Here is a 72,089-nt window from a genome sequence, read left to right on the forward strand (position 1 = left end):
AGGAGGTCTTAGTTCCTTGGGTGAAGCTGAACCACTTGTCATGAGCACGGGCCAGGGGCTAATCCGTTCCTTGCCACTGCGTGTCTTAAATGGCATATTGGCAACTTTACGTTTCTCCGCAGAGGATTTTAAGTTTCTCTTTTTGCTACTTTTACTTAACTTGGGCTTTTTGGATTTTACATGCCCTGTACTAGGAGATTGGGCATCGGACTTGGAAGACGACGTTGATGGCATTTCATCGTCTATGTCATGACTAGTGGCAGCAGCTTCAGCATTAGGAGGAAGTGGGTTTTGATCTTTCCCTACTTTATCCTCCAAATTATAGGTCTCCATTATATGTAGCACAAGATACTGCAGAATGTGTGAACTTGGTAATATTGCAGTACCAATGGACTTATACTGCAGGATTGGTTTGGCAAATTTTGTTGTAATTAATTTTTTTTTTTATAACTTTTTTTTAATTTTTAACACTTGGGAATAATGGGGAAATAACTATGCCCTTAGAAGCACAGAGCACAGGACACAGCACCACTGGACTGAACAGGACACAGCACAGGACCCAGCAGCACCAATGAACTCAAAATTGACAGAGCACAGCACACAGCACCACTGGACTGATACTGCAGAACACAGCACAGCACAGCACAGAACTAAACAGCACAGCACAGAACTAAACAGCACAGCACGAGATCTACCAGGACAGAGGACCACCTAACACACCCTCCCTCTACCCTGATCAATGCCCGAGTGAAGATGGCGGCGACTAGCGGGGAATTTATAGGATCCGAGTATCGCGAGATCCGACAGCGGGATTATGACTCCGAGCCTCGGTTTCAGGTTTTCATTTGGCGCCAATAGCCGGATCTGTCTCGGATCCGGCTCAGATCGAAAAACAGTCGGGTGGGTTTGGATTCACGAAATCCGAGTGCGCTCATCTCTAGTAAGAAGTGGGGGGTACATAATGGGTGGGTAGTGGATCCAAGGGTGCGGGGGGGGGGGAACCCAGATCACAGGTATTTAATGGTTGCGAGTGAAGAGGGTTCCAGGTCATGGAGTTGGCAGAGTTGGACAATGAAGATAAGATTGGGCCACACAAGGGAAGGTTTTATGTGTGGAAAGGGTCATTCCTATCTTCCCTAAAAAGATATGGAGCCCACAATTTGTAAAAAGATCTGGCCTATCTTGAGGATGATATGTGATTTTTTTTTTTTCCATGCTTGTGACATGCCAGATGCAGGTTTGTTTTTTTTTGTATTAACTTTTTATTGAGTAGATTTTCAAAGAAATGCAAATGTGTGGATAATAGGGTAATCAAACAAATTGACATACATTATGGATGTATGGAGGGTTGATTACAAAAAAATATTATTAAAGCTGACAAAGTGCAAGTTCTAGTTTCCAATCTTAAGTCAGACAATTTTACAAAGTCTAACATTTATGTGATTAAACAGATGCAGTTTTTGACCGCAGAGCGAGTTGGTGGGACTACTTGTTTCCCATTGGAAGTAATAGTATATCTATCTGCAGCCAATATGTGTGCGACCAGTTTTGAAGAATGTCTACAGAAACTTTGGTGAGGGGGAGGACGAAAGAATATCCATAGGTCTTTAGGAATTGGGGCTTCCATCATGGATTTGAGAATTCTATGGATATTGCCCCCAAATAATGGTATTTTTGTGGGACGTCCACGAAATGTGGAAGACAGTAACTCTGGGATTCCAAGAGTCAGTATCTTTAGTAATGTGGCACAGGGGATGGGGGAATTTCTCTTGGTAAAGAGATTCATAAAATGAAGTTATGGAAATCCAAAGATATTTTAATCTCTTGTGTTGCCATTTCAGGTTATAAAAGGTCAGATGAGCCTTATTCTGTGGAGGATATGAAGTGTGAGGGCTTCTGAATTTGAAAAATCTATCTTATTACCTGACACTCTGACGTAATCATCAATAATCAGATTAGGGAGACTAATGCATGATTGATTGATGGTTAGGAGAATATCATCCGCAAAAAGGGAGTGTAGTTATTCTCTCCCACCTTCATGCCAGGGGCTGCCTGGCAAATATTAGCCCACAGGGTGAGACTCGGTGTCACGGGCACTAGGAGTTTTACCCAAAATTCACCAGATGTAGCTACACTTACCAGAGGTGCGGACCTCTGGGTAGTGTGGTGAATCAGTGGAACCATACAATAGAATAGAGGAAAGGAATGTCAATAGTATAAATGCTGAGTCTTGGTACCGTGGAACTGTGATGGTACAGCAGATTAGTAAGCAGGATACAATGCGGAAAGAGTCCAAGTGCCTTAGCACGCAGGTAGCATATAGGAGGCCAGTACTTGATAACTGGATAACGTTAGGCAAAGACCAATCAACAATGCAGTAGAAGAGTCAGCGACTTGCAGCTATAATACAGAGGCACTTGTAGACTTTAGTCCAGCTAATAGGTACCATACTGAGAAGTAGCTATATCACAAGGAGACATGAGTGGTCTACAGCTGGTAGGTTTCACCACAGATGTGTAGAGAAGACTTGTCCAGCGCAGGTATGTAACGGAATAGCGTGAGTGGTCCGCAGTTGGAAGTTTACACCACTGATGAGAAGAGAAGACTTGTCCAGGTGCAGGCATATAACGGGGTAGCGTGAGTAGTCTGCAGCAGGTAAGTTCTACTACTGATGTGAAGAGGAGACTTGTCCAGGTGCAGGCATGTAACGGAGGTAGCGAGAGTAGTCTGCAGCGGGTGAGTTCTACTACTGATGTGAAGAGGAGACTTGTCCACAGCAAACGGATAACACGAGCAGAAACAGGAAACGCCTCAGAGTCTCAAGGGAATGAGAACCAAGAACAGGCAAAGGTAATAGGGCAACAGGTGCCTTAAGTACTGAGAGGTGATTAATTAACCAATGAGACTAGAGGCGAGGTTTTAACAGTTCAGGGTTTTTGCACATGCGCAATCTTGGTCAAGATGGCGGACGGCCACGGCTCAGGAGAGGCGCCGGCAGGAGCGAGAGAGACCCATGTCCCAAACTAGAGGCACTAACAGTCCGGTGAGTGACACTCGGCTCAGCAGCCTATTAGGAACATTGCAAAGATAAAATGCAGATATCCCACTATGGGACCGGCCCAGGGGGCAGATGCCCCCCTTCCTCACTGCCCAGCCAGACCCTGCTTCAATCCCTGGACTTCTTGGGAAGGCTCGACTACCAAGGCAAACACAAAAGGCAACAGTGGGCAACCCTGTCGCATGCCATTATGAATTTGACTAAGTTTGAGGAAGCTCCATTTATCAGGATACTGACCGCTGGGGAAGAATACAGTGCTTTAACGCTTATGAGAAAAGCACTAGTCAAGCCAAATTTTACTAGTTTTGGTCATGAAGTACCAAGATATTCTGTCAAAGGCCTTTTCTGCATCAAGTGACAGCATAACTGCTAGAATTTTGCCACGGTTGACAATCTGGATTAAGTCTATCGTCCTCGTATTATCGAAAAGGATAAAGTCCACTTGGTCATGGTGTATGAGTGTGGACAGGACCTGGTTCAAATGTGTGGCCACAATTTTGGAGTAAAGCTTGATATCATTGGGATTCCATATTTTGAAGAAAAAAAAGTCAGGACACCCATGTGACCAGCAGTTTGCTCAGGCCATAAAATTGACTTCATATCCCATAAGGTAAAACTGTTAAAGGAACCTATTTACACTAGTCCTGTCATTTTGTGTTAATCAGGAGTTTATAGTATGTTAAAATTAGTACAGTGAGCTACTGTAAATATTTTGGGTTTAACAAAGGGGATTATCCTGGAAAAAACGCACATGGGAGCCTAATTATGGGTGACCATTTAATTAAAACTATACAATTGTATATTAACAAAGAATTGTTATATTATATAGCTAATTGTATATACATACTGTAACTAATCACAGCATTATTCCCTCTAAGTGATCTGGTAATAATTTTAGGCTATGTCCACATTGACGTTTTTGCTGGGTGCAATGGCAGCAAGATATTATGTAGAAGAGAGAAAAAATAAGCACAAAAATATTTTTAACACTCCTACACACTTATCTGTATGTAGTCTTAAACACTGAAATTGTTAAAAAATGTCTATTATGTATATGGTTGTGCTGAGCAACATATTCTTAATGAGGTCCATTATGGTTCTGATTGGACGCACTTTAACTCTTTTCTTTAGAAAATTAATATCTTAAACAGCACCGTGGTGTACCCCTTAAAAACATGATCTACAAGGACTCTAAGATCCACTTTCTCGTATATTGGACAGGGAATTCCATTGACAATTAAAGCAGCAATCGCATATAGTTGGATTATTTATATTTTTCTTTAAATAGCAAGTTAAGTGTTTTTTAAACATGCATCTAATCGTAGCTTAGCTGTCCTTCTACAAATCATTATATCCTTTTCAAAATCTATCTTGAATTTGCAAAATATGGCTCCCAGTTACAAAGGAAGAGGCTCATGGCTATTAGCACATCAAGTGAAGGCCTAGGAGGGAGGTGGAGGGGGGAGGATTTTACATTAAACAGTGCAAACAAAGTTCAGAACCAAAGACTCTTGGTTCAATTGTTCATGTGCCATGTGAATGTGGTTGTCATGGTAGTGCATGACATTGTGCAGAAATATAAATCAGTAATAGCAGCCTGAAGAAACAAACCAAGGAACAAATGGCAACTAACAACAACAATGGCAACTTTATATGGCCTGTCACAGTGCTTTATGTTAAAAACACACTTCATTTTTTCATAGGATTGATGCTTTAAAATGGCATGTGCCATCTCGTACTTTCATTTTTAAATAAAGTGTTGGGATGGAAATTAAATAAAGCAGCTGGTTCAGGTCAATACTAGGTCAAATGGCTAATACCAAACAACAACAAGTTAATGCTACTCTGCAGCCAGCTTCGCTACATACTATTGCTACCCTCTAAAAAGGCTTTTGTCATAAGCAATAGTTTAATAAGTTGGCCAAAAGGAGTCTTAAAAGGCAACAAAATAAAAGCCATAGCGTTAACACAGGGTTGGGGAAGGTAAATGTATGGTTACTTACTAACGGTGGTAGTCATATTTCCAACGGCTGTTAGAATTTCATTATGCGGCGAGTTGCTTCTGTGTTCAGGAGCAGTTGGGGCGTCTCGGGAACACTTATTATTTGTTTTGCCAAGCATGTTCCGGCTGAATTATTTTGGGATCAAGCTGCCAGACATAAGTTTTTTTTTTTTCATCGCTTGGAATACTTTGGTTCGTTTTTTTTTACTTTATCACTTGGAATATTTTTTGGGGGTATTTTTTTTTTTTTTAAAAACTCACTTTTGGATTAAAATCTTACAAGACTGGATCATAAAGAAGAAGGAACAGATTTCGTAAGTAGGAATGGGTTTTGTAAAATGTTTGGTGGTTGAAACGAGGGGTGTCTTTTATTTACATTTTATATTGGTGCACTACAGGACACAGAGGGCCCTGGCTGTCAGGGAATGCTGGCACTTATGGTTCTCCAAGTGCCAGCATGCCCTGGCAGCCATGAGTATGCTGGTGCTTGAAGCACTACAAGCACTAGCATGCCCATATTGTTCATGGCAGCTTGGGCTTACTTGTACTTGTAGTTCACCAATGTAAAAATATGTTTAATTTTTATTCTATTTTTAACCATTTATTACCCCATACCACTGCCCAGTGCTGTCAGCACGGGGCTGAGTACCCCTAGGGAGGGAGTCTGCATTTTTTTGCGGATCCCAACTTCCTAGGGAATTCAGCCCTGTGCTGACCAGCCTGGGAACTAGGGCTGGTTGGGGAAAAATATGGCGGTTGTTGGGGAAAAATAGGGCGGACCTCATGCTATTTGTCCCCACGATATTTGTATCTTATCTGCGCCGGGATTTCATACATGTAGGCATTTAGCTTTTTGGTGTTTCCTTGTCCGTATAATTTCCATCGGTATGTCTACTGTCGGAAATTGGTACCCAACCCACTGACGATGGTAGTCCTATTTTACAAACGCCACTGAAGAAAATTAAGTTTGAGGATGATGTTCAGCTTTTCTCACAATTTCTGAGCATGCAATCATGAGCACAAAGTCCTAAGCCACCGATATGCTGAGTAGCTGGCTCTTAAGGTGAAATATGGCAGACTTTAGTGTAACTAATGAAATATGGCTGGCCTGCTCAGCAGACCACTGAATCTGTGTACAATTAGGCTGCATATCTGCTTGGACAGACTGGATATATATGGTAGTTCAGGGGACCGACCACATGTGGGCAATCAGTGCAGTAGGATGATGACCAGACAGATTGCAGACCACAGTTGATCCTTTTAAAAATGCATTTAAGACGTTGTGGAGCACTGATTTATATTAAGTGTGAATCTACTACATAACAGGATACACCCAGTTTTGAAGTGGGCGGCCATAGTACAATCTTTAGCCAATCTGACCATTGGAAGGCTCACAGCATCACGTGGTATTTCAAGAGCTCATGGTGCTACTTTTGTGGGGGACTCAGTTGTATGTAATAGGCAGTTTCATTATGTAAAGAAGATAAAGGGAGCTTTATACTGGGAGCTAGATAGTGGAAGGATCAGAGTTTACCAGCAACACAAAATAGTTTTGTGAGCCTCTCGTCAAAATGATACAGAGAGGAATTTTATGGTGTCAAATACAATTATTATTAATATTATTATTGCTATTATTAACTTTTATTTATATGGTATCAGCATATGTTGGAGTGCTTTACAATTGAGAACAAATACAATAATAAAACAAGACTGAGTATTACAGACTGAGGTAAGAAAGTGCTTGAGTAAATCAGTAAACAAAATAAAATGAAACCAATAGTTTCTTCAAGCGCTTATGTATTGATATAAGTATGAGAATGCAATGAGTTTTTCTATGTATGAAATGAAGTTCATATCTACAATTTCTTTGACTGATACTAATCAATTACAAATAATGACATCTATAGAAGTTAACATCTGGACAGAACAATCAATATTAAATATTGTTTCAACTGAGTTAACTGTTGAAACATAGTAAACAAATTATTGACAGAAATTGGACAAATTTGCAAAGAAAAACATTATAAAAGTTGTAAACTATAAATTCAAAATGACATTAACATGACTACAATATTATTATCTGGGATAATCATGATAATGCCTAAAACAATAGATTAGATTGAGTTAGGTATTCATAGTTGGTATTCATACCTTGGAAAATATGAAAACATTCTGTTTTGTGTAACTTGATAGTGTATATCATATAAAACTTCCCCATATCTTTTTTTTTTTTTTTTTTTGTGATTCCTTATTTTAAGATCCTTCCAACTAGTCCATGTACTTGAATATTTGAAGGGGGTTTTGTCGCCCTGCTGGACACATTTATTAAATATGCTGTTTATGTAACTTTAGTGCACAGACGGGAATGATATTTTATGCAAAAATGTGACTTATGACTTATGAATGTCTCTGGAGACAGAGAGGATAGTAAGGTTGGGTACATACTACAGAGAATTTCTCCTGATGCAATATAATTGATGATTTTACCAACGACTGAAAAAAAAAAAAAAGTCCTGATCAGCATGCCAATTCATTTGTACACACTAAACACATTTTACAAGATTCACCATCAGATCTGCGTTCTTCATCTGTCATAACCATCGGCTAAAAAGGATTGTGATTCTGCATACTCCATAGAGATCTATGAACACTGCCAGTCGTTAGTGCGTACACACTGCAGAATCGGAACGACATTGTTCCATCGGTGAATTACTTTTTTCGTTCGGCTTAAAAATTCAAATCAAAGGATACGATGTGCTTTAGAACGATAAACTTTCATCGTTGAAGAGTACACACTAATGCGTATTCGGGCCGAACGGTTGTTTATCGTGTGAATGGCCCATCCTGAATGTCTGTTATTTTACCTCACTGTGTAAGTGAAAAATAGAGGACCAGGGAATAAATCGATCAAGCTGCAAGTTTGAAAAAGTGGAAATGTTTCTATACCCGGGGTTGGACTTTTTATACACACCTTTACAGACCAAGGCGATTGTGGGATTCATTAGGAGTTTGCCGCTGGACATTAACAGCTGGTTACTCAAATCGGAGTCAAGTATATTTCAATCTACCATAGTAGGTAATTCCTCTCCGTTATATGGTGTTCTGTTTCTAAATGGACATGCACATGTAGCTGTGCGGAATTCAATCAAGCCAGTTCCCTCATGACTTGTAATTACCATCTTGTCTCATAACACTGGAGGATTTGACTTTGTTGACCCCCTATTTTTCTCACGCTGATTGCCTATAGTGTCTGGACTGTGGTATTATCTTTGATACATGTGGTCACTATACTTTCTTAATGATTCAGGCCCACAGTGCTTGGTTTACCAAGAATTTTACGCAACATATCAGATTATTGTTTAAAGATAGATGATGTATTTGTGACAATTACAATATTTTATGGTTTAGTGTAACCAGGGCCGGATTTACCACTAGGCAACCTAGGCAATTGCCTAGGGCCCAGCGGTCCCCAGAGGGCCCTCCCAGGGCCAGCAGTGAGACCACCCTTTAAAAATGGGACGCTACTTATGGGCCAGTGCTATATGCTTGCCCCCCGGGCTAAAGTCTGCCAGCCAGCCCCTGAATAGGGGTATATGTTATGCTAAAAAACTATAGTGCTATGGATTTTTTCAGGGAGGGGGGCCCAAACCATTATCTTGCCTAGGGCCCCATGAGGTCTAAATCCGGTTCTGAGTGTAACAACTATTTAATTAAAAACATAACATACGATTCAGACCTATTTATTATCATAATGGTTATTGCAGCAAAAATCTGTCATTTTATATTGCCAAATTATCACTGTGATTTACCATTATTTTATCACGGTGGTAACTAAGTATTGCAAATAAATATCCAGATCAAGAAGAGATCAGCTCTTATAAACATGCAACCGAAGCATGCTTTGATCTGGAAGCTTTGTTTGTGCTTCCAGTTCCACTGAGAAATCAAAATAATATATATATATATATATATATATATATATATATATATATATATATATATATATATATATATATATATATATATATATATATATATATATATATTTTTTTTTTTATTTTTTTTTGTATTTTATTTTTTTAAATCATTGATATATAAAAACTTTTATGATACAAAAGTTATAGCCCCATTCATTTACTAAGTGTCAAGCTGAATAAAATATATATTTTTTAATCTTCCCTGACTATAGTAACAGTTATCGCTGGCAGGAGCTGCTATGATGTATATGGCGCAGCAAAATTTAATAACAAATTGTAACTCCTGTTTTCACTGGCCAAAGGGCTTTTTGTCCTTTAAACACAACAAACTTATTCAGAAAATTACAATATTTTGGTGTTTAGTATAACAGCAATTTACTAGATAACAGATTTTGCTTTAAAAAACATCGAGTATGGTACATTTCAGATTTGAGTTTATTTAAGATGACTTTGGCAGCTATGGCCAGAAACTCGTAGTCAACATTTTTGTGGTGTCTGTTCCAGGTCTTGAGAGGACTAAAAAAATCCAAAACATTCCTCTCAATTTATTCCTTTTCCAGAGTGAGATTATGTGACAGGTGCTTAAAAGGGCATTTTATTATTATTATATATGACCGAATTTCCTGGGTGCTATCAAATGCACTCATGTGGCGCACACACCGCCATGTTGAATGGAAGAATCTTTTTGTAACTGTAAAAATTACCATTACATAAATGTGCAGGTTGTGTGTTTTTCTATACAGAAGAAAGTTAACTTTGTGGCCTGCCTCTCATGAAGCCTACATCCTGAAGCAGTCAGCGTTTTATTTTTTATTTGAAAAAAAAAAGGGAATTGTCCACATGGTTTGCTGAAGATGAGTTTTTTTTCTTGTGTTAAAAATATGAATGTCATAATTCTTTTTATATTTTTTTAGTGTGTGTGTGTGTGTGTGTGTGTGTGTAATATATATATATATATATATATATATATATATATATATATATATATATATATATATATATATATATATATATTATACACACACACATATTATATATTTTGTAGGAGATGGAAAATATGGAAGTTATTTCTGGCTGCTAACACCACTCATAAATCCCGTTTACTACAGCTGAACAAGGATAACAAGCAACGCACTACTAGAGAAGTTATAGAATGCACCTTTGGAGTTCTTAAAAAAGTTGTTTCCAATGTCTAGACAGATCCAGCGTTCTGCTGCTGCACTCACCTTCTAAGGTTTCTGCCATCATAGTTTGTTGCTCCACTGTTCACAGCATCTGTGACGAAAACCACTTAAATGCCTGGACCTACCTCAGCTTCTGTCAGGTTCTGGATCTTTATCCTACTGCAACTGAGATGAGTGATGTTGGTAGCCAGGTGTTTGGAGCATGTCATTGAGGAATTCTCATGTCAGTAGGTTTATTTTATTTACTGCCAATGAAAGTGATCAGATAAGGAACATATGTAAATGTGTTATTGCTTTTTTTCACTAGGCGTTTCATCCAGCACTTCTTCCAAGGCCTGGATTCATTTACATGTGTTACCTGTTATGTTACCCAATAAATGATTAATAGAGCTGAAAAGTGTGTACGGTCATGTCATTGAACAATATTATCATTTTTGTTTTAATGTTATTATATATATTAAAATATAAAACATATTCTAGCAGGTGCATTTAAAGTGATTCTGGGTGTTTCTTCATTATAGTTGTGTAAACCTTTATACCACTTCTGAGGTGAAACTATTTTGACAGAATTGCGGTCTGCTTAAACCTATCACTGCTTGACCCAGATGACTGACCCCATCTGAAGATGAAGTTAGCCATTCAATTCGGGAGAGCATTGAGTCCTTCCACATCAAATCAACACAGGGTTTCAAACTGACCATATCAGATTGTAATAAAATTTGGACTAATAACTGCTGCCATGGGTGTAAAGAAACCCCCCAAATCTTAGGCTCATATGTACACTGGTTTTGAAGTTATATGCTTTTAAAGCTGCAATTTTTTAGCAAAAAGTTTGCTTTAAACATTCTTTTAAAGTGCATCCATAGCTCATATAATTGAGCCAGAGAGTTGGGCAACTTCTTATTTTAAACCTCTTTTTATGGGCTTTCATATGCTATATAACAGAGTATAATTCAAGAAAAATGTAAATTGTAAAAATTTCAAAATCAAAATTTTGATTCTCTCAAAAAAACATATATTCTTTTAATTTTTGAAAAACATCTTAAAAATTGTTCAAACTGCTGTTTAATAAATCCCCAAAGTTTTATTTTGGGATCATGATGGGAATCATCCGCTACAAGAGCTTTCATTTTGGACTGTTTGTTAAAGTAATGAAAATGAGAACTACCAAAGTTTGTTTATAACTTTTAATTTATCTACTTAAACAATCACAGTGATGTATATTATGTGCAATGACACAATATGTTAGAGCTGAAATATATATATATATATATATTTTTTTTTATTATTTTTGCGTCTTTTTTTATTGAAAGATTTTTTTTAATAGAAACAAAAATAAAAACAAAACAAAAAACTGACATACAATACTGTGCAAAAGTTTAGGCAGGTGTAGAAAAATGTTGCAAAGTAAGAATGTTTTTTTTTTTTTAAACAAGTGTTTATTAACGGTCAAAAAAGAATTAACAATGCAAAAAGATACATGTTATATCAAACAAAATATATTCAGTACATTAAATAGTGAAGTAGAAATCTCAGTGCTTCAGAGAAAAAATAGCACAGATTCTATAAAATAAAGACCGATATTTTTATATTTAAAAGAGAAGAAAGAAAAGAAAAGGAGAAGGATGAGAAAGAGGAAGATAAAAGAGAAGATGAGAGGTGGGGGGGGGGGAGAAGGGGAGGGGCGTGAGAGATCGCTCTTGAACCAGAGGCAATGAGATGGGAGGGGGCTACGTAAGGGGAGGGGGAACGATTAGGAAAAGGGGGAGCGGTATTGGAAGTGAGACATCCAGGGGTCCCAGACCTTGTTAAAAGATTTGGCAGTAAGAATGTTTTTTAAAATAAAAGTGTTAATAGTTTATTTATTGTGAATGAACAGAAAAGAAATCTAAATCAAATCAATATTTGGTGTGACCACCCTTTGCTTTCAAAACAGCAACAATACATCAATTCTTCTAGGTACACTTGCACACAGTTTTTGAAGGCACTGGGCAGGGAGGTGGTCCCAAACATTTTTGGAGACCTAACCACAGATCTTCTGTGGATGTAGGCTTGCTCAAATCCTTCTGTTTCTTCATGTAATCCCAGACAGACTCAATGAGGTTGAGATCAGGGCTCTGTGGGGGCCATATCATCACTTCCAGGGGAGTATATTTACTAAACTGCGGGTTTGAAAAAGTGGAGATGTGCCTATAGCAACCAATCAGATTCTAGCTGTCATTTTGTATAATATACTAAATAAATAATAGCTAGAATCTGATTGGTTGCTATAGGCAACATCTCCACTTATTCAAACACAAAGTTTAGTAAATATATCTACAGGGCTCCTTGTTCTTTTTTACGCTGAAGATAGTTCTTAATGACATTGGCTGTGTTTTGGGTCCTTGTCCTGCTGCAGAATTATTATTACTATTATTACCGTAGATTTGTAAGGCACCACAGTGCTCTGCAGCACTGTACAGTAGGGAAAACAGTACATACATAAAACAGGGACATACAAGCTAGACAAAATAAACGCAGACATGAAAATAAAGGACCCAGCTCATTAGAGCGCTTACATTCTGAGTGGAAGAGGGCACAGCTGAAACAAGAGAAGCAAATGTGGTTCAGAGAGGAGATTGGGACATTAGTGTGAATGGTGTTATCGGGGATAAGGTTACCTCTAAAAAAGAGATGGGTTTTTAAAGAGCATCTAAAGATTTGAAGGCTGTGGAAAAGTCTGAGCATGGTAGGGAATTCCATAGTGGGGAGCAACACGGGAGAAGTCTTGTAGGCGGGAGTAAGAGGTGGTTAGCAGAGATAAGACAGAGGTAGAGCTAAGAGGGTGGGAGGGTGAGTAATTTGAATTTGATTCTAGAGGATACAGGGGTAGTGTATCCTTGATTCTAGAGGATACAGGGAGCCAGTGTAGGGATTTGTAAAATGGTGCAGCAGATGTGGAACGGTGAGAGAGGAAGATCAGTATTGCAGCAGCATTTAGGATGGATTGAAGTGTGGATATATTGGTGTCAGGAATGCCAGATAGCAGGATTTTGCAATAATCAAGATAGGAGATGATAAGAGTTTTGGTAGCATGTTGAGTAAGAAAAGGGAGTATTCTGGCAATGTTTTTAAGGTGGAGTTTGAGGAATAAAGCAGAGGGTGAAGTCAAGTGTGACACCAAGACAACAGGCTTGGGAGACAGAGGAAATTGTAGTGTTACAGACAGTGAGAGAGACTTGAGGGCAGGTGGTGACTCTGGCAGGAGGGAAGATAATAAGCTCTGTTTTGGACATGTTGAACTTTAGGTAGCGTTGGAACATTCATGTGGAGATAGCTGAAAGACAGTTGGTTACACGAGATAGTACAGAAGGGTAGAGGTCGGGGAAGAAATACAGATTTGGGTGTCCTCAGCGTAGAGGTATTGGAGGCTGAATGAACAAATTAGTCCCCCAAGAGAAAAGGTGTACAATGAAAAAAGTAAAGGGCCAAGAACAGAGCCTTGCGGGACCCCAACAGATAGTGGGAGCAGAGAGGGGGATGTGCCAGAGGTAGAAACACTAAAGGAGCGGTTTGATAAGTAGGAAGTGAACCAGGAAAGAACTGTGTCATGAAGGCCAATGGAGTGAAAGGTGTGTAGGAGAAGAGGGTGATCAACTGGGTCAAATGCAGCAGAGAGAACAACTAGAATGAGCATGGAGAATTGACTCTTAGACTTTGCAGTAAGTAAATAAATGATCACTTTTGTGAGAGCAGTTTCAGTGGAATGCTGGAGGGAGGGGGGGTGGCTGATTGCAGAGAGTTGAGAATTGAATGAGAAGAGAGAAAGTGAAACAGGCATTTGAACACTAATTGCTCAAGTAGTTTGGAGGCAAAGGGGAGGAGAGAAATAGGGTGGTAGTTGGTGAGAGGCTGGATCGACAGATGGTTTCTTTAGAATTGGCGAGATGAGAGCACATTTAAAGTAGGATGGAAACGTGCCAGTAGAGAGAGACAGCTTCAAGAGGTGAGATAGAGGTGGGCATGCTCTCCAGCCCTTTGGCAAACAATCTACCTTCTGTTACTGCCAAATATTTAAAATTTTGACTCAGTGTAGAGCACCTATTGCCATATTTCTGCACCACAATTCCTGTTTTTGTGCATAGTTAAGTTGTTTGGCCTTGCTTCCCTGTCGAAAATTGGCTTTTGGCTGCAATTCTTCCATGAAGACCAGTTCTGGCCAGACTTCTCGGAACAGTAGATGGGTGAATTTGGGTTTAACTAGCTTTTTCCAGTTCTGAGCTGAAGCGCTGGAGAGTGGTAAAATAATGATTGTCTGCAGGCAACAGTGAAGCATGGTGGAGGTTCCTTGCAAGTTTGGGGCTGCAATTCAGCAAATGGAGTTGGGGATTTGGTCAGGATTATTGGTGTCCTCAATGCTTAGAAATACAGACAGGTACTTATCCATCATGCAGTACAATCAGGAAGGCGTTTGATTTGCTCCAACTTTATTCTGCAGCAGGACAAGGACACCAAACATACAGCCAATGTAATTGAGAACTATCTTCAGCGTAAATAAAAACAAGGAGTACTGGAAGTGATGATATGGCCCCCACAGAGCCCTGATCTCACATCATCGAGTCTGTCTGGGATTACATGAAGAGACAGAAGGATTTGAGGAAGCCTAAATCCACAGATCTGTGGTTAGTTCTCCAAGAAGTATGGAACAACCTCCCTGCTGAGTTCCTTTAAAACCTGTGTGCAAGTGTACCTAGAAGATTGATGCTGTTTGAAGGGAAAGGGTGATCACACCAAATTTTGATTTGATTTAGATTTCTATTCTGTTCATTCACTTTGCATTTTGTCAATTGATAAAAATAAACTATTAACACTTCTATTTTTGAAAATCATTTTTACTTTGCAGCATTTTTTCCACACCTGCTTAAAACTTTTGCACAGCATTGTATGCTATGCTAACAAACATTTGTTAATCTAATCAATGAATTGACATATTAGTTATCCAGGTTACAAATATCGTAACAAGTTAGGTAAATGGTTAACTATAGGATATAAATAATTATTAATGAAACTGCTGGCAAAATAGCAGCTGTTCCAATACAGCGATTTAAAACATATATAGCTGTGTCAGTGGATAAACTAACAAACCATATAAAACATAATTTCTGTACATTTATTAATAAAGCTCAGGATAACACATAAATAGATGTATGCACAAGACAATGCCAACCAGGGACTCAGAAAGAGAAGCTTGTAAATATACTAGTCAGGAGGCTAGTTTCTGTCTCCAGAATGTATTCTATTATTGGAGATGTAACAGTGAAATCCGGAGTTGTCATTATAACGGAGTCATCTCAGGGACAGCCTCTTATCAGATACGCTTTCTAACATGAGTGTAATGGTAAATTGCTCTATTAAGCTATCTGTCATTGTTGTAATGATAGATGATACTTAATGTGGCAAAAATGTGAAGATTGTTAAATTGGCCCCTATATCACCAGATAGTGTTGTTTATTTTCATTGTCCCTAGAACATTAACAAATCTGCTTGATTATATGAATGCAGTGCAAAAATGTACAGAAACTAGAATTAAAATTATTTAATAAATACTGCAGGAGATTTACCACTGACTTTTTGACTGAATTAACATTGGCCCAGTGCATTGTAATAGTACTATTTGTATCCATAAATGAACTGTGTCTAAACGCAAGTTAATTCAGTTGGACATTCGCTGGCAAAGAGTAGAGCCGAGGAATATGTTCCAGAGAGATGTCAGGTTGTCGCACACTCTGTACCCACTACCAGTAACTCAGGAAGCATTGGGCTGCTAGTTCAGAACAGGCAGTGATCGGGACACCCGTACTCTGGGTCCTCCGTGTCGTGACGTCATGCGGAAGCCTGTGTCCTGCCACATGGTGCAGATGGGATGTCTGCGCTGTGAGTGACGCTGTCTCGTTGTTGGTAGAGAGAGACGGTGATAGCAACCGCGCAGGTCTGTATGTCCGGCTTCTGTATTCTTCATGTGCTCGTACTGCGGCTTATCCGGCCGTCCTAGGGCTCCACAGAGCCCGCAGGCCTGCAGTCACCGGGCGGCATGGGCATGGTGACCATTACATGGTGACCATTACATGGTGACCATTACATGGTGACCATTACATGGTCATTGCTGTAGTATAAGGGTTATATTAAAGGTAGGCAGAGTGTCACCAGGGTTTAACTACAAGTCCCAGCATGTCATGCCACGGTATTGGCTTAAATGTCTGTAAGTCCCTTATCTGTAGTTGTGATAGGCGGTAGCACACTGTACAGCTGGTAGTAACAGTAGATGGGCTATCTCTGATGTCTAGGTCCTTGTCTGTCAATCAATCATTCATTATAGATATGATCTGTCATGGATTTTGTTGGTTACTGTGATTTCTTTTTTTTTTTTTATTCTTTGTGACATTGCATGTCCATGATTATGGACTGTTATATCCACTGGTAACGTAAAATCATTTTTATATTTTCCTTTTTTTAAAATTCTTCCCCAGATCAATGTGTTTTTTTCTATATTATACTAAACACATTAGTGTATATATTTTGTGAATTTTTTTTTTATGCATATAATATTCCTTTTACGTCTTTATAGCTTTACTGTAGGTATGAGGACTTTTTGAATTACTCTTGCAGTATAACATGCTCTTTGTGCCTATGCTTTTGTGTACTAGGATAAGTAGTAGTTTTTGCTAACTTGTTACTGTATTTAATAAAAAAAAATCCAAACATGGTAAATTAAATCTTACTAAAACTCATTTCTTTTGGTTAGTTTTTATTAAAATGCTACTATACATGGGGTGGATTTCATTATGCATAATTTGGTAGCCCTTGTTTAAAGTCGTCAATGGAACTATAAAATGTTAAGCAGTGTCTGGATTCGCAACACTTTTGTTTGGATGATCTGTAATGAATGACCATTACTTGTCAAATGTTCTGGTCAGCAAAAAAAGTTCTTGGTTAGGACTTTTATGTGCATTCCCAAACTGCAAATTCAAAATGCAGCCTTTCAAATGAAAATATATAAAATATTTGTAACTGCTGTATACAGTTGCAAGTTGCTTCACATAGTGAAACTGTCTTAGGTTTCTGAAAGAAAATGAAAGCAATTTTAATAATGGTAAGATCACTTTATTTTCAGACTTGCTGTTTTGATTTCCATTTATGTTTATAATTTTTTGTTTTCCAGATTCATATTTCATCAGGATGGAGTACATGACTGGGCCAGCAACTAGCAGCCAAGGCAACATGTAAGTAACTCTCGTAAAAAAAAAAAGTATTAAATAAAAAAAAAAAAGTCCACAAAGTGTGTGTAAATAAAGGGGACCGTCACTGTTTGCAGATTATATTTTAATATGTTTTTGTAAGCCTCTAGCTGATTGTATCTAAAACTACATGTAATATAAAAATGTTCTCTATTATGAGAGTGGGCATCTATGCTGTCCTAATACATGCCTAACCCCAATGTAGTCTGATGACATTTGTTTTGAATTCCATATTGTGAATATATTATATATTTATAGGTAATATAATGTATGCTTTGTTACAGTGTATCTAAAAATGATAAGCAGGCTGTATCATATGCAAAATGGACTTGTTGGGTCAGTTATATACATTAGCATTACAAAAAAGTTATTGAAAGTGGCCAAATCCAACCCGCCCAAGAATGCTGAGCAGTGCAAGAGATGATTCCCGTACCTTATAATTTCCATTTGTAAGATCATGGTAACTTTGGTTAAGTAGGCTTCACAATCTTAATTGCAGCAAAAAATGGTGGGTAAGTGTGACTGATATCTCAGTGGTTGGTGACATGTTCCGTTTATTCCCCATATGTCACACGCACCCCCCCATCATATTTTTTTTTCTGCAAACACTGTAGGGTTACTACCATTTATCTCATCTAAGAGTTCCCATTTAATGCATTAAAATTATTTAAATTACTGTTCATTTGAGTGTAATTGGTCAAAAATGCCATAGAAGTGCCATTTTGTTATACAATGAATATTATGGATTCAGTATATACTGTACTGTAAGTGTCTTGTTTTGTGATTTAAAATAAAATGATACTTTTCAGCTGTTGCATCCTCGTGATCAAATGGAGAGTGCAATTACCTTAAGTTATTTAGCAAACTCTAATTTAAGATTAAGATACTTATGAAATGTTTTCACAAATTAATGAAGGATTTATGGCAGAAACAAAATCCAGTGAACACATCCAGGCTGAGTGAATGTCTTTTTTTTTTTTTTTTTTTTTGGGATGACCTGCATTTGTCTCTGGTTAATGACTTCTTGCTCTGTGTCTTTAGCCTTTGCTGTCAATGTGGAGTTCCCATCCCTCCAAACCCCGCGAACATGTGTGTGGCATGTCTGCGTACACAGGTTGACATCAGTGAAGGGATTCCCAAGCAAGTGTCGGTGCATTTCTGCAAGCAGTGTGAACGGTAGGTCTCACGTTACATAAAGATTCCACATTTATTTATCTCTCTGCCTGAACCTGATAATTTTGTGTTTGGAATGATGAAGGATAGTCAGTGAAAACATAATTCTAAGAGCACAGGAAATTAATATATGTTTTGGTAGCCTTCGTGAACCTGGGCTAAATAACCTTTACTTATACTATACAAGATAACTTCCTGTAGTATTTTTAGGTTTAAATTGGCAGATACAAAGATGCATATGCTACTCAGACAGGTGACATCTCTTTGTTGAAACAAGTGTACTGTTGCCAAAGTACAGAATTGTGAGTGCAGACCTGATCTCGGTGGTCTCTGTGCTATGTTAAAGGCTGGAACATGAGCAGTGGAAGATGGGAAGCAAGGTTTTAGGGCACCCCTCTTCCTGCAACTCGCCTCCCTGCTCCTGATTGCATTATTTATTCCAGTCTAAGTTGCCCTATTGTTTCCAATAGCCCAAATATTGGCTCTTGGTGCCTCCTATGAACATTCTGTCTTTGCTTCCTTCACTCGCTCTGGACCGTACTGTTACCCTTTCTCCATACTTGATGGGTATCCTGTGCAACTGCAATTCTCGGCCTGTATACAACTTCTCAATGCCAAAATCTTCCTTTTGTGTTAAATACTCCAAAAACCTCCCACATGTGGTAGCCACAATTCCCTGTTTGTGTGCTCCTGTCTTTTGGCTTCCTGCTATGCATATTAACAGTCTACCAAATGCTGCTTACTATTACAATATGACTTGTGTGTTCCCTAAATATTTAGACTGCTGAAAACAAAACAGAGTAAAACAAGACCCAAAATATAATTTTCAAACTTCAACTAACTCAAGGTATTTTATAGTATGGTCATATAATAAAGACAGAATATAAAACATTAATGTGTGAGAATCAGCAACGATCAGTTCATTAACATATTAGGATCACAGAAGCTCAATTGAATGCTGTTAAATAATGGACTGTTGGAGAAATACCGGAGAATATAAAAGTACAAAAAGGGAGTCAAGCATTAAAAAAATTGGAGGAGGCCAACCATTAGCTTATAAGTATATAAGCTACATAATGACATTTGTGCTTAAATGAGCCAAATAGATTACCTATTGTATTCAATAATGTAAGTCTTTATTCCTGATTCAAAGAGAGGCTTAAGATGCAGGGCTCCGCAGCCAGGCAGGACTCAACTAGTCCATTCGATAATTTGTTCACTGCATATCTGGCGTTAGTCCATATTGACCAAATTCTATATTTCTTTATAGAGTTCCTACAGGTATTAGTATGTCTTTCATGCCCTACTGCATCATTCACCAAAACAACCCACTTGTGGAGGAAGTATTAGCGTTCACTTGTCTTACAGGTTCTGGCTATAACAACTTTGGCTAAAACCTTTAAATTAATTACATACTGAGTGGATTTATTAAATAGGAGATCTGGTGAGACACCAAATATATACCCATTTTATAGTAGAAGAGTGGGATACCAATACCTGTCTTCTATATACCTTTTTACCACGGCAGTCCAAAATAATTGTACCCTGGAGCACTCCCATAGTAAATGTCAGAAAGAAGCAGAGTCCACCCCACATTTAGGACACATTTTTCCTTCCCAATATGAAGAGCTTTAAGGAGGTGTAATAAACTCTATGTAAAATATATAGCTGTATTTGGGGATACCTAGAGCACGAAGTGGCCTCTTTGGCATTGCCCAACATAAAGCCCCATTCCTCATTACTGGGTGGCCCATGGTCAGACTCCCACTTTACTCTGAGTTAAGTCATCAGGATAAAGTTGAGGGCAAATGTATGCTTATACGATGGAGTCAGTTTTTTGGGAACTCGCATTTTAAAGAAGGGACGCAATTGGGTTATTAACAAGTGTGATGGAGATTAAACTAGGTTGCAAGGGTGTCAATTTGATTTGGTATTTAAAGTTTTCACTCTGATGTGAAGTATGGATCCTCAGAATCAATGTCCAACTTAAGTATCCCAGTACCCACAAAAATCATACCTTGTTTACTTTCTGAAGACTTGGCTTTTTTAGAAAGGGAGTTAAAAAAGCGCTCCTTAGTTTGAAAGAGTTGTCTCGCCTCTTTAAAATGAGCATGTGATCATAAGTTCTTCAACCCCGGTGGCAGACATAAAATACTCCTTTCCACAACACCAGGGATATCTTATTTTGACGTCTTTCATTGGTTATTTTTATTATGCAGTGAGTTTGAGAATTTCCGTTGTAGCTCTACTGGGACTGATGTGAATCATTTATTCTCTGTAAAGGATGATAATGTGATGCAAAATATTTCAATAAATACTTCTAGAAAGCTAACAGTTTTCTGTAAGTTCAGCTAAAAGGAAATATCCCATTGTATACACGCAGGAAGAAACATAAATGAAGAGCATGTTATGTGCCAGTGTGCTTTTCTGCAACTGTGCATTGAACCATAGATGGTGATGTTGAATCGTGTGTGTTCTGAATTAAAGACCAAATAAATTTTCTTAGTCATTTTTCACCTTCCCTTCTGTAAACTCTGGTTCCTGCTTTTCAGGTGGCCTAACTTTAAAAAGTGGAGTGTGTTCATTGCTGTAGAGGGCAGTTGCGTTTCAGTGGAGAGCAGAGATCACATTTAGAGAATGGAAATTGTACAACCTTTTTAGGATGGGGAAATGGCCGATAACACTCATTACACTGTTTCTATAGAAATCAAATGATGCCTATTTCTGAGCTTCTGCTGCGTGTTTAGCAAGGATCTGTGAGTGTTGGAGGCTGAACTAGTAATAGTTTCTTCTCGTTTCAGCTATCTACAGCCACCAGGAACTTGGATCCAGTGTGCCTTGGAGTCCCGAGAGCTGCTCACCTTGTGCCTGAAAAAGCTGAAGGCGTCGCTGAGCAAGGTGTGACTGAATGTACTAAATGGTACTGTGCTATTCACTGCACAGCTGCCAATAGCGCTCAACCTAGTGCATGTTATATAATGAAAGCTATTTGCTTGCTATGGGTTACTCCACTTGTGTGGCTATATCAGTAAATCAATAATCAATTGCACTTGTGTACTGTTAGTTAATAACCCTCATTGCCAGAAAGTAATCTTCTTGGTTGCATACTATGTGTTAGTTTTGGTACACACTTCTGATCCAGTCTGTAGAAGAGCTTGTCGTGTTTCAGGAGTTTTGTGTAATGCAGACCTGGAAGTTGCAGTCTGTGGGTCTTTCATGCCACACACACATCCGCAAGAACTTTAAACCGGCTTAGCGACTGTTTCTATTTTTGTGCAGCATGAAACTAAATCCAGTTAGCAACCTTGTAATGTTTATGTTGGTTGAGGCAAAGTTCTTCTGACTGACACATCGCACCCTACTGGTAAACAAACAAACAAGTCCAGAGATATGCATGGGGCACGCTGACATGTAGTCTAATATCTTTCCCTCTCCTTCTCTAGATATTTATACTTTTAATATGCACTAAATATATTTATAGATTACACTCTGTTTACCTGGGTTTTCCATGCTCAGATGTTCCATCCAATTCGTAAATTAACCCTAATACAAGCAGTTGTCTAGTTATGGGAGGCACATATGCATTATGTTTTCCATGTTATAGTAATTCTCATATCTCAGGTTCATGTCTCTGTTTGCATTTATAACTTCATTGAGGTAGCATTAGAAGTAATTTTGGGTGTAAACGTCAGCCTATGTTAATCAATTTATATGTGAAAGATTACTTTATATGCAGGAGAGCTGGTTTGTGGCAGATTTTAGATCCTAAAACTTTTTTTATGGGGTGTTTTGAAGCGTGAGTTACAATTTTAAAGGAAAAGCCAGAAAATATATATAATTTGTAATAAATATAGACTTAGAAATGACATACTACAACTTATCTGCACATTAAACTTGCTGGAGTAAACATGATTGTGTTGTTAGAATTGTATTAGGTAATAATATCTAATTATAATAACATTATATTGGTATTGTTTTCACCCAGGTCCGTCTTATTGATGCTGGCTTTATTTGGACTGAACCTCATTCAAAGAGGCTGAAATTGAAAATGACCATACAGAAGGAGGTAAGTGATCTCTAGTATTACAGAGGTGAGATTAATTTGCATTTAGTGTAAACCTATTTCCTCAGTAGTAATCGTACCTCCTGCTGCTTGAAGGTATCAGCAGCCTGTCATAGTACTTTGCATAGTGGAATGTCTAATTACATAAACGCTCCTGTACCGCTGCGTGATGTAGAGATGTAATAAGGAGCCTGGACTGAATCCTAACATTGTTCACTCTCCAATAGGTGGTAAATGGAGCAATCCTGCAGCAGGTGTTTGTAGTTGACTTTGTTGTCCAGTCACAAATGTGCGATGATTGCCATAGAGTGGAAGCTAAAGATTTCTGGAAGGCTGTGGTCCAAGTCCGTCAAAAGGTAAGAATTGCTGTGTTCAAAACCTCTGTCTCCATAAACCAACTAAAATGCCATGTGCTTCATTATTGTAAAGTTACTTATATAAGTTACCATTTGGCAGAGCATTTGTCAATAGTTGAGAAATCCAGTACTTTAATATTGATAATTAGCTATGGATGTCTATTATGGCACTACTGTGCGGTGCTTAACATTTTTGGAGTCCTGATGATGATAAGATGAGCAAGGATGGATAGTAGTATTTGACAGACCACCTTTTTCATGACTTGTTTTATAGTGTTACTCAAACAATAAGTTGCCTTTTCATAAGAGATACTAATAGCTTTCATACATCTGTGTAGCATTTCCTAGGCTCTGACAAACCTTGAGATATTTGACATTGAACTTTTATTTATGATGCAGTAAATGTAATATTTCTCTTTCATCCAGTCTGGGGGACACTGCTTACCATGGAGTTGTGGAGGGGAGCACGGGAGTTGGCACCTAGCTAGTTAACTTTAGCACGCTGACAGACCCCTCCCCTCTACAATCCCTCTGCCTCTGCCTCTTCCTCTTCAGTTTCTTTCTAGGTGCCCATGGAGTTGGGCTGTGTTTTTAGTTTCTGCTAGGTTTTTTTCATTTAATTTTAATTTTATTTACTTTCCTATTTAATTTTTTTTTTTTCATTAGGACTTTATTTTGGTGGCAGACCTGGCAGTGTGTTCTATTATAGAGAACACACTCCCAGAATAGCAGCGCAGGCACTACTCTGTCAGATGAGGGCCAGAGGCTCTCGCTGGCAGAGAATAGGGTGCCTAGATACAGAGCGACAAGCGGTCTCCCCGGACCGCTGTCACTCTTGGAAACTCCCCAATAACCGGCGCTGCCACTGCAGGCATAGAGCGCCGGTTATCAGCTTAAAAAAAATGCCGTCGGCCATCTTGGATCCAGAGGGGGGGGGGGGGGGGGGCGGGAGAGAGGAGAACAGAAGGGGGCAATACCAAGATCCCACCTCATACATAGGAGGGGGCATCGGTGTACAGAACCGCTGCAGAGACCTCAACTCTTTGAGTTCTCCACTGCTCTACCGCATACTCCCTTTTTTTTATTTTGTAACGGAATCCAGTGAAAAAAAGGAACAGAGAGACAGCATTATCGGAGGGGGGGAGCTAAGACATAGTGCTCCCCTGCTCTCCTGCACAATTGGACTAGCACTGTCTTCAAAAGAAGCCTGGGAAAGGAGTCATATCAGTGGGAGCAGGCACCAGGACACTGCTGTTGGGCTTCTCCCCTGTTTGGCCTGTGGGCTAAGTATCTGATTTATTTAACAAACATTTACTGTATTTGGTCTGATTATAAAGTGGGCTAGTAGGGGTTATATTGTAGTTCTCCTACTTGCCAAATTTATCACATTGTTGTTTCACAAAAATACAAGTACAACTTTTATTTTAGATTAGTCGATTACTTGTTTTCTTCACTGTCTCTCGCAATCTCTCTAAACTCAAATCTGGTGTGTTTGGTGTGCCTTTCCTTTGTGAAAATGACAGATAAAGGAAAAGGCCCTATGGCTAAATATTTTACATGTTCTAGATGTAAGGTTAAAGTACCATGTGGGCAGAAGGACCCGTTGGCGCTCTGATCCGACTGCGAAGGAGGGGTCCCCTCTGCGCAAACCCAGCACATTCCAGCCCCACTGACGGAGGAACCGGCCTGGGCGGCTTCCCTGACACAGTCGGTTTCCTCTTTAGCACAGATTATCTCCCAATCTACTCAGTTACTGACAAGTGTGGCAGCCACTGCGGTGCAGAATAATGCTGTTACAGCTTTGGGGCTTCCGGCTGCCACGGTTTCTACTGAAACGGCTATAGCAGGACCTTCCTCTTTAGTAACCGATCAGCCCCCTGATCCGACAGAACCTGCATGGTCCTCAGCATTTATAAAGGGTTTAGACAGGCTAAACCAGTTACTTGAATCCCCAGACTTGCCCCCTGCTAAAAGAAAGCGGCTTAGATCCGCTAATCCTTTTATGGTCCTTTCGGATTCTGAGGGTTTTTCAGAAGAGGTAGGGGAAACAAATTTTGATCCTGACCAGGTTCAACAAGTGGAACAGGAAGACCACACTAGATATCAGTATATTGATGATTTGGTTTTAGCAGTGAGACAGGCGTTGGACCTCCCAGAAATGGAGGATGCTAGTCCTAGAGACAGAAGTCCTTTTTAAGAAAGCCAAAACAAAAGTTATTCGGTTTCCTCCTTCTGTAGAACTCAGAGATATTACAGAGGGAGCCTGGAAACGGCCTGATAAAAGGTCCTCTGTTCCAAGGAGATTCTCCTCCCTGTATATGTATCCATTGCAGGAAGGGGACGTGGCTCGCTGGGAGGGAATCCCTAAAGTAGATGCTCCAGTAGCCCGTTTGGCCCGACACACTCTCCTACCAGTCCCGGGCATGGCAACTCTGCAAGACACCACTGACCGCAGAGTGGAATCTCAATTAAAATCTTTTTTTGTAGCAGCGGGTTCTTCCTTTAGACCCACATTTGCTTCAGCTTTGGTTGCTAAAGCCATGGAAGCATGGGCAGAACAACTGGCAGTCCTTACAGAACTCAGAATGACTTTCCCTAGCTTTACATTTGAAAGAGGCATCGGGGTACCTTTATGAGGCGGCTCAGAACTCAGCATCTGTGTCCTCCTTTATTCAGGCTGCGTCAATTTCAGTAAGAAGAACGTTATGGCTGAAATCCTGGGAGGGGGATTCAGAATCAAAAAAAATCTCTTGAAACCATTCCCTTTTCAGCAGCAGGTTTGTTCGGGCCGGAATTAGATACTATGATTTCCCAGGCAACGGGTGGCAAAAGCACCTTTTTGCCGGTGCACACAAGTAGGGGCCGGGCCCCGCGGTTTAGCTCCTTTAGGCAGCCCTTTCGGGGACCTCCTTTCCTAGGGGCCAGTCATTTCAGAGGTACACAACCAAATGCTCGAGGCTTCTCGGTCAGAGGTAGATCCTCGTTTGCAGCTAGGCGCCAGGCCTCCAAGACTCGGGAAAAGCCTGCGTCCTGACTGCCACTCTATTCCCCAGGAGGTGGTGCCAGTGGGGGGACGTCTGTCTCTTTTTCAGGAACAGTGAGCAGCGTCATCCCAGGACCCTTGGATTCGGGGCATTATATCAAGGGGGTACATGATGGACCTGCTGGGTCCGGTACCACATCGTGTCTTTGTAACCCCGCTACCCCGACATCCACAAAGAAGACAGGCGATACAGGGTTGTGTCATCTCTCTTCTTTCGCAAAGAGTTTTTTGCAGGGTCCCAGACAGCAAGAAAGGAAAGGGTTTTTATTCAAATCTTTTTCTGGTCAGGAAACCGGACGGGTCCTTTTGACCCATCTTAAACCTAAAGAACCTCAATGTGCACTTATGAGTGGACAAATTTCGAATGGAGTCCCTGAGGTCGGTAATAAACGGCTTAGAGAAGGATCAGTTTATGGCTTCTATAGACATAAAGGACGTGTACCTCCACGTTCCCATTTGGAGCGGTCATCAGCCTCTCCTGAGATTCACAGTGGTGGCCTCCCACTACCAGTTTCGGCTCTCCACGGCTCCAAGGGTCTTCACGAAGATCATGTCGGTAATGGCGGCTTGTCTTCACCTAAAGGGAGTTCAGGTCGTGCCCTATTAAGACGATCTGCTCATCAAATCCTCCTCAGAGATTTTCTTGCATCAGCACTTATCCCTCACCATAGCTGTCCTCGAGAGCCATGGGTGGCTGATAAACTTAAGGAAATCCCAGGTGGTTCCGTGCCAATGCATGGTCTTCCTAGGACTCATCAAGGACACCAGTCAGCAGAAGGTGTTCCTGCCTGCGGAGAAGATCAGTTCAATTCAGAGTATAACATCTCGGGTCTTGTCCTCTCCTAGCCCCTCAATTCATTTGTGCATGCGGCCGCTAGGAAAGATGGTGGCCTCCTTCGAGACGATCCCCTTCGGTCGGGCTCATTCACGATGCTTCCAGTGGGATCTGTTGACGAAATGGTCAGGATCCCACCTACGTTTGGATCATCAGAGGATCTCGCTGTCTCCAGGGGCGAAGAAATCGCTTCAGTGGTGGCTGTTTCAGGATCACATGTCGATGGGCAGGTCCTTTGCTCCATGGTCATGGATCATAGCCACAACAGACGCCAGCCTAAAAGGTTGGGGGGCTGTAGTCCTGCATCTCCGGCTCCAGGGGCTTTGGTCAGTCCAAGAGTCCCCTCTATCCATCAACACATTAGAGTTAAAGGCAATCCTTTTGCCTTTTCGGGGGGCCTGAACCTTTCTTCAGGGTCATCTACTCAGAGTTCAGTCCGACAATGCCACGGCTGAGGCATATGTCAACAGACAAGGAGGAACGAGAAGCGTAGCGGCAATGCGGGTATCGGCTCGGATATTCGCTTGGGGCGGAACAATATGTTCCAGCAATCTCGGCTGTGTTCATTCCAGGAATAAACAACTGGGAGGCCGATTATTTCAGTCGCAATGCAATAAGGCCAGGGAAGTGGTCCCTCCATCCGGAACCTGTTCAGAGGTGGGGTCTACCGAATAAAGATCTCAGGACCTCCAGACACAACAAAAAGGTTCCCAGGTTTGGCACAGGGGCAAGGAACCCTTGGCAGTAGCAGCGGACGTAATGACCACGTCGGGGGACTTCAGGTTGAGATATCTGTTCCCTCCAATTCCCATGATTCCTCGAGTACTCAGACGAGTGGGCAGGGCGTTCTGCAGGTAATTCTGATAGCACCTGCATGGCCGTGGCGAATGTGGTACGCGGACGTAATCTCTATGGCGGTAGGGCGAGAGCATCGTCTCCCGTCGTGAGACTATCTTCTCCTTCAAGGTCTTTTTCGTCACCAGGATTTACCTCGGCTGAATTAACGGCATGGCTGTTGAAGCCAGGCTCTGGAGGGCTAAGGGTTACTCCCCCAGTGTAGTGAACCCTCTGCTACGAACTCGTAAGCCTGTTTCGACTCGCATCTATCACCGCATTTGGCGAGCCTATATCAGATGGAGTGAAAATAGGTCTTGTCATATGTCCTCTTTTTGTCTTTTCTGACTTCTGGACTTTCTTCAGGATGATCTTGAGGCAGGTCTCCGCTTAGGTTCCTTAAAGGTACAGGTATCTGCCCTTTCAGTTTCCTTCCACCTGAAGTTAGCGGATATGCCAGACATCGGTATGTTTCTTCAGGGGGTTTTACATATCCAGCCTCCTTACACTCCTCCTACGGCACCTTGGGATCTTAACCTGGTGCTTGATATGCTTACAGGGTCTTCTTTTGAACCCTTACTTTCGGCATGTTTAGGTCTCTGACCTGGCAGGTGGTGTTTCTCTTAGCTATTGCATCCGCTCCTAGAGTTTCAGAGTTGGTGGCTCTGTACTGTCGACAAACATAATTGGTGTTCCAAGAGGACAGAGTGGTATTGAGAACTCTCCCTTCTTTTGTTTTACGAAGGGTGTTCAGTCTTTCATTTGAACCAGGAAATTGTGGTTCCGGTCTTTCAGAAAGATTCTCAGTCTGATCAGGTGTATAGGGAGAAATTAGATGTTTGTTAGGGCTCTCCGCATTTATGTTAAGACGGCTTTCCAAAATTCGGAGTACCGTTTTTCCGTTTATCCTTTAATGATTCTCATAAGAGGCTGTCCAGCCTCTAAGCAGTGAATTGCAAGATGGATTAGGGTAACAATTACACAGGCTATATCAGGGCTAACTGTCCTGTGCTAGAGAGACTTACGGCCCATTCCACCCGATCGGTGGGGGCGTCTTGGGCAGCGAGAAATGGGGCTTCTGCGGACTAACTGTGCAGAACAGCCACCTGGTCTTCTGTCCATACTTTTACAAATTCTATCAGTTTAAAGTGTTTGCGTCTTCGGATGCAAATTTTGCACGTACTGCTCTACGGGCCGGGCTTTCAGAGCGGTCCCACCCTTAGGGGGCTGCTTTAGAACGTCCCCATGGTAAGCAGTGTCCCCCAGACTGGATGAAAGTGAAAAGAAGAGGATTTATGTACTTACGTTAAATCCGTTTCTCTGATTCCGTCTGGGGGACACTGCGATCCCTCCCTTCTGCCTTTCTTCTGGGTGCTTTTGGTTGATTGGCCTTTTCTCCTTGGTGCTTTTTAATTAACTGGCAGGAAGAGGCAGGGGGATTGTAGAGGGGAGGGGTCTGTTAGCAGTGCTAAAGTTAACTAGATAGGTGCCAACTCCCGTTCTCCCCTCCACAACACATGGTAAGCAGTGTCCCCCAGACGGAATCAGAGAAACGGATTTAACGTAAGTACAAAAATCCTCTTTTAAACCCCGTTGTTAAGATATATCGTGGAACCAACATTTGTCGTATTATTTTCTCTCATTCTGCTTGTTCTACAATTTTGTCCGTTGAACAAAGTATGAAAATAAATTCCAATCTTCAAATCCATGATCAAGCTGAAGAATGTTTGGCACCTATACAGACCAATCTGTTGACTGCTGATGCAGTAATTGTCCAATTAGACTGACCGTCATATCTGAAAATGATTAAAACATTTTTTTGTTTTATTTTTAAAAACAAGTTCCAACTCCGATGACTGAAAAACTTCCTAAAGCATGTGAGAAAAAGCTGCTTGACTTCAAACTGGTCAAGTAGATTATTGTGTAAATTTCTGCTCAAATTTACTTTAGTTGCAGCTCGGGAGCTGACCTTTTTGACATGAATTATGCAGTTCATACTTTAATTTCATAAGCTGAGCTTATGAAAGTTCCCTAGGGAAGCCTTTTACACACCACTGGTGCTGGGTTTTTCTTAGTGATGCTGTAAATATTTGGTGGCTTAGTATTGCAGCAGTGGGGTCAGAACTGCTGCCTTGTAACTGAAACCGGTTCATTAGAGTTGGGCAGAAACCATTTAATTTCGGAGCAGCCCAGCTTTCACTAGAACATTGTGCAGTTTCTGCATCTGGATAAACCCCAGTGTGTGTCACACTTCTTAGTGAATGCTACTGTGTGTAATACACAGGTTAGCTCTCTCAATACAAATTTATTGTTCTTTGTTTGTTAATTCCAATTCTTATAAACACACTTGTGTGTGCGTACAAATGTGTACGTGTGTATACACATACAGATGTGTGTGTGTGTGTGTATGTATATATGTGTGTGTGTGTATGTATATATATATGTATATGTGTGTATGTGTATATGTGTATATGTGTGTATATATATATATATATATATATATATATATATATATATATATATATATATATATATATATATATATATATATATATATATATATAATATATATATAATATATATATAACCGTTCTGCATTGAATGCTCAGTTTCATAGAATTTTAACTTTTGTTTTTGGTTTGGTCAGTATTGATCCATATTATGTAGTGTTTCCCTGCATGTTACTTCTGGTTAGCTACATATTATGGTTTTTATTTCTAAGCAGAATTCATTTAAAAGTCATTTTCAGGATTTCTGGAGACTGATGGTCCTGGTACTGCTTGCCATTCTTCTTTTAAACCCTGTGTTAAAACTATGTTTACTTTTCATTCCTGGTCAGGTTCTTCATAAGAAGACTTTTTATTATTTAGAACAAATTATTCTGAAACACAGACTTCATCAGAATACTCTACGTGTCAAAGAAATTAATGGTATGTAACTAAATGTAAACTTTTCATAATTAAGGCATCTAAAATAAAGTACTGCTATACTTTCAATGGAAATTGTATGTTGGTCTAAATATAATTATATATAATATAGCTATAGCCATAGGAATGATTCTATGTAGATGTGTTTATTAAACAATATATGAAACAGTTAAAGGAGTCCACACATGTCACCACAGTAGTCTAGTTACAGCGACGTGGTACTGCAGCTCTGGACACACCAACTTTTTGCTTAATTGAATGTAATGCACACCATTTAAAAACATGAACAAGAGTTATACAAAATATTTTAGGAGTATAGGATGTTATAACTTAATTATTCTAGGCATATAGCAGGCATCCGATAAATATGTACTGTAAGCATTCATTAATATGGAATTGTCAAATAAAGGACTATATCACACATTGAGTCCACATAAGATGTCATTGCAGTTATTACATGTATAGTACACTACCTCAGAATGTTGCATTGCATGTAAAAAGAGATCATTTAAATAACTAAATAAGTTATATGTGCAGCTCAACAATGAAGCCTAATAATGACGCACTCTTCTATAGATAGAAATGCAAAGGGTGGAGGTACCTGATGGCATAGTAAAGCCATACAATATATAAATAAACTGTCATTATTCATTATCTGTCCGAGTTATCATAGGCTGTGTGCAAGAAGGAAGTCCTCATTGAGGCCTGGTGGAGCCCATTTATTGTCTATAATTCCAACCCATGTCCTCCACCCCATAGCCTAGGAAAATTGATTGTAACCCTGTACTATGAAATAAGGAAATGTATTGGATGACCAATATTTCATGTATTTGTACTTTTTTCAACATATACTATTTTACTTTTACTTCTTATTAAGTTTATTGTAATGGAATTTGCCCTGGAAGCAAAAATGCATTTATATCTAGACCACTGCAATAATGCTCACAGTGATATGATCTGTTTTTTGGAATATTGGTATAAAGACAATACAAACTCTTGCTTTGTAGATGGCCTGGACTTTTACTACGCATCTAAGCAGCATGCACAGAAGATGGTTGAGTTCCTCCAGTGCACAGTGCCTTGCAGGTACACTTTGTGTAATACACATTACTAGGTACTATAAATCAACATGGTAGCTGCATATGCACAGGCTTGGCCTGTAGGATAACACTTTCTTATCATTAAGGGACATGCTCTTATTTGTATAATGAATATATATATTTTTATCATTAATTGTTTTTATTGAGTTTTGTCAAGTAAATGGGAGTACAGAAAATAAAAGGAGGGGGTATGGACACACCAATGCAATATAAACAAATTTACATACAGCATAGAAGCCACAGTGGAAATTTAAGCTGAGACTCCCGTCTCGACCTGGGAACCTGAGGGCACTACCTGGACGGGCTGTGGGGACCCAGTTAATAGGGACAACATTAACGGGTAGAGAGAAAGGAAGATTTGTTTCTGGAGCACCACCACCTTCTGTCACATAAACATGCCAATCAAACCATTTCAACCATGGAGAGGGTGGATTCGTAGAGTAGGGTGGGCACTCCCAGAGTTTCCATCTCAAAAGCAAACTGAACTTTGGCTATTACATTTGTTAAGGACGGAGACTTCCATGCCTGAGATATGGAGGCCCTAGCGATAATAGGTATATGGTTTAAAAACATAACGGGCTTGAGGAGGATAAAATTGAAGAAGGGCAATTTCAGGCGCTGGGGAGAGAGATAAGCCGCGGTAACTTTATTAGCGAAGTCAAATACATGAATCCAAAATGAATATAAAACAGGACATGCCCAGAAAATATGAAGCAAATCACCTACCATCGAGCATTGTCTCCAACATAGTTTACAATGAGAGAGCCACATTCTGTGGATTCTAGAGGGAGTAAGATAGTCCATTAACCAGTTTGATAAACATTTCAGTATGATTTAAGCATTTGGACAAACGAAAAGAGTTTACAAAAAAACTGCCTGCCACTGATCTTCCGTGAAGGATAACTGGAGATCTGATTCCCACAGAAGTTGATTAAAATTTTTAGCAGTTGGCTCCGGGGAGGTAAATCCATACCAGAAAGTGATCTCTGCTTTATTATCACCTTTTTGTTCGTTTTGGAAGGGGTAAGGCTTGGGGGGCCTGGAGAGCCCAGTTGTATCTCGAGAGAGGAGACACCCAATGTCTAATTTGTAACTACTTGTAGAAATCTCTTGCAGGAATATGGAACTGATTTTGTAATTGCGTGAAGGAAAGCAAACGCTGAGCATCAAATAAAGAGCCTAAAATGCTAATACCATTAGCTATCCAGAGGGACTGATTCATATCTGGGATTAGTTTAGCTAAAGTCCCAATTGACAGGTTATTGGTGGGAAGGGAAATGATAGAAGACTTCTCAACTAGCCTGTCCCCAAGCTCTCAAGGAGTCGCTGGTTAACCGGGGCAGAGACGCACTAGGAGGACGCCACTGCCTAGGCATCCACATTAGATCTTGTAAAAGAAAGTGAGGGTTGTGAGCTGTCTCCAAATCCACCCAGGGTTTCTTATGTGGGAGTTGAGACCAATCTCTAAGCTGGGACAATAGACATGCCGTATGGTATCTAGCTATATCTGGCAGAGCCAGCCCCCCTCTTTGTCTAGTTAAAGACATTCGTGCGCTAGCTATCTGTGGGGGTTTATGCTTCCAAATGTATGAACACATGATGGAGTGTAACTTATCAAGCAAAGGTTTTGGTAGAGTCAGAGGTAATGTACGGAACAAATACATTGGTTTCGGCAAAATCATCATCTTAAAGGCTGCCAGCCTACCCAACCAGGAGACCTCGCTGCACATCCATGACTTTGTCAAGGTAAGAATTAGGGGAATCAAAGCTGCAAAATTAAGGTCCACAATGTTTTTCACAGAGGGAGTAATTTGGATGTCCAAATAAGGCAGCGCCTCCAACTTTCAAGAGTAAGGGAAGAGAGCCCCAAGACTCGACACTCTAGATAAAGGCAAATTGATAGGTAAGGCGTCTGATTTAGTGGTGTTTAACTTGTAATAGGATGCTCCACTATATTTATCAAGTATATAGTGTAAGGAAGTCAGCGAGGCTAGAAACAAATAGTAAGATGTCGTCAGCAAAAAGATAGTTTGTCAACCGTCTGATTGATAATAACCTGGGGAAGTTATATCCAATTTAGGATCAGCTACAATGTTAAAATCCCCCATAGTTAAGACAACCCTCCTTATGTTTATCGACTTCCTGAAATGCCTCCTCTAAGAATGGGGTCTGGCTTGAGTTCGGAGCATAGAGAGAGAGGTAAGAGTAACTAAGGTATCTTCCAGGAGGCCAACAAGAATCCGGTATACCTGCTTTGTCAACTATCTGCTTTTTAAGAGTGCAAGTAATTTTAGAGCTAAACAGAATGGCAACTCCGTTGCTTTTTAAGGGACCATTCGCCATGTAAATTGTAGGATAATGGTTTTGTCTGAAAATGGGGGGAGCGGAAGCTGAAAAGTGAGTCTCTTGTAATACAACAATATCTGCCCGCTGTTTAAAAAAAAAAGTCGGAGCCATGCGGCATTTATTTGGCGAGTTAAGAGACAGGAGTTTAACCATCTAAGTAGAGGAATGTTGGGTTGACAACCTGAGGGAAAACCACAATATACCAAGCCCAGAAACCAGGACAGTGACTAACTACAGTAGTAACAGGAGGGAAGGTGTGTTCCAAATTTGTAGCAAAGACACACAGGGTAATGGGGAAAAAAGGAGGAAAAAATAGTACAATCTAATCGAAATAACCCAAACCATTGGGTTAGCGTATTTGCTGGAGGGAGAAATAGGAGAAACCAGCAAAATAGGTATCAGGGGGAGCATGGACCCACGCACACAGCATCCAATATTAACCTATAACATTTGAAAACCCTGTTGAACAATTTGGAACGTGATGAACAATACTTTTAACCTACTAGAGAGGCAGAACGAGGTATGAAAATACTTAACAATACAACAAATACAAAATACGGTCTGTTGCAGATCAGCAGTTGAAGTGCCTGAAATATAAAACCCATAAATAACAGAATAACACTTGCAAACCAAACGCATAACCCCAACCGTACCCACTAAGAGCCACAAGACTCTGGGTAGTCTCTAAAAAGGTGCAAGGTCTGTCTACAATTCTGCAACACAGACTTCAGAAATCTGGGCTCGGAGGAGCTACCAGACTGCCAACCAGAAACATGAGCACAGAAAGAGATAATGGACGTCTCATGAAGCTCCCTTGGACCAATCGCTTCTCAATCTCGATTTAGAGGCGAGGGGTGACTCGCGAACCGGAATATCCCAAGATTTCAAAAGAACAATGCCATCTTTTACCGATGAAATCACATGGGAAACATTTTGACGACGTACAAGCAGCTTTACTGGAAAGCCCCAGCGGTACTGAATGTCTTGTTCACGTAAGGCACTAGTTACAGCTTGGAAAGACCTACGTTTAGCTATGGTGGCATCCGAGAAGTCAGGAAAAAGTTGCAGATTTATAAGGATTGTCGAGCTTTCATCCAGCCTAAACGCCTGCAGTATATGCTCTTTGACATGAAAAAAGTGAAGCCTCAGAGGGGTATCCCGAAGAAGAGCATATGAACCAAACCTCGGCTTTGAAAGGCGATGAATGTGATCAATGGCTAAATCTAGGTCAGACACTGAGGGTAGAAGTTGGTGGAATAACGTGGAAACAAAAGGCAAGAGCTCAGATGGGGAGACTGTGTCAGGAATTCCTCTTATTTTAATATTGTTTTGTCTCGACCGGTCCTCCACGGCTGCCATTTTGTCACGGAAGGTGTTATGTTCAGTTTTCAGCTTTTCGTGTTCTGTAATTAACTCCTTATGGTGAGCGACCACTTCCTCCAATTTATCTTCCAGATGACCAGTTCGTCGTCCCAGTTCAGTGACCTCACGTTGAATATCTGTAATTGATGACCTCATTTCCGAAAGCAATTGTGTCTTGAGTGTAGCAAGCATAGATTGCTTGACTTTAATTGTGATAGGGCCATCTGTGTCAACATGGGAGGGAGAATGCAGAGAGTGTTGAGACCCTCTTGCAGAGCTAGAGAGACGATAGATGCCGTAGCGTTTGCAGAGTGCTTGGTTTTCCCCGCATTAGAGGAAGAAGAGCTCTGTGGTTTGAAGAATTGAACTGGAGGCGGAGACTGGATTGATTTAACTTTTTTTAGGTTCCATGGCGCCTACAGTAGGCCAGATTGTAGACTGAGATGAGATATATGAAAGGCCAAGGTCTTGTAGTATTGGCTAGATGTAGGAACTGGGTATAGTGGAGTGGGTTAGGTGGACCAGCGCCACAAGCAAAGGGTGTGTTGCGACATGGGAGGGGGGGACCCAAAGTAGCTCAGATTATTATATGGCAGGACATTCAACACCACCTCTTTCATTCTTCATAGTATTATTTGAAGTAGATGCCAGACAGGAGGTTAGGAGAACCTTAAACCGGATTTGTAAGAATATTGGCTGTAGTGTTAAGAGCTCCCCACTAGATGGCAGCAGAGATTGAGTAGTAAATGAGGCACAATTCCAGACACTGACCAGCACCAACGATACCCACACGGGCACAGTAGACTTGCTGCTGCTGTTACTGAGGAAGAGCAGCTGCTTCAAAGCTGCCCCTGGCATACCACTCTGACCTCGGGTTCCGTGGGTACAGCGTCCTCACAGTCCTGCTACATCAGCCCAGAACAGCTGTGCACTGACATCGGTTGGGATACTCGCCGGAAGTGAAGCTGCAATGGCGCTGGGACATCCGGTTCGGCGCCACAGAGGCAGACAACAGACCCCCCAAACCACCGAAGACAGGGGGAGAGCCCTGACTCAGATGTCCAGGTAAGGGGTAGACAGAGCAGGAAAGCCGAGCCCCTGGAGACGGAGCTTCACGCCCCGTAGCTGGGTACTGGGGCTGACCCCTGATCGGCCGAATGCGGGAAAGCTGCTGACTGGGGATACCGCTGGGTCCGGGAGAAGCACCACTCAATTAGCGCAGCTTTAGCAATGCCGAGGGCTCCAAAACAACCCGATAAACGGGTTCTTAGAGCTCAGTAGCTGGAGCTTGGGGAAAATGACGCCTGCCAGAATGGCTGTCAAGCTACGCCTCATAAGGAATATTTTTAATTATTTTTAAGGGAAGGTGCATGAAGGGTCAGTTGGAGAAAAGAGGCGGGAAATCCTGGTCATTATTCATGGGGGCGGGGGGTTAATGTTGGTAGCCTTGTAACAGAATGAACTATATCTGACAACTGCATAGTCTTTCAGGATTATCAACTTGTTGTTGTTATTATTAATAAACAAAATCTTAATTACATATGTAAACAGTGGCATCATAATTTGGTGCCTGTATATTGCTGCATTAGTAAACTGATGTCTCTTCAGGAATCTTCAGCTAGGTATCCTAAATGGAGACGGTTGCATTTACAGAAAGCAAGTAAAGGGAAGACAGTGCCACCTGCCTGATTGCATGTGTTTTTCAATTATAAGAGTAACAATAACAAAAATATCAAAGAAGCATCTGCTACTTTACTTCTTAGAAACTGTCACTACCAAGACTGTAATTACATGGTTTAATTCAATGCTTTATAAATCGGGTGAGGGACCATGTCACAGTCAAGTGTTGTCTTATTCTTTAGTCGTTTTTTATTTTTTATTTTGTTCTCCCCCCCCCCCCCCTCCCAATTTCTTCTCTTTCCCCTCCCCGAAAGGTTGACGCACATCACAAAGTCTCTGTAATCATAGATTTTCTCCACTGTTTCCAGTAGGGAGTATATGGATCTATAAAGCACCAATTTAGAAAATGTAAAATTCACTACAAATAAAATACTTAGTTGGGGATGGTTTCAAAACCTGTGAGAAACTATAAACAAATGTTTATGCATTTACAAAGCTTTTTCCTTTTATTCCAATGGGGCTTTCAGCATGTGCGCTACATGTAGAAACCCCATTTTATTGAATGGGCCCATTGAAATTAATGGAAAAAGCTTTACTAATGAATATATTAAATCGGGCCGTGTGCACTCCTCCGCCAAAATGAATTGATGCAACTTATTCACACATTTTACTTGAATAAAAAAAATCTCCCTAATCCCTATCTACCCTTTATTAAATATGAAGTAAAAATTGATCTGTCATAGAACAATGGGCAAAGAAGGAAAAAAATAAATTCCAGTACAGTTGTTCATGAACGTGAACTATCACTAAAAGGTCAAAACAGGGTGGCCCCTGGGACTTCAGTTCAGTGCAAGCCAATTGTAAGCTGGTACCTGCACTGGCAGCTTGTGGTGAACTTTGTTGACCTGGGCACTTTCTGCTTTGATCCCCTATCAATGGAGTGCTCCAGGGAGTTTGGCATTCCTTTCAATGGGCACATTTATTTCTATGGTATTTTTCCATATTACGCATTCTGGAAACCCCATTGAAATGAATGAGCCATTGAAATATATAGGAGGTGATCCAAAAATCTTAAAACTGATGATAAATCCATTTGACTAAACTTACAAAATTGCATGAATTTGAAAGAAATTGATGTTTGGCAGGTTATATTGTTGAGACAATGAGTTTTGATACCTTTTTTTTTTTTTTTTTTTTATAAAAAAAGAGGACAAATTGATAGATGGTCAGAAGTGAAACAGGTTATGAATAAGCTTCTCCCTGTAAATGTAGATGTGACTGCTCCTGTATTGGAGCTATTTTTCTTATTTGTATAGAATCCATAGTAAAAAGCCTAAACCTCTCTAACCTCTCACTTTTATCAATGAGCTTAATGATAATAGTTTAATAATATTATGTATCAAATGTATACTTGGTAGACTTTAGTGTTCATATATGTTCAACATTTATTATGTATGCCTTTTTTCTCTTATGAAAATGACACCTAAATGTTTGGATTGTGCATAACTATTAAAGTGTTCTACTTTATTGTAACAGGGTTTTCCCTGCACTCTCTGCAGATGTGTTTTCTTCAGATTATCTATATTTTATCTTGAGCTCATGCTGAATAAAAGCTTGTGGTTACAAAGTAGCCTACGTTGGTGTGTCTGTTACGTATGTGTATTTCTTCCACATGATGTTTGTTCTACATCAAAGTTCACTGATTTCAGGGTCTGTGATGTATTAAAGTAATACCACTAAGCTGTGCAAAATTGTTTTTCTCACATCCGTCTCTGGAATATTTTCTTAAAACAGACAGGAGAGGCCACATGTGGGGACCAAACTGAAATTTGAAACTATTTGAACATTAATAGAATTTAATTGAATTAAACTATATTTTTTAAAATAAAAAACCATTGTAGGGCCTGGTTTACAGCTGGCTGAATATGCACCTAAAAACAGGCTGCAAAATTGTGATTGTAGCTATTGTAATAAACACGCAACCTGTAGTGGAAAAGATACTGCTTCCATAAGCATAGAAAATGACATGCATATGGGACGTGCAGAGATGCTCATCCTAAGTTGCATTTTAAGGATACATGTAAGTTCTAATCGCACGTACCTCTAAGGGGTATGTAATCTTCCTGTATTCAACGAACATAAATTCTTATTTTTACTCTCGGCAAGTGGACTTTCATATCTAGAAGTGAAATATTTTTTTCAGTCTTTTAATAAGTCCTAACGCATTGAATGGCCTTATATTACACTATTAACATGTGGAGACTATATTTCAATTATCCTAGGGCCAAAGCTAAAGGTGGGTTCTAGGTGGTGGGGCAGAGGGAGGATTGCATATTCAGTGGATGAGCTAATAGACAAGTGCACCAGAAGAAATATAGCCTTTATTATTTTTGTTTTGTTTTGGTCCTGTGAAATATAAATTGACAACATTAGGCTTAGCAGCTGAAAAATAACATTTCCTTCCCTTGTAGGTCAAAAGCTTCTCAGCGTCTCATCTCCCATGATGTCCATACGAACGCCTACAATTACAAAAGCACCTTTTCAATTGAAATCGTCCCAATATGCAAGGTCAGTTGCAAGGTTCAAGAACTTTGTGCTTCCAGGAACTTTGATTCATGTGACGTTTTCTTTTTTGGGGAAGGAGTTTCGTATTTGTTTTTTTTTTTGTTTTTTATTTCTGCACTTGATTTGTGTGTTATCATTGATGTTGCAGCCCGTCAAGGGCTGCATCACATATAAACGCTTCATTGTGTTTTGACTGTACGACCTCATACAAAACGGCCTGACGACAGAAAAGGCTTTGGGATCATTCATCACCAGGCCAGTGCCTAATATCCGCTCACAGCTGTAACACAGGATATAGCACCATGTTCTCAGATTAATTTACTGTCAAACAAAAGTACCCATGTCTTCCTGTTGGTCGGCTGCACTGTTAATGTTTGGGTTCTTTGTTTTTAAAGCTGCATGACAAGTGTACTATATACCCTGATATTGGCCAGCATTTTTAATTACTACATGTTTGTAGTTGTCTTTGTATTATTAAAGTTTGATTTTTGTAGCAAACTACAAACATCCAGCAGCTTCTGTAGAATCATCATCATGACGCTCTCCTACTCTTAAATAGTAAATGCATCATAAACTCTTGAAAAATACTTATTATAGTCTGTTAAACGGTAATTACTACTGTGCATGGTAAGCTTGTATAAAGTGTTTGTCTTTGAAAATGCTTAAAAAAAAATCATCTAAAGTACATTTATTTTTCATTTATAGAGCTGTCAATCAGGTGATAGTAGCCTTACACATCCTGCTGTTGTGTAACATCAGATACGCACTGCTACTCAGTGTACAGGGAATTAACATACTGCATATTGAGGATGCCTTGGGAAATACTGCAGAAGATGTTATAGTGAGCGCTTGCAACAATAAAAACAGAAGTACAAAGCCAGATCTTGCAACCTTAAACTAAACACTGCTTAAGTCAATGAGTAAATGACCCTAATTATAATGTACTTAAGTAGCTGTTATGTAAAAGTGTCCTTAAGGAGACTTGAAATTTACAGCCTGTAGTAGTACATTCACAGGCATGTGTCCTACAAGCAAGTTCTCCAACTAAAATATTATGATCCCTCCCAGAATCCTCATATTCTGCTGACTTAATGTGTATTGTATATAAAACAACTGTCTCAACATATTACACCAACAATGTTCTTTTATATTGTACACAGGACAATCTGGTGTGTCTCTCACCGAAGCTAGCGCAAAGCCTTGGGAATATGAACCAGCTCTGTGTGTGTGTGCGAGTAACAAGTACTATTCACCTGATTGACCCCAGTACTCTGCAGAGTAAGTCTTGCTTCATTACAACAATCTTCCTGATGTCTATTCTGAAGATTTAAGCTCACTCTTCTCAGTTGAATCAGCTACTGATTAAAACCAAAAATAAGAAAAATACATTTGCACATAAAATAAATATTATTTAAAATCAAAGTGAAAAATAATTCCCAGTAATTTCCATGCTCTTTGATAAATAATGTCCTGTCATTGTAAAGATGTCTATATACAATACAAGATGACCAGGTCAGAACGTCATTGCTACATATGTAGGATCTTGCATGCGCTGCGCTGTTTGTTACAGCTTTGTCTGTTACTGCAGTGGAGTTTTATTATGTTTTGTTTTTGTACACTGGATTGTCTACACGATTATGTAGCAAATATCTGTAGGCAATAATTTAATATTGTAGGAATATTCTCTGGATGATTGACCAGCAACCGGTTGGTCTGCTTAATTTAAGACGAGAAAAGAGTGAAATTTGTCCTGTGGCAGTAGCTCGTGCTGCGACCCTCTCTGAGCTGTCCTGTGTAGATTATTTAGATGTGCACCTGAGACGCTCCAATGTGCAGAAGGTCTTAGAAACTTTTGGTATATATTTCTGCCTGCTACAAAAATGTTCTAAGTCTCAGCAAAAGGTCAAAAGATTACCTTCTGTAGGGGGAACATTTTCATGGTACTTTTTTTCCTTCAAGCACTTAACAATTGTTTGTCTACTATGAGGAGGAGTGCAAAGCATTAATATGGTACGTTGTGTCCATGGGTATATTTCAAAGAAAACTTGTCAAAATGCATTTCTAATATGTTGTGAAGTTGACTTGTGATGCAGTTTAGAAAAATCTAACAATAGTACATTCTGCCTAATTAATGTAATGTTAACGAATACCGTTTTAGTGTAATAATGGTGTAAGAATTACTTAAAATCTCTGAAGCGGGCGTAAGATTGTGTGACTATAATCTCATGTGATCTTTCACAGCCAATCAGGAACCAGTCTTTAAAGATTTACTACTTACTGTAATTTTATGTTGCACAGTTTATCCATAGCACAGTGAGTGTGTTCATTCCTGTACAGTGGCTGATGTCATTCTCCTTTTATTACTCAGGAATCTTTATTCCTGTCTAGCATTTGGCTATTTTCTGTAATCCACTATAAGTGTAACATGCAAGGTTTATATATTGTCTGTTCAGATATCTTGTTTAATGTGTAGATGGTGGGTCCCCTTTAAGTGCATTCAAACTTTACAATTTAACCCTTTCAGTGTTAAGAATAATTGGTCTCGTCCTCAGCATATACCTTTTTAAAGCCCTTCTCTCACCCTTGGCACTGCAGGAAAGACACTTAGGCCTAGATTTACTAAGCTGCGGGTTTGAAAAAGTGGGGATGTTGCCTATAGCAACCAATCAGATTCTAGCTGTCATTTTGTAGAAAGTACTAACTAAATGAAAGCTAGAATCTGATTGGTTGCTATAGGCAACATCCCCACTTTTTCAAACCCGCAGCTTAGTAAATCTAGCCCTTAGACTCTGTGATACCCCCCGCCTCCTTTCACATTATGCTGCCTATAATCACCCAGGTACAGAGATTAACTTCCCAGGTACAGTAACCCCTAAACCACAGAAATTAAGTGATTTGGAGGATCTCACCCCTCCCCCCCCCCATTCTGACTTCACTAAATTCAGGGGATCCTTGTTTTAAAGATGGGAATCCCTTCTTTCATATGATGTGGAATCTTGTTATTGTTTGGTGATCACCAGAAGATTATACTCCACACTACAGAAAACATTACATAGCCCAGTATGGGGGAGGGTTTTGTAATTCCCATCCCAACTCCAGGAAATTATGGAGACCCCTCTTTCTAATTATATGCCCTCTTAGTTATTGTTTGGTGATTAATAATACAGTGTACTCCAGGAAGCGTTAAGTCTAGGAATGGGGCTGGGTTCAGATCTTCCCAGTCTTTATTTCATTAAACACAGGTACCCTCATTTTGATGTTTGATTGTCTCATTTTGTAAACCTGGTCTACTCATATTATTCCTAAACATCATATTTTATAGAATACAGGCAATCGATTTACCAGGAACTCAATATTGATCTTACTGTCCTAAGTAATGGAAGTTAAATTCTAGACTTTATTTGATTAACACAGCACAGATGTTAATAGTTTAAATTTTCCTTAAAAAATAATTAAGAATTTAACATGAAGGCATCTTTTATCTTCCAGTCCTGGTTTGCTGGATGCTTCGGCAACCTGTATGGCTGGCTGTAACAATTCCATGCCAAACTCCTCTCTGTGCTTGTCATATCACAAACAGGCTAATTGGGTGTTTATTCCACTCCCCCCAATCATTTCCAATCCGTGTAGACAGACATATTATGAACCAATATACTTGAGTGTACCATTCACTAGACCCGTCCCTGGGACAAGTGAATGTGTGTAGGTCTCATTCTTGTGGATATTGGTTCAGACCATAACGTCTGCCTCCAGTGTATGTAGGTAAATAGTACATTTTCACAGTGTTGTAATAAAAATCAGAAAGCTGAGGAAAAGTTCTCCATTACATTATGATTACCCAGTTATGTATTGTAATGGACTGGATTGCAGGCAGAGTAGCTTCACGTTGCCTTTCGATATTTGAGGCCTCAGTTTGCTTCTCTACGGGCCCATGCATTTATCCTACATATTGCCTTTCATTTGTTTAACTGTTTTCAGTGGATGAGTTTATTTAAAACATGTGATCTATATGGTTTTTGGAGTACACGCTGAGCCTCTTGTTATACCTTTCTTTGATAGATTATATTATCTTATGATGCAATCAGCATTTTATTTATAGAGAGACAAAACTGAAACCACCTTCTCTCTACCGGCTGGCAAACCTTTTGAAATGCACCTTTCTCAGATGTCAGAATGACGTCTGGGGCCACTTTACAGTTCGTTTTGATAGACTTCACAACCTAATTTAAAAGTGATTGCAGGTATGGTCTGTTATTCATAAAGATTGTAAAGTCGTCTTTTCTCTGCCCTCACAGTTGCCGAAGTTGATGGGAACACATATTGGCGGCATCCTTTTCACAGCTTGTTTCATCCTAAACAGCTAGAGGAGTTTATTGTGATAGACGTAGACGTTGTGAGAGACCGGAAACTAGGGGCAGGAGCTGGCATGAGATCAAACAAGGTATGGTTTGTGTTTCTCTTCCCTAACTCCTTACTACCAAGTAAGAGCTGAAGCCTGTCACTAGGTAATTTCATAAAACTGTGATATTACAATAAACCTACTCTAAGCTAATCTGGTAATTGCTCACATCAATCTATTGCAGATAACAATAATAGCACATCTGGTATTTCAGAAACATCATCTTCTACTGACTGCAGACATGTTCACATTACAGATGAATTAATTTTGTAGTTTGTAATACAAAACAGTGTTTAGATTAACACATTTCTTCAGGGGTAATGCATAGCCTCTTCCTGACCAATAAGAAACCACACCACAGATTTAAAGTTTGAAGACGAAGGGTAAATTACAGGCAGAGGGGTGCGTTTAGTGCCCCACCTCCTTGCTTACCAGCTGCATCCCTGGGAGAACACAGCAGCATCCAGTTTGGGAACCGCTGAGTTAACCGGTGTTAAGAGGCCTGCAACATTGTTGCAGCTAAATAAATAAATAAAGAAAAACAACAACTAATTGCTGTGACTGGCTGTCCATTTCATTGTAGTGAATAGGGAAACAAAGAGGGTAGGGGCAGTCTTCAGTTTGAATAGATACATCTTTGCTGAATGCTCCAGTTCAGGAGCAGTAAGAAACCACTTTAATGCTTATTTTTCAACAATAGAGCAGAAAAGGTTTTAACAGTGATTTGAACATCAAAATAAGGGGTTGGATTATAAATATTTCTCCATTGGCCATCTGGGAGATACGGACTAACTAAAGAGTCTTAAGTCTCATCCTAAGACGTCGGGGTGTTTCTTTTTTTCTTTTTTTTTTTTTTTATAGGGAAAAAGGGTAGGTTCCATTTTCCTCTACTCCATCTCCCCTGACTGCCTCACTCCCCTTCACCCTTGGGAGTAAGATGAAGCATATACCTGTAAGTAGAGTATATAGGACTGGCCGAGTTGCTGTATGGTAGCTCCGACTCCCCTCTGGAGGAGCAGAGGGAGGCTATCTTTCTCTGCTACTTTCAGTGTGTTTCCTCTGTGTAGCTTGTTGAGGGGGGGGGAAGCTTGCGAAAGCTTGACCACGTTCTGAGCCAGCTGTCCAGGTTTCCTTTTCGGGATACTGGAAGAGAAATGCCTGCCATTTCATAGGATGTGCAAACTGGTGATGGCTTCTGTTCAGGCATAGTGTTGACATTCTAAGGGCAATACCAGCAGAAACCGGCACAATACAGTAAATACACTTAAAGACAGCATGCCCTCACTCCCCAAGCAGATTAATCCTACTGCAGCCAGACTAGGCTGGTACTAGCAAAATCAGGGGTGGGACATGAGGCCCCCCCTCTGGGGTCCTGCCCTCCTGCACCAATTTTTTTTCCCCTAGAACCAGCACTAGGCTTTGCAGCCGGGGCTGTTTTGCACTATAGCAGGGGGACCTTGCCATAATGACAACCAGCCCCTGGTCAGCACAGGGCTGGATACCCTAGGGAGATGGGGTCCCTGCTTAGACAACATTTTTTAAAAATTCTGTTCGTCAAGCTCGGTAAACCAAAATAATCCACTGCAACATGCTTGGCAATATAACAAAAACCTTAACAGACCCTGTATACTAGCTCCTGACTGCAGGATGAAAATGACAGCTGCAAGGTCTGTTTATAACTATAGCAAAGGCTTGCACCATCATACCCATAGTACCATAGTACTACAAGCAACCAGGATGTCCAAACTGTTAATGGCAGCCTGGACTTGCTGGGACCTATAGTGCACCACAGCAAAATGGCCATATAAACTACAGCCCCGTGCTGATCACTATTGGGCTGGAGGGTTGGCAGCTGTCATTTCCCGCCCCACCCCCCGACCCTACCCCAAAAGTTTTCTTTACCCCTTGTCTAATTTGTTACTTCTCTTTCACAGTCTAATTGGCTTCCTTTGCACTTGACCACTCTCTGCTGTTTAGGGTTACTATTTGTGTTCTTTATCACCTAAGGCTGGGTACACACTACAGAAACTTTCGACCAATCTGTTATCACTAACAATTTTTGTTTATCTGCCTAAAGATTAGGTGCTAACAGTTTCACAGTTATAGACATAAAGTAAATTCAATAAATATGTTTGATACTTTGAGACCCCCTAGGATGGAGTAGAAATGAAAACATGGGGACTTACTATGGGGAAAAGAAAGGGCGTAGAAGAAGGGACGTAACTGGATTTTACTTAGACCTTTAACTTGCAGCATGACAAGAAATTCTATTGTGCCCGAGGTGTGGATTGGTGTCTAAGTATGTGGTTCATGGGCTTCAGACACTTAGAACATTGCTGGGTCAGATATCATCATCATCATTTGTAGCAGCAGCTACATATATATAGTGCCACTAATTCTCTAGCGCTGTACAGAGAACTTACACACATCAGTCCCATTGGCGCTTACAGTCTAAATTCCCTAACATACACAAACACATACAGAGGGAGAGACTAGGGTCAATTTGATAGCAGCCAATTAACCTACTAGTATATTTATGTATTATGTTACTGACATGTTCAAGTGCATCAGTTTGTATATGGGTAAATATTGTATTATATATTCAGACTCCACAATGCAGTTCGAGTCATGCCAGTTATTTTACATTCCATATCAAACTTTGCTGAGCTTACCGCTTCATCCCTATAAAATGATCTAATTTCCAATGCACATTCTGCTATAAGCCTGAAATCTGTATATCAAATACATTAGTGCTGCAGCAATACAAATCTATTCATTGTGTTTACCAAGGCTGCTTGCTGCAGCTTTGTTGTTTGCAGAACATTGTATTGCTTGTAAATACACACCATAGTGTAAAGATATTGGCATATTTCTATTGGTGCATTGCAATATTGAATTTGTGGGGCTTGCTAGAGAGGAGCTCCAGATGATCTCTGCATAGTGACTTATCTGCGCTTCGATTCTTTCTCAGCACACCCTTGCCGAGGTGTGGGTTCAGAAAACATCCGAGATGAATACAAACCAGCAGTACCACTGCCGCACTCACCTGGGTCACCTGCTGAATCCTGGAGATCTGGTGCAAGGGTACGTTATGTGTAAAGACAGGGTGGACAGTTATTACAAATGGTGGGCTTGGTTACTTCTTTCTTACTGTTATTTATATAATAGATTCACCATATTACAGACTATTTTTGTGTTTCCTCTCAGTTTAGTTTACTCTACATATTGATATTTAGTAAGGTGTAATAGTTTCAGTATTGTCACAATTCCAAGTTACCATGCCTGGATATCTATGTAATAGTTTAATACATAGGAATGGCTTGATTTTATGCCTTAACTAAAATATACATTTACTAATGTTTTCACATAAAATACACATTAATAAATTACAATGAAAAACCATGAATTAAAGGTTAGGTGTGAAAAGTTATAGTTGGCCTTCTCTGTCTGTAAATTATACTTGTCGTCTGCTAATGCATATGTCACACACTGATTACCTTGTTACCTGTAAAGGACACACAAGGTGGTCTGTCTCCTTTCCAGCCAACACGTCTGCTTTTCCAGTTCTGCGTGACATTTCTTGGACACTCAATCCCCTATATTTTGATAAGAGCATGTGGTAAATTGGAAACTAACAACTCCTGTAAATTGAAATATAGGAAAACCTTGCAATTGTGAATTGCTCCACTAATTGTTTTGCATAAACACTATTAAGAGCATATTTAAGATATAAGATTTGTCTTGTTGAAAAAAAAAATGTCAAAAGTTAAATATATAAAAATCAAAACACTTCACATCCCAAGCTGACGATATTAGATGTTTAGAGGGATATTAAAATAGCGGTGGCTGCGCACATTTTCAGGTACGGCGGTGCCTCGACATCACGGAATGTTTTTAGCGGAGTGCCTTCACTACTTGAATACATCTTCATCATTACCATTTATTTATATAGCGCCACTGATTCCGCAGCGCTGTATACAGAGAACTCATTCACATCAGTCCCTGCCCCATTGAAGCTTACAGTCTAAATTCCCTAACATACACACACATACAGAGAGGGAGACTAAGGTGAATTTTGATAGCAGCCAATTAACCTACCAGTATGTTTTTTTTTTTTTGTTTTTTTTTTGGAGTGTGGGAGGAAACCGGAGAACCCGGGGGAAACCCACGCAAACACGGGGAGAACATACAAACTCCACACAGATAAGGCCATGGTCGGGAATTGAACTCATGACCCCAGCGCTGTGAGGCAGAAGTGCTAACCACTAAGCCACCGTGCTGCCCTTATACTTCCCTTAGTGTGTTTTTAATTTTTTATCAACTAGCCAATTCTTATACATGAAGTCTGCTGTAATATTCTTTGCCCTTAACCATTAGTGGACAATTTAGCATTGTGTTAAGGTTTTTCTGTACTCCTGCAAAAATGTGGTGGTGTTCCACCAAATGAATATGGCCCAACATTCAGGTGTTCTACCCCCATGTAGACTGCATACTGTCAGGGTAAACTTTCAAAGCTAAAGTGTGTATACTTGAGAAATTAAGAAAATAAATGTGCCTCTCAGTCAGTGCTGTACCTGCTCATAGCAGGTCATGGTTTAATTCTGAGACCATTTTCCTAGCTACAAAACTGGCATTGTCCATTGTTTGGTACTTATGCATAGCTTACTCAGACTATTGTAGCAGTTTGCGGGCGCTGTTTCTGTTCTCCTAACATTATCAACTTTGGCTTATAAATTGCATAACACAGTACTATAAATAGATCATCATTCTCCCAGTCAGCACAAGCTGAGTCTTCAGAACTGGTGTAAAGCAATATAAACCACAGTCACATATAAAAAGTATTTTTCATGGAGTTTCACTTAGTGGGTTGAGTTCAATGTAAAACATAATAATATGTTTAAATATTCTAATAAATGTGATCATTTTAAAGGTAATCCAGAGACTATAAATACTGACTATATGCAGTTAGACAAAGTACATAAACATTTTGGTGGGATACTGTAGAAATAGTTACTATCAACCTGTTTTGAAATGAAATGAAGCCGAGTAAAGATAGAAAAGGGCCTTATTAAACATATTTGAGTTGAGCAAGTTTTTGCCTCTACTGATTCAGGTTTAACTGTAAATTGTGAATGAGTGAGTGATGCAAGCTGCTACAGCTCTGTCCACGCAGCTGAATTCAACACTGATTTGGCCCCGTTCACATTCAGATTTCTCCAGGCTGTTGGGCCCAGTGAACATAGTGAGTGGAGGCACGTGAAGGGCAGTGTCTCGGAGGAGGAAGTGGGGCTTTTATTAGTAGGAGGGGGTCTGAGTTCTATTATTCATTATAACATTAGTGTAGGTAATAGCAAATATAATGGGAATATTTTAATTACTTGCCAAGTTTGTGTTTCCATAAATCAATCAGATGTGTGTACGTATGAAAATGATCAGTGATCTGCTTTGTTAAATTACTGTTTACCTACAGTAAGCTCCATAGGGTATATCCTCTATTTTATTTTTGCACATTTCTGCATGCCCTGTGGTGCTTTCTGTCACTTCTATTCCTGAGCAGTTTGTTGTTTGGAGTGCTCGGAGACTGTGCTCCCATTGGAGAGTGTGTGTGGGTGTGCTGCTAAATTACACACACACCTCCCAGGCATCCCTGCACTGCTTTTCCCTAATGATCTTCTTTGTTCACATACTTTTTTCATCTCACCAAGCTTAGAAAAAAGGGTTTGACACAGTTATTGGGATTTGTAGTGTTGCTACTGCTCCTCATTTGTAATGTCCATGTGTAATGTTTTTTTAACCCTTTCTTTATATTAATTTTCAGGTTTGATTTGGCGAATTGCAATTTGAATGATGAATTTATTAACAAGATGAACCCTCATCACATTCCTGATGTGGTAAGGCTAATGATCCCCCCCTAGGTGGCGCTCTAGGGATGTGAAATGAGATATGTGACTTCATTTGTGGCAGTATAATGATTCTAATTCTGGCAGGATTGTGGATGTTGTTTTCTGAATAATCATATCACTTCTGATATTTCTACTAAAATGCATGCTGCTGTCAGACTAGTAAATGATTGGAAATTTCTGAATTTGCGATGAACTAGCCATAATTGGCTTAATACAATTTTGGCATGCTATGTATATGCTATTTGCATAATAAAATGTTTCCAGAGTATACAGAATCATTTAAAATGTGCTACAGAAGAATGTGCTAGCGGATATTCTGCATAGCGTCTATGATGGTGGGTTTATGCTCTTTCATATAGCTCCTGGCTATCTTGCCTACCTGACACATGTAGCCAGTACGATTGGGGTGAATACCTCCCTCAATTAACCCCCTGCAGTTTAAAGCTATTTTGATGTGACACACAGGTATTGTTAATTTGGTGTTTAAATTCTGTTAGCAACAGTATGCTGAGTAAAGGGATGGAGAAAAATGTTTCAGTAGCTTTAAAATATCTGCAGGTGTAATGACAATTGCTTTACAAAGCTCTTTATCTATTTTCAAATTATCTGCACAGTGTGCTATTGGATGTTCATGTACATGTATTTAGCTGAGCTAAAATATAATTTTTGTTAATCCAAACACACTAATGAACAGTATATCTTCCATGTTTTTTGATGACACCCTGCGTACATCTTCTATATATACATTTCTGGAAACAGTTTGAGGATGAATACTGTTTAGGATGTGAGCGAGTTTCTATTAGAAACTTCTATTCTGGATCTAAACCAGCTACCTGCAATACCGTAGTCCAGAATTGTCCAAACCCAGTCCTCAAGAGCTACCAACAGGTAATGTTTTCAGGATTGTTGTCTGTAGAAGCAGGTGAGATAACTACTGACCTAGCCAAATAGATTAACCCACCTGTGCATGATTAAAGAAATCCTGAAAACATGAACTGATCAGTAGAGGCATAATACTGTAATGAGAACTACAACATGGTAGGATGAGAGTCCTGTCTGAACAGTGAATACAAAGTCCTATAGCATGGTTAGAAAGGCCATAAAATATTAGAGGGCTTTGTCTGTCTGGGTTAAAGCAACTTCTCAAAAGATTGTATGCAAGATCTTATCTGTAAGGAAGGTGATAATACATGGGAACAAAGACACTGACAGACTATTGAGGGGAGTTTAAGTAACCAAGCATAACAAATTATACTAATGGAAATACCAAGGACAGCAAATTCAAGTCCAGTCCTAATTATGTGCGAGTTAATTACCCAAGTATGAACTTGTGATAATAACATTTTGCCAGAACCACTGGTTTTATCGTCTGTGCATGAAAAATGCAGAAAAACAAATTAAAAATATAGGTAAAATAAGAGTTTAGTGTGGTTCCTAAAGTAGTTCTAATTTTAGAACTTATTTTTGTGGGTTACTAAAACTTTTAAGGATGTCCCTCAAAATCATGAATCTTAGAAAAGCAGCATCCCAGTCAGTTTGATAAAAGTCTGAGCTGTTCAAAATTGTCTCAACAGAAGAGCGGAGCCCATATGGACCACTTTGTAAAAAAAACATAAACATTGTTTATGCAACAAAAGGGCTAGAAATAGAGACAATTGTGGCTAAATAAGACTGTAGTTATACAGGTTATACAGAAAAAGTGAACATAGAAGTTCTTAAAAGTATAGGATATGTAAAGGTTAAATTGGGAATACCCAACTATAAAGAATGCAGCAAAATATATAAAGGCAAAAAAGGGCAAAGCCAAAAATAAGATGTAGTTTCTAAAGAAAACAAATATTACGCCAAAAAGTTTTTAAAATTTTATCAATAGAAAAAGAAAAAAAAAGTTGAACAGCATTTGTCACTAAAAGAACAAGTTTTGGAAGTGATTAGAGGAGATGGAGAAAAGCTGACTTGCATGTAATGTTATTTTAATCAGTGTTTACAAAAGATGACGCAATCTTAGGAAATGCAGGAACTGTCAGAGAAAAGGCAGATGTGGCTGAATGTAGAAAAATGTATGGTAATGTGTTTAGGCTGTGGTAGTAATTGTGCTACCATGGCATTAAAGTGATGCTGTCTAAGGAGCTCTGACATGGGAAAGGTGGAGCTCCCTCAACTGTAGATTTACTGAAAGTTCTAAAAAGGAAAAGTGGAGATCAGCTATCTTTTATTTAGTACATTCTAGAATTTTAACTATCGCTTTCTAGAATGTGCTAGATAAATGATAGCTAGAATCTAGCTTATCTCCACTGTACCTTTTATAGAGGGTTTAGTAAATCTGCCCCCAGTGTTGGGCAGCTGCTCCACAAAACAATTAAATCCTAGCATGTAAAAAACAGGTAAATTTACCATTATATAAATCACTTACTACATTTCATCCTAAATATGGGGTACAGTTTTAGGTGTTCATGGTTTAGAGACCTTATGAATAAAAGTTATGGAGAGGGTAAATTCTAATGAAAGACAAACTGGGGATATTCACTTTGGAAAGAAGACACTTGATTGGTGACCTAACTAAAATCTACAATTCTATTGAAGGACAGTACAAAAATATCTCTGATCTTTTTGCGCCCATTATCTGTACAGTTGACAAGGAGTATACACTGACTATTGCGTTAGAACATTTTGGCTGTGAGGTTAAATTGGCAGATGCTTCTGTTTTTTTTTTGTTTGTTTGTTTTTGTCTTGCTCTGGGTCAACAGACCTAAACTTCCTGAAAGGTTGAACCTAATGGACAGTGTTTCCTTTCAATCTCACTAATGTGTGTAACCAGGAGCTTCCAAGAGCAGATCAGGCTGTGAGCAGGCAGCGCAGCAAAAGCTAGTCCCCTTGACTTTCATGTACTAGAGGTTCCCAATGGCTAATCCAACCCTATTTGCTTTGTGTGCAGGTTACTGAAGATAGCCACAGCTTGTCCAAATTTGGCCTGGTTGTGTTATAAGGTTCTGGACCATATGTAATTGGTTGAGAATTTTTATTCCGTTTTAGGCATATATGGTAACAAGAACTCAAACTTTTGGTTATATTGCGTAAAAATGGAGTCCATTTGAACTATTTTCAATGCGATATGCCCTAGATCTCTATCCACAGAACACATATCTGTGGCAATGTGTTCAGAGCTTGTTTCTTTCCCTTTAAATGGCTGCTTGTTCTGATCTGTTGTACAGGTTCTAATCAAGAAGAGTTATGACCGTACCAAGCGGCAGCGGCGGAGGAACTGGAAGCTGAAAGAGTTGGAAAGGGACAGGGAAGGCATGGACACAGATGATGAAAGGTCTGTACAATATAGTGATCATCAATTGAAGATGATTTTTGGAGGTTTAATATGTTTTGTTGTATGTATCTTGAGAGAGAACACTGTGATAGTACTTGGTATTTACATAATAAGCAAAACTTCCTTCGGGTAAATAAATTGGACTAATTTTCTGTAGCCCATTGTCCCCTTCATTGCTCATTATAATCTCCGGATCTCTCGCCTGTCCTGTTTTTAAATTTAAAAACAAAAAAAAAAAAAAAAGCCAACAACCTATATTTTTGCCTCTTTCTCTTAATTTTTTTTTTAAGATGATGTCCAATCAGTCTTTCTCCAGACATCTCTTATATTTAAGTCTTTCCATATTATGGTGCTATGCTCAGAGGCTTCATTAATGTACCACACTGTATTCATTTTGTGCTATGTCAATTGGTTTAACAGTGAGATTTGGTTGGATCTGTGGATATAGATATATATTCTATACACCGATTACCCACAACATTAAAACCACTGTCAAGTGGTGTGGATAACATTGATTATCTTGTTAAAATGGCACCTGTCAAAAGGTGGGATATATTAGGCAGCAAGTGAACAGTCTGTTCTTGAAGTTGATGTGTTAGAATCAGGAAAAATGGGCAACTGTAAGGATCTGAGCAACTTTGACAAGTCAGAGCATCTCCAAAACAGCAGGCATTGTGGGTTGTTGTCGGTATGCAGTAGTTAGTACTTACCAAGAGGTCTAAGGAAGGACAACCAGTGAACTGGCAAACAGGTTCATGGGCACCGAAGGCTCATTGATGCATGCGGGGAGTGAAGGCTGGCCCCAAAGAAGAGCTACTAGAAAGGTGTCAACGCACAGTGCATCGCAGCTTGCTGCGTAGCCGCAGAATGGTCAGAGTGCCCATGCTGACCCCCCCTGTCCACTGCCTAAACAGTCTACAATGCATGTTAGTGCCATAACTGGACCATGGAACAGTGAAAGAAGGTGGCCTGGTGTAATAAATCATGTTTTCTATTAAATTATGTGGGCGGCTTGGTGCACATGTGTCGGTTTACCTGGGGAAGAGATGGCACCATGGGAAGAATGCAAGCTGGCAGAGGCAGTGTGATGCTCTGGGCAATGTTCTGCTGGGAAACTTTGGGTTCTTGCATTAATGTGGATGTTACTTTCAATAGGATAAAGCGCCCTTCACACTGCAAAAATTCTTCAATTGTTTGAGGAACATGACAAAGAGATCAAGGTATTGACTTGGCCTCTAAATCCCCCAGATCTCATTCTGATTGAGCATCTGTAGGATGTGCTGGAAAAGCAAGTTCGAGCCATGGAGGCCTCACCTTGCAACTTACAGGACTTGAAGGATCTGCTGCTAATGTCTTGGTGCCAGATACCACAGGACACTTTCTGAGGCCTTATGGAGTCCATGCCTCGACGGGTTAGAGCTGTTTTGGTGGCACAAAGGGGGGGTCCTACACAATATTAGGCAGGTGGTTTTAATGTTGTGGCTGGTATGTATGTATTTATTTCTATAAACAGTTGTAATTCTAATTTTACATTCCACTTACTGAGCATTAGTAGTTGTGCCTTAGACTGTAAATTATGCGCAGTCTTAGTGGCAGTCGCTATAACTCTTTTTACAATACTTGACATTAACAAATCAGTGTTGAAGGGGATTCTGCATACTCCAGTGACCTTTTATAATATGGAGGTTCGTTTCAAGAGCTCTTCAATGCATTTAGTATCTTGTGTACTATCAATGTTTAGATAACGGAACAAATAAAAAGAAATGGCTTCAAAAGCTGCTTGTGCATGTTAAATGTAGTACTCTTTACATCAACCCATATGTCTGTGTAGCCATTATTTATATTTTTTGTGTAGTTTTGCAGATTGGAAAAAAATATGCTTATTGTTATCACGGCCACATTACCATTTGTCATGATGATCTACCTAGTCATTTAGTATGTTCCTCACAGCCTAAGCTAAATTAAACGAATATGAACTGACAATTTGTGGGGAAGGATACCTGTGAGAGAGTCCTTTGCCTGCTAGCAGTGATCTAGGTTTTTATCGGACATCATATTGAAGACTATATTGTTTACAAGTTGCTTCAGGCATGATTGTCTTGAATCTTGAAGTGGGTTGAGTCAATCTTATACCGCTTTCATACTGCCGCCCCGGCAATATCCCGGGTTTTTCAAGCCGGGTTTTTGCCGGGGCTCGGAGCGTCCCAGCTCAGAAACACCATTCATACTGCACCTCGGACCCGGGAATTTCCCGGGTTGACCCCATTCATACTGCACAAGTCTGTGCCCTGGCAATTTGTGGAAGTCATCACCAGAGCAGTTTTTCATTGGCTGAAAAATGGTGATGTCATTGAAAGGTGACTGGTTTTTTGACGCATAAAGATGATGCAAAAGTGGGTGGTGATTGTTTACCACATTACTTCACGGGCTCCCACCGATGACATCATCCTCCAGAGACAGGCAGACAGCCAATCAGCTTGTTTTCTGTGCAACACGGGTTGAAAAACCCGGGTTGCACCATTCATAGTGCAGGCAACCCGGGTCCGACCCGGGAATTACCCCTCGATAAATCCCGGGTTAAAGACCCGGGTTTTTAGACCCGGGATTTTTGACTTGTACCATTCATACTGCACCAAGACCCGGGTCGTTTGAGCTCGCCCGGGCAAAAACCCGGGATTTTGGTGCAGTATGAATGGGGTATCATTAGACTAATCTGAGTGGATGGGAGCAAAGGCATTGCAAATAGTTAGGCCTCTCCTGTCACCGGTCCACTTGCATTTAGTTTCTTTTGCTCCCTATGCTCTTTGGAATACATACCTTGTGTGAATTGCTATCCAAAACATAATCATTAAATGCTCTATTTATTTGCATTTCATGTGTGGAGTTTGTATGTTTTCCTCGTGTTTGCATGGATTTCCTCCGGGTGCTCTGGTTTCCTCCCACACTCCAAAAACATACTAGTAGGTTAATTGGCTCCTATTAAATTGCTCTTAGTCTCTCCCGGTCTGTGTGTATGTATGTTGAGGGCTTTAGATTGTAAGCTTTATGGGGCAGGGACTGATGTGAGTGAGTTCTCTGTGCAGCGCTGCGGAATTAGTGGCGCTATATAAATAAATTGATGATGAAGTGTCTTTGTTTTACTGTATGTACATTTGTATTTGTTATACTGTATATGCATGGCATTTTCTGGTTTTCATTTAGTTAAATATTGATAAAACAATGTTATCTTACATGTTTGCGTGTCCCATGACAGTTATTTAAGATTTATATAGTTACCATCATTACTTTGTATCTCCTTGTTTTTTTTTGTTTGTTTTTTCCTTTTTCCTGTTCTGTTATCTGTACAGCCCACCTGCCACTGGCTTAAATGCTAGGAGTATGAGGGTCCACTTGCTTGTGTTGCCTCTTCAGTATTCATAATATCCGTACCAGTATCCAACTGGAAATCCGTTTTGTATTGCCTTGGAAGTACATATCGGGTTCTTCCCGTAATGTGCATATAGCTTTTTATTTTAGGTAATCCATTGATGTTCTGGCGCGTACTATTTCATAGCGTACATTGCATACTAGGTACCTTCTGGTCTCATAAACCCATGTAGATGGCCATATGTTATCAGATATACTAGTGTGTGCATGCAGGTTCTTCTGTTTCTTTAGATTTCTAAGCTCATATTGAGTTCCAGTCATGGCTTGTCTGGTGGTTGTTACTTACCTAGTTATTATCTCTGTGCACTTTCCATTGTGGTATCTTTGACACTCCATTTATGTGTACTGATGGCCCTAGTTCCAGTGCTGTTCTTAATGTTGGTGTGTATATATTATTTTTGTACATTTCTTGTTTCAAACTTGTGTGTTTTTACTAGAGCTCTGTGTTTCATAACTTTTGTGTTTTTCTGCCCTCTGTAATAATTATAGTTTGTAGGGTTAGCATATTATCTAGCCAAATCTGTCTAGTTTAATGAAATTGATCATGTTAATGTAACCATAACTCTTTCATGGTCTTATAGTTTTCCATGTGTTATGCCACTATGAGAAGAATTCTGGCATTTGTTGGTTATTCCTCACTTTATGTATTTTTGGTCAACCTGTTACTAGTAGGGGCTCGGGGAGGAATTTTGCTCCACTTACTAAATCTTCCCTTTCTTCTAGTCAATTTAAGCCAGTCGCCATGGCTTCTAGCATTATTTATTTATTACTTTATGCAGATTGCAAATAACGTGGTTCCGTTCACCTGGAAGAAGTGCATTATGCTCTCTCCGGAGACTTGCTCCGTTCTGCACTACAGTAGATCAGTGACATGTAGTGGAAGTTTGCCTAGGAGCGAGCATAGTGCATGTGACAGCTTGTCTGGGAAGTCAGGTTGGGTGTTTGGTCTAGTGTTCATTGCAGGGCTGACTACTTCTACATGTGTATGTAGTAAAGGAAAACAATACGAGAGGAGCAAGTGACAAGTTTGGTTTAAATATATGATGTGTGCTGGCTACTTAATGGGATGCCAAATGTTTGTAACATTTTGTCCTACCCCTTCAGCAGGTAAGAATGCACCTCTCTTGTAATGACTTTAAAGTAGATAGAAAGTATGGAATTTATAGATCGGTGAACTGCAGTGAAGAAAAGTTTACATCATGGAGGTTATCAGTTTTACTTAAAATGAGATCAATTATATTTTCCAGACAATACCAAGATTTCCTTGAGGATCTGGAGGAAGATGAACTTATTAGGAAAAATGTCAACATCTACAAAAGTAAGGCTGCACCGAGTACCCACAACATTGTTATTCAGCTAAGCATCATCTGGCAGTAGATGTAACTGCACCGCATTCAAACTAATGAATTTTAAAATGTTCATGTTTTTAAATGTCATGGGGGTGAGAGGGGAATTTAATTGTTTAGTATAATTACAAATGCATACGTTCACCACTTTCCACATGCTCAGTAGACTGGCTGCAGTATAGTGCTTGCCTAATATGCGGCAGGTCTGTGTCCCCTCCGCCCCAGAGCTTCTTGCGGGTGGTCAGAGCTGGTATGCTGGCGGGGGGAGTTTGTTCATCAAAGTAACGTTTTAAGATTTGCGTTTCTTTTTCAATTTTTCTAAACCCATTTTATAGGAAAAAATAGTTTTGCACAGTTGGTGTCAGCCCACTAATTTACCTAGGATTGTAATCATCCAGCTCTTCAAAGTATAATTACACCAACTATGTTTAATTGAAGGAATGATATGTAAATAAAAGTTGTATATATTTTTATTTTCCTTTTCCTTTTTCACCTTTTTGTATTAGTACTAAAAGATCTAGTTTACATTGACCCACTTTTGCTGGTGGGAGGGGATGACCACATTCCGCATTTGCTACACAGTGTTCTACAATTATTGTGCACTCAATGTCTTAACAGCTCCCGGCTATCTCTCTGAAGCCTTCTGTCATCATTGACAACCCAGCTCCACGTGTACTGCTCCAACCAGATCCTCTGTGGTCCAGTTAATGCAGTCAGCCCACTATCAAATCATAGTCATTGTCTACACACATATTTACTGGTTGCGAACCACAACCTATATGTATTATCATCCCTTTCTATAGTGCCGTACAGAGTCACTGCCCCAATGGAGCTTACAGCCAAAATTCCTTAACACACACTAAAGTCCATTTTAGTCACACTAATTCACCTATCAGTAATGCTCACAAATATGTGGGAACATACAAGCACCACTTAATCCATGACCCTAATGAGGCAGCAATGCTACTCCCTTTGTCACTGCTGCCCATATGGGCAGAACACCAAATTTGCAATCAATTTAGGAATGCCAAATTGGCCGTAGACGTTGCTGCGTGGATGGGCATTTTTAAGCCAACCACACCGGTCCAGTGATGCATGTATATGTGGCAGTGTTGGTACCAAGTACATACACAGCAATGGTTTATTTTTTTTATTTAAAATGGGTAAACAGGCAAGTATGATAGCTTTGACATCACAGGCATTGAATTGTATTGATAATGGTTAAGTCCTTTTTGTGTATTTGCTAAGCTCTCATTTCTTTTTGTGAACAATGCGGAAAGAATCCTGGAAGAACTTCACAATCTGCTTTATGCTCTTTGCGTGGTGGTTTTTGTCTCGTCCAATCTACAGCTCATGCTGACTTTTCCTCTTTCAGGCGCTAACATTGCAGTAGAGAGTGACACTGATGAGGAGGGAGCTCCAAGAATCAGCCTGGCAGAGATGTTAGAAGATCTACACATTTCTCATGATGCCACGGGTGGGGAAGGGACAGAAATGCTGACAGAATGAACTTGCTTCAAAGCATCCTGCTGGTGTGCTAGTGAAGAGGATTTAAAATGTGTCCAATTTAATTTTGAACTATTATCTAAAACGTGCGCTCATACATATTTCTCTCTGAACTTGGATTACCATACACTAAGCTCTTGTGTATTCTGCCTTCCAACTGCCAAATATTAAAATAACAAATGTTTAAGCTGTTTGGATTCTTCTTTTCTTTTTATGCTGACATCTTTAAAGTGCTGGTGAATACAGAACACATTCCAGGTGTCTGCAGGACAGAACACTGTAAAAGAAATGTATTGTAAAGAATCACATCAACTAATAAGTACACAGAGCACAATATCAGGGAATTGTGGAACCTGGATTTCTATCATAAATATTTGCATTCAAAAATATTTTTTTTAAGGGCATCTAAAGTTTTACATTTTTCCTCTGTATTTGAATGTGTGTGTGTATGTATACAGGGCGATTCAAAAGTCGCAGTACACCCTTTTATTTCAAAAACTCTACAGGAAATTGGGAAACCTGAATACTCCAGTAAGGTATGGGTGACGTGGTCTATCTTTTACGGTATGTACCAAACATGGGCGCCATCTTGAAATCGGCCAATCGGTCCAATTCCTGTAGAGTTTTTGAAATAAAAGGGTGTACTGTGACTTTTGAATCACCCTGTATAGTGTGTGTGGATAGAGAGATATCTCTCTCTCATTCTTTAATGTTCACATTATTGATGTCATAGGACTTCACCTAGTTGTAGGATGGTGCTAGTATGCTTGCAGATCTCACCATTTAGTAGTATGTTGATGGTTTGCCGTCTTTTTTCCATAATCCTCTGAGACATATCATAAAGACAGGCCTCACATATACAGTACATTGCCCTGTGATACAGTCAAGCAAAGAAAATATTGGGGGCTAGTCTTGTTATGACCATTGGGGCAAGAGTATATAGATCCATGAGGCATTCTAAACTAGGTAGATCAATGAATAAATACATTGCTTTATCATCTCCCCTGCTCTCTATTATACCAGATTTAACCATAACAATCCCCTAGTAAAATACTTATCTGAAGATGCTAAATATTTTTGATGTATGTGGGCTTTCTGTTATACATGTAACTTCTTGGATTTTACTAGAAACTAACTTTCCCCAATAATTATACTTTACAGAATCAAATCAACGTGATAGAAATGTCTGCCAGCTAACGCTTTCTTTCACTAAGGCAAATTTCTCTTTAGTTATTGAGGTGATCTATTTGTTTTGATGCTCTGTCATCTGAAAGGTGCTGTTTCAGCTTGAAACCATTGACAGTTTAACCTGCTTTGCAAACGACAGATGTGATTTAAGGTTATGGATCTATCAATCGATGAACTTAGGGTTTCATGACCCATAACGCTGCTTCTCAGCACTTATTAAATCTCTCACTGACAGTCAATGGGTTCAAGAGCATGAAATTTCATTGTCTGCCATCTCAAATGCCCACTAGATGGCAGTAGCGGTCAGTATTCAACATAAAATGAATCATCTTCTGTTACATCCTTTTTTAATTATAGATAGGTCTCTGTTCTACCACTATCAACTTCTTAGCGAACTCCCAAATGTTCCCTTTGTGAATTATAATAAATGTCATGATTGCTTATTTATTTTGCATTGCAATGTATTTTTTTCAATGCCACAAAACAAAGTTTGCTTATACACCACAATAGATATGAGATTGCTTTGGGATAAAAGTGAAGCTAATTACTTATTGCATATATATTGCAGTGCAGTCAAGTAAGGTAGACTGAGAAATTACACCTGGCTTCTGCACAAATCCTACCTTCCTACTTGGCAGCAGAAATGACTGCATTATGGGAAATCGCTGATATTTGGCAGTGGACAGTTAATAAGTGGAGCCTTTTAGACCAGGATGTAATTTTATCTGTCGGTAAATGTTTACTCCAAATCGCACTGGAAATCTTCAGCTGCTTTTGAACTCTTTGTTTATGTTTGTGTCAGCAGCCTAAAATTACTTACAGTAAATGGGAGAATTCTGTTCTGTGCAGCTAAATTGCAATTCACAGTTTATTACATCATCCAAAAGATGTTTTGACTCCTGAAGTGGGAACTGAGTGAATTAGCGTTGAGATTTGGTACTCCCAGCAGATGGCGCTAACAACATATTTATAGTGGGAGACTGAAAATTTTTAACATGATCGTTTCTGCTGCTGTCAGTCTCACTACAAATTCAAAGTGTTTATCTTTCTGCCAGGATTACTGACCCTTCCAGCATATATTTTATTTTGCAATTCTTATCAGCCTGGCATGTGTGGACTGCGAAGGATATACATTTGTAAATGGTGTATAAAATGGTGCGCTGTAACTGATTGTTGTGTTCTATTACTTTTGTGACCAGTTCGGTTTTAGGTGAAGGGACGACTAGGCTTCTATAAAACTGCTCTCCATCTAAATGCTTGAGGCATTATTTAAATTATCTATTGGTACAGGCAGGATTTCCTTTGGCTCTGATTCACATGCAGTTAGTGTCAATGTATTTAAAGCTGGAATTCTGATGTCACAGGGAGTTTCTCCAGAGCATATGGATCTGCCAGTACATGGGATGCGTGCTCTCTCATTAGCTCATGAGTAGTTGTTCCAGCCCAGAGGATTTGCTAGTCTGTGCACGGATGTAAACCAGGAAATATGGAAGACACTATCCAGTTGTAACACACTACACTATAAATGTAAACGCATGTGTTTTGTCTGCTGAGAGATCTGTGTAATGTGCAGCTGTCTATAGGTGACAAGCAAAAATGGTCACTTTTTCATTTGTTCCCTGTCTGGAACATTGTAGGCTGAAGCATTCTGATAGGTTTCAGGAAATGTTTTTACATTGAGGTTGCGACAACATTATATTTGTTTAAATATTTTGTCCTATTCTGCAAGGAAATGGTTTGACTTACTGCTCATTAGCAACCAAATTTATGATAATTATCAGATGATCTGGTATGCAACTTGGGCAGTACATATATGTAAATTCATTCAAATCCTATTTGAAAGCCTTTTTACATGGGCTGTTTATGCAGATTTTTTTCATTTGTTTAAGAGCAGCTGTCATTGCTGAGAAATATGACCGTTACTATACAAGGAATATGCAGTAACAATGATCGATCTTCAACAGTCAATTAAAGTTTTTCGATAAGAATGAAGAATCGCTCAACATGCAAATGAGACCATAACAAACAATCTTCATCCGTGGAAATTGGAAACTCTGGGACATAGAGCAATTGGCTCTTTGTGTTAACAAGTACTGCTGAGGCTAAAGTGTGAAAGCACCATTGTGAGAGCGGGGGTTCTTTAAATAAGCGATTCTGCTGAAAACTGAAGAATGACCATCTTTATCCTTAAAAATAGCAATATAGCAGGATGTTAACTTCCATCAGCATTATTTTTACTAGGACAAAACAAAAACCTTTTGTTTTATAAATGTTGACCATGAGGGAAAAAAATGTCAAAACTTCTACAGATCAAATCATTTTACTGAGCACCTGTCCATTCCGCCATCTTTACTGAATTGGCAAAGTTTGCAGCCTCTAAATTGTCTTGGAGACAGTGACATCACTGAGCTACTTGATAGCCAAAATTCATGAGGTACTTGTGCCTTATGGATTGATAGGCCACATTCTAATGCATAGTGGTAGTTCAGCCTAAATAATAGCCACTTTCACTGTGTATAAGCCACAGGTGCACTTTAGTTTGGTATTAGAGTACTGGATTTTCTCATTGGTATCAACTTAAATGGAAGACTTGTTTCTTATAAATGTGTTTTTCATCATGGTAACATGGTTATTGACACTTTTATATTGAATCTCTAAGTGCCTTTTTTTTCTTTTTACGTTAACCTGCTGTTTTAAAATGCTAAATAAAATCTTTACAAAAAAATACAATGGTTCTTATTTCTTTGTGTTTTGGATGCTGTTTAGATAAAATATCCACAGCAGTATTACTTCTTGCAGGCCAGCCTGGATAACGGGCTACGGCTTGGGTAACTTAAGGTTCAGGTCTTAGCACTCTCCATTCATTTTCAGCGCAGGCTATCGGGTTTCAGGATGTTCGGACATTCCTTCAGGGGGTTCTTCATTTTCAGCCCTCTTTCTTCATAGGATCTCAATTTGGTGCTCATTGAACTTACCTTGGCCCCATTTGAACCTCTGGATTCCGTTGATTCAGGGCATCTTACTTTGGAAGACAGTGTTCCTTCTGGCTATCGCTTCCGCTCGTAGGGTTTCGGAATTGGGCGCGCTCTGCTGCCCCCTTTCTTAATTTTCCATGAGGATAGGGTTGTGCTACGGCCTTCCTTTGTTCCGAAGGTGGTGTCCAGGTTCCACTTAAATCGGGAGCTTGTGGTCCCAACTTTTCATTCTTTCTCTTCGGGTGACACGTTACAATTACTGGATGTTGTTTGTGTTCTTCAATGTTAGCTTGACCGTGCGGTCTTGGTCCATAAGGATTTCTTTGTCCTTTATGATGCTTATAAGCGGGGATAGCCAGCTAACAAAAATGGTTTCTTGCCTGCTCGATCACTTCCACAATTCGGCTGGCTTATGTTTGAGCCTCATGGCCTGTCCTGTTGATTTTGAAAGCTCACTCTACCAGGGCTATTGGCACTTCTTGGGTGGCACGTCATCGTGCTTCAGCGGAGCAATTGTGTAGAGCGGCAACGTGGTCATCTGTCTCCACCTTTGCTAGGTGTTACAGGTTGCAGGGCTTTGCATCTGCTGATGTGAGCTTTGGGTGCAGGGTATTGTGTCCAGCATTCCATAGCAATCCCTCCCTTAGAGCCAGCTTTGGTATGTCCCCAATGTCTGTGTCCCCCAATGGTAGGAAAGAGAAAATAGGATTTTTACTCACCGTAAAATCTGTTTCTCTGACTCCATTGGGGGGACACTGCGCACATCTCTTGCTCTGTAGATAGTTCTGTTCGGTTATGGTTAATAGGTTTTAATTTTGACCTGTTGGCCTTTTCTCATACGCTTGGTTATGCAAAACTGAGGTATCTGCGGAACAGGAGGGGCATAGTAGGGGGAGGAGTGTGTGAGTTAAACAAGTGTAAGTGCCTAAACTCCTAGTACCACCTACTATACCTAATGTCTCGCAGTGTCCCCTAATGGAGTCAGAGAAACAGATTTTACGGTGAGTAAAAATCCTATTTTTTTACTGTAATATGTTTGTAGAATTGCACAATTCACCTCCATAAGACATGTCTCTTTGGACAAAACTGAAGTGTTTGTAAAATGTGTTTTGTTAAGTTATTTTTCACACCAATGCATGCCTTTTATTTTTCTGTATGTAAGGACATTACAAGGTTAGGACTTTCTTTGTAGCTCAGACATTTCTTCACAACAGACAACCGTGTAATCAGCATAATTCCATGTTCTAGGATACCACAGCATTTCTGCATAGCAGTAACCTAAACCTTTAAAACACGTTACAATGTAAATACGTGTAGAATATCACAGGGTACTTAGAAATCACATGTCTTCTATGAAGGTTCATGTGATCAGTGGGGAAAGTCTTCTACTGTAAACGGGAGAACCACCCTGTTTAAATAACCATAATGTTTAAAATCTGATTTCTCTCTCAAACACTATTATAAATCACCATTGTTTAAACCAATTCAGTTTGGGGAATATTAACAAAACAAACATATAGGGGAAACCAGAAAATGTGTAATGCAATGCATACTAAAATATCTTGATAAAGTCAGAACAAATAAAAAAGGATTAAAGGGGAAGTCTGGTAAGGTTCTTCCACAAATTGTTGTTATGGTGATGCAACCTTTTAATACTAGAAAACCTTTTAAAAATAAATGTAGAAATAACAGACAAGATCTAGAAATGAATCCACCACAATACTATAACCGGATTTAGGATTCTGATGCTTGTGTAGGTTTGCAGCTAGGCATTAATTGCAAAGAGAGAAGTTTTAATAAATTGTGCTGCAGTTGACCTAATTTTAAGAGTTTCTTAGAATATCGGTTAGTACAACAGCTGCATTAAGATGTTAAAAAAAAAATAAAAAAAAAATAAAATCCTCACCTGTACAAGTTGATCATTAAATTCAATAAAATTTAATTTGTCAAATTTAATGTAGTGGTAGGAATACAATCTGTTTAACCAAATCAAAAATTGCAGACCAATAGAGTTTGTAGAAATCCACATATCAACCATATATATAATTTGGTGCCTCTGACAGAGGCAACCTGTTTTTCAGATTTTGTGATTGTACAGGGCATTTATAACATTAAGTAAGATTTTTGTAATTTGTGTCTACAACTTATAGATTGACAGAACTGAAATAAGTCAACCAACAAATATTCCACTGTTCCTTCAATGTCACCCTCCACAGATCTTCCTGGGGGGTCGTGGCCTGTATGCCACATGTTGTCTTATCCATGTATAAGATCTGTCCACCAACTTTTGTTCATCTTTGACGGCTGCCTTTTCTTGGCATAAAATTACAAATCTATTATTCTTCATAAGAACAGGGTTACTTAATACAGCATTAAGATGGGCGTGTTTTCATTTGATATGAAATCATCTTTTCATAAAGCTTTATATCTGTATATAATAAAGACCTAGGCAGTACATGTGGCATCTTTCCCTTTTTGGAGAAGAATGTTGATGTGCACTCAAGACCTGTATACTAAAGTAAACTAATTCAGAGGTTGAAATAGCCGTCTCTAAGAAGGTGCAAGATGCCACTCTTGTAATACATTGCTGAAAAGATTCCTGGTTCTGTACTCATTTTTGTTGTGGTTGGGATAATGTTAGTTCCCATTACTTAACTCAAAATGGAGCTTCTATTTGAGTAGGGGACTCTTGTATAATTCTGCAAGCCAGTAAATATTCACTGTATTCTCTAAAGTCTTATGTAAAGGGGCTTAGATGTGGTTCTCTCTGTACAATGTTATACCAACCTACACTATATGGACTAAAGTATTCAGATGCTTGACTATTACACCAACAGAGACTGTAATGACATTCTATTCAAATACATATACGTTAATATGGAGCTGGTCCACCTTTTGCAGTGATAACAAATTTCACTCTTCTCGGAAAGGTTTCCACAAGATGTTGGAGTGTCTCTGTGGGAATTTGTGCACATTCATTCTGTAGAGCATTTATGAGACCAGACACTGATGTTGGGGGAGAAGGCCTAGCTCGCAATCTCTGTTCCAGTTCATCCCAAAGGTGTTCGATGAGGTTGAGGTCAGGGCTCTGTGCGGGCCTGTCAAGTTTTTCCACACTGAACTCATCAAACCTTGTCGTTTTAGTCCTTGCTTTGTGTGCTAGGGCACAGTCATGTTCGAATAGAAAAGGGCCTTCCCCAAACTGTTGTCACAAAGTTGGAAGCATATCATTGTCCAAAAGGACTTGGTAGGCTGAAGCATTAAGATTGTCCTTCACTGAAGATAAGGGGCCTAGCTCAAACCCTGAAAAACAGCCCTATACCATTATCCCTCCTCCAACAAACTTCACAGTTGGCATAATGCAGTCATACAGGTAAAGTTCTCCTGGCATCCACCAAACCCAGACACCCTCATAGCTGTTATAACCTTGAGATACCGGATGGCTTCTAAAAAAACCAAAAAACTAGTCTGCATATAATCTTTCCCACTGTGTTAAATACTTCACACTACAAAACTACAATTACAGACTGGCTACATGTAATCTGAAGAGCAAATGCCAATTCTAAGGACTATCTCTGTTCCTCAGAACCTCACCCAAGAATCTCGCCTAATAGTTCAATAAGGACCATGTGACAAGACATATGAGAGAATGTTTACTTAACTGGGGGTTTGAAAAAGTGGAGATGTTGCCTATAGCAACTCATTTTGTAGAATGTAATAAATGATATCTAGAATCTGATTGGTTGCTGTAGGCAACATCTCCACTTTTTTAAACCCGCAGGTTAGTAAATATACCCCATGAAGTAGCATCTGAGACATTGGCCAGTATATAGGCTTAGGCGTCCTTCCTCTTCTGCATATCAATATGTAGCTGTACAAGTTCTGAAAACCAAACGATAAATTACCAAAATATAATGTTTGTTAATAGTTGTAATGACTATTCACTCTATAGATGCTTTTGTTTGCGCTTGTTACACATTTAACTGTTGACTGACTGCCAAAATGATATTTATCCACTGCAAGACACTAATAGCTTATAACTAGAGATGCTCAGGCTCGGTTCTTCGAGAACCAAACAGACCCGAACATAGGGGATCCAAGTACCGAGCCGGCTCGGTACTTTCGTGCGCCCTCGGAATCGAAAACGAGGTAAAACGTCATCATTACGTAGTCGGATCTCGCGGTTTTTGGATTCCTTTTTAAGATCCAACATAACGGTGGGTGGGTGGATTGGTTGGGAGGGCCCAAGAACAATTCCATCTTACACCATTTTTCTTTTCTGCCACTGCTGTGTGCCAATGTGTCCTAGATGTGCTAGGAACTTCTATGTGTTTGTGTCATTGCTCTGTCGCTTACCATCCAGCCAGGTTACTGCAGTATTTGTCCTAAAGTGTATGAAAATAATATTGTGATCTGTGAGGTGGTCAAAATTGACTACAAATGACTTGAAATTAGTGTTATTGAGGTTAATAATAATGTATGAACAAAAAAGGGCAAATATATGTGATTTTAGCATATTTTAGGTTTTTTTTCTAAAAAATCCAAAACCAAAACACAAAGCTAATTCAGATCCAAAACCAAAACCAGTTCACGGGGGTCAGTGAGCATCTCTACTTATAACTGGTATGTTGATTGTTTATACTAACGGGTTTACCTTACATTATGTTCTCCACCATGGCCTACCCCCTTTGTAGTGATGACTTAGGTCACCATGGTTTTACTAATTAAGGACAGTGCCTAGCTTAAGTTTTTTTTTATCTAGAGACTAACGTTGTAGAATGATCAATAGTACCAAGGATTGTTTTACTCTATTTTCTATCCCCTCATGGGGCGTCAATACCCACACAGTTTTATTTGCAGGACCCTTTCCCCTGACTGGAGACAAATTAAATAAAAAAAAAAAAAAATTTCTTGGTTGACGCCCCCCGCCTTGCTGCTGGGACCTAGGCAGGGGCCTAGGTTGTCTAGCAGTACATCTGACCCTGATTAATCTGTCCTATCCAAGCTTCCCACATTTATTATACAGATGAAACTTCTGAGCTCAGTTGTAAGTGTTTGAAGGTCTGTCAGTTAAAGTGTTAGTAGTGTCTCAAGACACTGCACCTTATTAAATAAATCTAAAGGCATCTCAGGCATTTTTTTGGGTTATGTTTCTTTTTTAATATGAGGCTCCATTATATTGTACTTATGAACCTCTCGCATTGAACTTATGCTACCCCAGTGGATATATTTTTCCCCTTTGTTTCACCACAGTTACCCTCAAAGTATCTTTCTGTATTGACATTGGATGATAGCGCAGAATCCAAATAGCATTAAAAAAAAATAATCCAAAGTTAGTTTTCAGGGATATAGAAAAGATGCCAGTCAAGGAAGGTACAACATTAAAAACTTCCGAGGGACGCCAGAAACCCAAAACCTACTGGGTCTACAACTGAAAGGCAATAGCTGTCATAGAAACAAGTGATACCGTCACAAAGGTGTCATGGCTGTAATACTTAAGGCAGAAAAAGGTAAAAAAAAAAAAGAAAGTATTTAGTATTCAAGTTGTGCAAAAACTTGTTGCTAAAACTTTAACTGATATTAACTCATCCAAGGTAAGATCTGCATTCATAAAGAAGCATTCTGTATACAGTATGGAAAGAACCAATGAAAAATTAGGAATGTTACTGTCTATTTCACGTCCCAAATTTGTGTAGAAGTACGCACATTTACAAACTACAACTTGTAGTGTGATGAGATGTGTTGCCACCGGCCACTAGTATTCTGCTTGAATTGGCTGAGTCAGATATTAATATCCATTTGCAACAAGTAAGCATCCACAAGTTGAAGTGACTTAGCCCACAGTGGTTTGAAGACATAAATTTAAAGTGGACTCTTCATATTTCAAACATACACATTTTATCCTGAGAAAACCTTCAAATAACCGTTATGCATCTAAACAGAGAAATCCAGTTAGGAAGACTGGAATCAGTTTATAAACTGCTTGTATATTTACACCACTTGGAAAGACAGGCCTCCTAAGGGAGTGAATGGGAGATCCCCTTTATAGTGTGATGATCCCTGAATCTCACCAGCAAGCTAATGCACACTGAAAGTTCTTGAACCTGAATTTGGTTTCTTTGATGAACTAGACTTATTTGCATTTTCACTGCTTGTGCACTATTTGCTAGACATCTATTTATGGTGTCAATTTATGTATGGAGATATTACAACCATCCCACCAAGGCAGATCAAGTTGAGACAAAAAGGAAGGTTATTCTTCAAGGGAGTGTAGTGTAAAGGAAGGTACTAACTATATGCTGCATTGTGCCACAGTTCAGGAAACTGCACAAAATCTGCTTTTTCCTTCAGTAGTGTGGTCAGGGGATCAATGTGTTGCCTGATCATAGTGTAAATTTAGATAGCTCTTTGAACTGCAAACTTCATATTCTGCATATTTTATTGCTGATTTATTGTCTGTTTGTAGAAGGGTTTATTATTTTATTATTATTATTATTATTATTATTATTATTATTATCCTTTTTTTATAAGGTGCAACACAGGGTCAATGGAGCCATTCATAGGAGGAGAGCAGAGTACACAATAATAGTAAAATACAATTCACAGACAGCCGTGAAAATACGCAAATGCCCTATACATTATTATACAAACACCAGCCAGCTACAGAGATAATAGTATTGAAGATTAAGACAGTGAGAATAAGTGACATAGAGACCATGAGATTCAGGTCTGTGCGCAGGAGCATGGGCATAAGAAAGCTGGGCCAGGGAGCAGGTCTGTAGGGCAGTAGTAGAATTAGAACACAAGGAAACAAGGCCCTGGTCATGGGAGCTTACATCCTAAAGGAAAGTAGCTGATATTTGACTGTCAAATGGTATATGCAACTAATCACCTATCACAGTTTAAATCCAACATTACCTTTTGATCTTAGGGTGAACATAATCAAATTCAATATCTAGAGGTATATGTTCCCACAATCTCTTGAGATATAGCAGATAAGGTAAGTTATTGGTCAAAAGGGGATCATAACACAGATTGTTTCTCGTCCCTCTGCTCTCAGTGTTGTCTATGTGATACTGAGGTTTATAAATTGTATAATATTTACTTGGTCATTAATTAAGTCATGTATGTCACTCAACATGCAATCTAGCTTTGACACCTTTACTTCAGTAGCCCCAGTATGTTCAGTGTTCTGTCATTTTTCACAGCAGCAGTCACCACTTTGGTTGGCAGAGATTGTAGATAAGTTATCATATATGAGCTGAAGTTCCCTCTGTATTTCTGTCATCCTCTCTGTCTGCATCAACATCTGAATGTTGCTGTGATTATTCATATTGCGAGAGCACATCTTAGCTTGCTGTTGGTATATTGGAGGATTATCCCAGCTTCCAGAATCATGGGGTTAAATCTGTGGCTGTTCATGGTTTTTGTGCTCTGGGCTGCTTTTCCTACACAGTGGTACACTTACACTTGTCTTTGCCCATGGCCTGGTCTGGCTTCAGAATATATATTGTGAGTGTGTCACACAGTCAGAGTTTCAGTTTTATGCGGTAATCTTGGTTGTAGTGAAAGCCATGTCCCCATAATTCAGCAATTGATAAGATTGTAGGTGTCATTAATTTCTTTATATTGATTTTGGTCTTTGCACAGTATAAATAACACAGGATGAGAAAAACTAAAACATCAGCATAGTTATTTTACAGTTAGGGTGTTAGACCACCACGTTCGATTAATATGGCCTATATGTGCTCTGTCATTAAGTCAATGTAGGGATTGCGCATGTGGGATGCAGTACCATTCTTTCACAGAGAGCTAGGTGGTAGAATATCCCATGTTTGCTTGATTTGGTTCAGATCTGGTGATTGAATAGGCCGTGACATATGGATAACATCAGTGTCATGTTCATTAAGCCAAATTATCTCTGTCAATATGGGCATTGTTATAATTGAAGACAAACCTCCCATCTGGAAAGAAATCCTGTGACAAAAGAAAATTATCAATTTGTACTATCACATGGGAATTGACATTGACCTTGCCAAGAAAATGTTTCCCACAGCTTTACGGAACCACTAGAACCTTTGCTTATTTCCAACAGTAAATCTGCTGTAGAGTTGGCACTACATAGGTACTCGCCTGTTTGTCAAGGTTGAAATTTGCAGTCAATTCATCTGCAGTTACTCACCTGTTTTTCCTTAAATCTCAAATTAATGCATGACCCTGGACTATTCACTTATGCACACTGTATCCCTTTGCTGATGATGTTTTTCCAGAGAAGTAACTTCTACTGCCCTGGGCAAGAGAGAATACT

General features: G+C 39.6%; 1 protein-coding gene across 1 annotated transcript; it reads left to right on the forward strand.

Annotated features, from left to right (window-relative positions):
• Positions 1-16,055: 16,055 nt before the first annotated feature.
• Positions 16,056-59,805, forward strand: NMD3 (NMD3 ribosome export adaptor). The gene is made up of 16 exons (XM_075202074.1): positions 16,056-16,189; positions 17,420-17,480; positions 18,537-18,671; positions 21,470-21,566; positions 22,654-22,734; positions 22,959-23,087; positions 30,639-30,729; positions 31,734-31,812; positions 39,626-39,722; positions 40,880-40,997; positions 44,015-44,160; positions 47,090-47,202; positions 49,937-50,009; positions 53,234-53,340; positions 58,014-58,084; positions 59,488-59,805. Exons 2-16 carry the CDS (start codon positions 17,437-17,439, stop codon positions 59,619-59,621), a joined length of 1,515 nt encoding a protein of 504 aa, XP_075058175.1. The 5' UTR covers positions 16,056-16,189; positions 17,420-17,436; the 3' UTR covers positions 59,622-59,805.
• The last annotated feature ends 12,284 nt before the right edge of the window (positions 59,806-72,089 follow it).

The sequence above is a fragment of the Mixophyes fleayi genome, chromosome 3, assembly GCF_038048845.1.
Source record: "Mixophyes fleayi isolate aMixFle1 chromosome 3, aMixFle1.hap1, whole genome shotgun sequence".
Lineage (NCBI taxonomy): Eukaryota > Metazoa > Chordata > Amphibia > Anura > Limnodynastidae > Mixophyes > Mixophyes fleayi.

What these genes read in the sequence shown, in the direction of transcription:
- NMD3 (XM_075202074.1), top strand. Translation starts at nt 17,437, where the DNA reads ATGGAGTACATGACTGGGCCAGCAACTAGCAGCCAAGGCAACAT. An exon ending in ACGTGTCAAAGAAATTAATG is followed by an intron (nt 30,730 to 31,733) that starts GTATGTAACTAA and finishes CTTGCTTTGTAG; the next exon opens with ATGGCCTGGACTTTTACTAC. An exon ending in AAATCGTCCCAATATGCAAG is followed by an intron (nt 39,723 to 40,879) that starts GTCAGTTGCAAG and finishes TATTGTACACAG; the next exon opens with GACAATCTGGTGTGTCTCTC.